The sequence below is a fragment of the Alosa alosa genome, chromosome 22 (assembly GCF_017589495.1).
Source record: "Alosa alosa isolate M-15738 ecotype Scorff River chromosome 22, AALO_Geno_1.1, whole genome shotgun sequence".
NCBI lineage: Eukaryota > Metazoa > Chordata > Actinopteri > Clupeiformes > Clupeidae > Alosa > Alosa alosa.
This window is the reverse complement of record NC_063210.1, coordinates 8799532-8869693: the sequence shown is the minus strand read 5'-3', so window position 1 is coordinate 8869693 and position 70162 is coordinate 8799532. Positions and strand designations below refer to the sequence as shown.

The following is a 70162-nucleotide window of genomic DNA, read 5'->3' as shown; positions in this document are numbered from 1 at the left end:
CAGCGTCATGCGGGGCCTGGCCACCGGCGTCGGGCTCTCCTCCTCGCCTGCCCCCCCTACCGACGTCTCAATGCTCTCAGCGATGGAGGGAAAGTGTGAGGTGGTCCCGCTGTGCATGTCGAAGCGCCTTTCGGACGCTGGCGTGCTGTCGATAGCTACGCTGATGGGTGACGGGCAGGCAGCGCTGTTGGGGAGGGCAGCGAAGCAAGGGGAGGCGGTGGACTGTGTCTCGCAGAGGCCAGAGTAGACAGCAAGGTGGGGAACAGGGGCAGTGAACCGACACAGCTGGGGGATTAAGAAGGAAAAGACATGCTTCAGTATACAGTGATTCATCAGTTCATTCAGTATACAGGGTTCATCATTGTATTCATTGAAGGAAATAGTTATCACCTCACCCTACCCTATCAGTGTTTCATGAAGTTCTTTATAGCTTCTAATGCTGAGCTCTACCAATACACCTCTTGCTATTTTTTGTTTTGGAAAATATAAAGATGTTAGGGGGTGATTGTGGGAGAAACTTACCAGATGGCAATGATGAGGACAAGGATAGTAATGAAATTATTCAATAAAAAACAACAGAGTGAGTATGTAATGAAAAACAAAATCCCTGAACAACAGACATGTTAGATATAAATGATTTTATTGCATGGATGGTGACACACCAGGAAAAAGGCATGAGAAGTAATGACAAGACTAAAACACATTGCATGCAAAGCTATGTAGCAGACAAACTGAAGGACTTAAAGACTGCACAGCATAGAATCTGGTGAGATTAAGGGCTGTCACTTACCCCATGCAAGCTACACTGTCTGAGATTTAGGCTCACAGACACAGAACTATGCAGTGAGTTGTTACAGTTGTAGTCTTTAGGTCCTGCTGTGGAGCCACTCGTTGGTGCAATACTTGCCTACTGTATGTCACGGTGCAACAATGAGACTACAGTTAGCTACATTTGTACATGAAAGATAGCACAGTCAGTTTTGCATGGGTTTGCAGAGATGTCAATGGAAGGTGTATCTTCAATTGAGATAGTAACAGCCCTGATAGGGTCAAAACATACACTGACCACAGGACCACGGTGACCCGCATGACACATCATCACAGCACAACAAGAACAAGACTCTAGTGATGTTGCCAAAGAAAAACACATGGGGGCAGGACTCTTTGTATGTCTTTGAGAGTTTGAACAGCCTTATTCATTAAAGATGAAGGTCCAAAAAGAAAACCTTTTTGATGACAATATAAGTAAACAAACTGAGCCTCTGTGAAATGGAACAAACGCGACCTTCAAGAACAGAGGAAAACACTTAGCAGATTAAGATGGTATGAGCTGCAGACAAAACTGTGAAAGTTCTCAGGCGGTGTGACAGCAACTCCTTTGTGCTTCATTGGAATAACAATCAGTGACGACTAATGCTGAAGCTCACAGCTGATCAAATTCGAGTCTGAAATTAAAGCTGTTCCGTGTGGCTGAGACTTACTACACCAAACTATTGCTATTTCAGCCAAACCAAGAGAGACCACAATTTAGCAGTGTTACATCTTAAAATCTCAATTCCTTCTCAAAAGAATGTCTTTATAAATAGCATGTAAAGTGCAAAATGCAAACTCGATCTTTAAAAAGCCTTAGGAACAATTTTTCTCTGAGGACAGCTATCCCTAGGGACGAACTCTGCAGTAACAACTCGCTCTGCCCTACAGCGGCATCGTAAGCCAAACGTAGGGGGGGGGGGCTGCGTTTATTTTAGCACTGCCATTTGCTCTCAGTCTGCACTGTGTATACACGCAGCCCGGGCTGGCTGCCTATTTCTTCTGCAACTTGCTCATGACCTGTGTCATGTCCACAGGGCCGCTGGCCGCCAGCTTGGCCTTCTGCTCCTCCTCCAGCTGGCGGACAATGATGGGACTCAGACTCGGGCGGCGCTTCCGAGCGTTCTGCTCCAGCTGGGACGGACTGAGGGAGGACGAGAGAGGGACAGGTTAAAGAAAGAGAGCGAGAGAGAGAGAGAGAAAGAGAAAGAGAGAAAGGGGTGGGGGTGAGAAGAGAGTTGAAGAGAGAGAGAGAGAGAGACAGCAGGATAGGGGTAAAAGACAGAGAGTCAACATCTGACAACATCAGAAGACTGAAGTACAAGAAGAGTGAAGTCTTAGAGACTCCACAGTGGCCTCAAGGCATTTGATGAGGCCCTGTATTCCAACTCACGAGAAATTGTGCGGTCCTGGGTCGATGGCTTTCGTCTGGATGTCCTTGTACACTGGGGATTTGATGTATCGGCCATACTTATCCTTCAAACAGACAACAAAACTTATAAGATATTAAAATTAAAGACACATAGCTATAAACAACATCCCTGTCCCCTATGTTTGTCTCTTTCTTTATTTTATTTTATTTTATAAAACCTAAGACACAATACACAATTCATAAAACCTAAGACACAATACAAATATACAGCACAAATAGCATGTTAACATAATAATCTATAAACACATATAAATACATATAATCTATAAACATTATATCTCAGTCCACTGATATATACCTCTACTGAGAGTCATATCATTCCAAACCTTAGCACAATGTCTCAACCTGTTTTCTCCATTGGGAGATAGACACTATGTTAGTGAACATGTGAGCACCTTTTTCATCAGCATGTAGATATGTGTTTGAGCGGCGTCCAGCACAAAGCGATGAGGGTGTTTCAGACCCCTCACGGTGACCTCCATGGTCTTCCCGTCAATGTTGATCCAACGAGGCGCACCACGGGCCAGAAATGTCCTGCAGTTGAAACAAGATGAGAATTAAGAGAATCACATACACACACCCACACACCCACACACACACACACACAGAGGGGGTGCAAATAAGGACACAATAGGTATTGTAAGTACTTTTGCTTGGGAAAAACCCATTTAAACTGTAAAAAGAAACTGTGCAAACATGAAGACTTAATTGCAGATGGAATATTAAACAAGGCATGAATGGAAGCACTTACTACATTACCCACAATTATGGCTTCATTTGTGGACTACAAACAAGTGTGTCTAGCTGCATAATTAAGGGACTGCTATTGTCAGGCTTACTTGTAGATCTGCTGGGCTTTTTCATGGATTGTTGCAGCTGTGCCCCACTTCACATCCTCACAGGCCTCCCAGAAAGCCAGGTTCTCACCTTGTCACGCCAGATAAACAACATTCATTGACACATACACGGCAGCAACAATAAAAGCGGATCTTCTTATTGATGTGGATTGGCATTGCTTTGTCATTTTTTAGCATGTGCATGATGTTTGTGTGTCCCACACACCACGTTTCGACATAGGTTTTGTCTTGTATCTATTGGTCCCTTGACCTAATAGTGAATAAACGAATGAACTGAGGGCATAGGCAGGCAGATTAATCTTACATAAAATTAATTATGCATTTGTTTATTGTCTTTTCAGGGGCCACATTAGGGGACAGTCTTTATATTATAGACCCTTTCATCAATAAAAACAAAAACAATGCTTGAACGTTCTATTTGGGCCCCAATCTACTTCCTCTACATTAAGATAACATATGGAATGTTAAAAAGGAAGTCTTGTGGGGCCAACTATGATGCTGATAATGGAACTCTCTTGAAAGGGTCCATACACAATATCAAGTGCTCCAGCATTTTAAATGTAATCCTGATCTGCCATGAAAATCAAACGTCCAATGGTTCTCAGTGACTGTAAGCATGTGAAATACAGAGTTGATTACACAACTGAACTTGTGATGAGGAGTTGTGATGCACTTTCCAGTACTTACTGCTGAATTCCTTCTTCAAGAAGAGGCGGAAACCATCCCGACCTAGAGGATCACTAAGCAGCTCTCCAAAGCTGAAGGTCCAACGCTCCACTCTCATTCTAGTGGGGTGGTCCACACTTACAGTGTACAACACACACACACACACACAAACACACACACACACACACACACACACACACACACACACACACACACACACACACACACACACACAATCATATATTTACTGCTTTACACCACAGCATTCATTTACATGTTTATCCAACATTTTATCTCTATAAATTAACTAAGCTTTTAATCCATAAGCATTAACTAAACACATTCACCAAAAATTATCCCCAAGAGGACAGTAAATACTTGAACTATTGAAATACTCCTCCTAATAATCCCTATAAGTTAGTGAGTCATAGGTTCCAGGAAATATCTCTGCAATGGGAGGGCAGACTATAAATGCATGTACATTCCTTCATGCATCGAAGTCTGCAATGATCAACAGAAGTTGTGAGTACAGTTATATAGTGTGTTCATGTGCTCTGTCTTAAAGGTGCAGTCAGTGACTGTACGAAATGTCAAACTTTTTACAACCGCTAGCTGCCCATTCCTTGTTTGTAATGTAAAAAATCACCCTAGGCTCTGAAAACTGGGAACAAACAAAGTGGGGGCAGCCTGTCCCCCAAACAAAAACGGATCTTCTCTGGGAAAACTGAAGGTAGGGGTTCACTACCTCTATGGCATGTTTCGTTTGGTCTGGTTAAAATATAATGTATGTTGTTTTGGACAAAAGCATCTGCTAATAAATTTAAACACAAACAAACGCGACTTCCTGCATAATTGCTGACTATACTTTTAACATATTCAACTTACTAAGGCATGTTGATATCCCAGTAGGTGGCATCATCAGTTAACCATGGGTTGCTGGGAAGAACTGGGGCGAAAAAGGGGTCGTGCGACTTGAAGGTCGTCATATATTTGACAATGCTGTAGAATGGAAGGATTTCTCAGGCTAAGATAATGACATTTTCAGGCGAACATCATGTATTGAATCTCCAACATGGATTAATTAACTACTTATTGGAAATGTCTGTTTTCAGTTAGACGTGAAGTGAATTATGTAGATATAACAAACATACGCTCCAAGAGACACAGATGACTTCACCCTTGGTCTCATGATGCACTGCTCAGTAAAAATAATCTACAGAGAAAAAAAAACAGGATCTATATTTGGGCAAAGTTATATCACACGAAAGGTTCCAATGAGAATGTTAATGTAACTGTCCCATTGAGTTATGATGGGCATATTCATCATTCAACAACGACTTACAATTCTTCTGAAGAAGTCTGGAGTCTTTGTCTGAAAAAATGGTGCAGAGCAATAATCAATATCTGGCTGAACCACAAGAGTACACAAATGGGTTTTCAATCTGTATAGTGTTCAGACAATGTGGAATAACAGAGACACATGAATTGGCCAGATTCAGCGATTCATGCCCTAGACTATATTTGTTGTGTGCTTTGATATAATTTTTGATACAGTCATTTTTCACTGAATTAGGACAGGACTGATGGGCAAGAGAGTTCATTTGTATGTGTGTGATTTCAGAGGAAAATATGAATATGAGTAAGATTTGTCTTCTGTGGATAAGCACATAAAAGTCGAGGAACAACATCTGCAAGACAAAAAAAGACAAAAAAGACAGAGACCGAAGTGTTAAAATCAGTAAATCAGTACATCACTACAGCACATGATCAGTACATCACCCTCAACTGGAAACATATAAACGCATTTAATCATATTTCTTTAAGTGACTGCATCTATTGTATGTAATACAGTCAATGGGATATGTGAGAATAATGTTACTTAATAGAAACTAATAGAATAGAAATAGAAACTACTACTCTGGAAATAAACAACAATGCTTAAAACTATCATTATATAATACATTTTACCTTAAGATAAACCTTTTTGCACACCCAGATGTGTCTAATGACCTGGATAATTAAGGCCCATATCCAATGACAGTGGGGCCGCTGATAGACAAAGATGTCAGAACATTATCACACATTATTAAACATGGGCCTCTAGACTAAAGCTGTTTTATCATAGTTCGTTTTAAGGTTTCATACAGCAGTGGAATGGAAGTATGGAGTGAGCTGCCATGTTCACCTAATGAAAGATAATGCCAATCCTATTAGGCGAGGATCACATCAGCCAGCGGCAAGTGGAACCGGCAAACGTAACGCAACGCTCAGACCATAATAAGTTTTATCTCGTTCCTAAGCAACACAAACGGTTTGTCAATTGAATACACTCGCATTGCGATTTGAAAGTTGAACCAAGTTCAACGCTCAGCTTCCCCACCTTAAAGAAATTTACAGATGTAAAACCCAACCAACACAACATTTATTTTCTATTAGAATTGCTCTGATTATCTCTAAGTTTTGTCATTGACTTGTGTTGATTCCTGTGTTGCTTACTTGTACATATAAACATTTCTGACCTTCCATAAAGGTCTCCCTCCTGTGGTGCATAGATCCACAGGATCATGTGACTTTATGGTGCAACAAGAGAAATAGGAACTGACTGAGCAGCAAACCTCAATACACGAGGCTTCTTCTAGTCTTGGTACACACATGCAGCTGACTCAATTACTGACTTAATTCAAAGATCTTTATATTTTCTTCTTGTGACATATAACATTTAGGTCACCTACATTGCATTCAGATTTGTCAAGCATATCCATAAGCCTTAATTTTGTGCTTTTAACCTACTTGCATTTTAAAAAGGCATTTTCTTCAAACCAGAATCTTGATTTATGAATGATATAGTCACAACCAACATCCCAGCAATGCCTGGAGATAGCAAATACTTTAGGAAGATTTTTCAAAGTTGTTGAACACTATAATTACTTACATTATACCAACACTTCTCAACACACAAGCCTACACATCTGAGAATTTGCATATAAAATATCTCCACTTTCATCTGAGCGGAGCAAAGTGGAGTCTCTTAAAATCCTGTATGTATGTTTATTGCCTCCCCAAGTTTCAAAACTCCCCCTGAAGATCTTGCTATCATGAGATCTAGTAAGCATGAGATCTTGTTAGCATGAGATCTAGTAAGCATGTCTTGTCCTTATTACTGACCTTTTACCTCCTTTTGGTTGGGGTCAACAAGACGTAGTAATCCAAGGTCCATGGCACTGACTGTCCCTGGCTGTAGAACGACACTGTGTTAATTTCAAGAATGACCATTTAAAAAACAGAGCGCACAAGAAAGTTGTGTGTGCAAACCAGAAACTTAGTTTCTTTTGTGCAACAAAAACGATCTAGAGCTCACCACAAACTTTTAGGTGTGCATGTGAAGCTTTCTAATGCACTCAAGAAACATTTCTTCTCCCTTATTGGCTCCGTAATTTTTTTTTATTCTCAGACCTAGAACTTGTATTGAACTTCATCATGCTGTGGTATGATGAAGGTGCTCATCCATGGATCTCATTCATGCACCTTATAGCTCAGGACTTCCATTAATAGCCAATGTCTCAAGATCAAGATCAAGAACATGTCACTGTCGCTTTAATGGTATTCAAGAAGCCGTGGCTGCTTAGTCCACTCCCGAATAATGCATACTGAAATACTAATCAGACACGTACTGTGAACTGGTAAATATGTATGGGTTAACAGAACTTGTGTTGCACCGAAAAACATGGGCTTCTTCCGTTTGCAAAATGATCAGGGAACTGCAGATCAGACCAGATTTAGTGGGTGCATTCACAATGCACTGCAAAGTGTGAATTTAAACAGTTTTCAGTTGGATGACTTCTGACTCATTGCTTAATCAAGTGCAGTTAACAGAAACGCTGTTTCCTGTTGACTGTGACTTACTGGTGGTCGATGTACGACCCAGTAGGCTCTCTCCTGGCAGTCAAACACCACCCGATCTGGCTTCTTCCTCTCTTTCCCTGCCCTGTGCATGGACAGACGACACACACACACACACACACACACACACACACACACACACACACACACACACACACACACACACACACACACACACACACACACACACACACACACACACGGAACATGATTAGCATCAACATGATAATCATCATGCAATATTACACACATCATCACACATAGAGCACCTCAAACTATAAGTAATTCAAAGGCTGTAGAGGGGACATGACATTTTCTGTAAAAGCTGACACATGGATATCAAAGGCATCCATGAATATGACTGCACCATTTATGATGATATCCACTTCACAGATTATATTGGGGCACATTTATATAGCATAATGCAGTAAAAAGCATATGGATATGACCGAATAGAATATGAAATGTGGTAATAACAGTGTTTTGTATGGTTATCTGTGTAGATAAAGAAACTGAAATTCCAACACACTAACCTGTACTGTTCTTTGGCCTGCATTACAATGAAATCCCACTTGTGGTTCAGCCATTTGTGGAGGTTATTATATTGCTCCTGCAGGACAAAACATAAAGGTTTGAATTGCACGGTCCAGTGGAGGCATCTTTATCGCAGTGGATTAAAGGAGGACTTTGTATAAAAATGTAGAGAGAAAATAATTAAATGTTTCTGCCTAAAGTCTTAGTGTCTAACTGAAACAAAAATAGGTCCATCAATCACAACCCTACCTGTTCATACAGATCAAGAACTCCTTTCTTCCGGATATTTCTTTTTGCCAAGTAGATTGCTGAAACATGTAATAATAAAAGTAAGTACAACCAGGCTATGCCAAAAGAATGTCATGAATGACTATGAAGCATGTTTTAAAAAGGTTATTTACAGGACTACCTATATGTTTCAAAGTGAGAAATGATTTGTGTCGTGGGAGGGATTCTTACCGTAGTCTGTGTCCTCAACAGGCCACTGCTGGACAGGCCAGAAATATGGAGTCTAAGAGGAAGAGAGACCAATCAAATACTCAAATGATCATTACTTTGATACACCATTAAAGGAAAATTCCGGTATTTAGCACTTTGAGTCCCTTTTCTGGTTTGTTTTGGATGAACTAGAGTGGTGGACATTGAAATTTTGACGATTGGTCCTGTCTCGACCTTTCTGACTCGTTTTGAATCGCCTTTGACTACTCAGAGTGGCTGCCAACAGGCATACTCTGAGTAGCACATACTCAAATGATCATCATTTTGATACACCATTACCTGCACAAACAGTGTGTAGTATATCTCTGATAACACAAAATTACATCCAATGGAGATGTGCAGCAGCATATTTCAATATGAAAATGTACCTTAAAATGACACTATTCACCTCAACATATATTGCACAATAATTCATATTTTGATACAATATGTCGGTGGCAGTTTAGAGGACAAAATGTAAGTGGAGGTTTAGAAGCAGCAGAAAACACAGCAAAACATTTTCCAATGAAAGTATCAGTAGCCAGAGTGTTTTCAGATGGCAAGGCAGTTTATTTGTGCATTTTGTTGACTTCACTGCACACGTGAAAGCTAGGAAGTACTCATAGGAAAATGAGTGTGTGTGTGTGTGTGTGTGTGTGTGTGTGTGTGTGTGTGTGTGTGTGTGTGTGTGTGTGTGTGTGTGCATGTGTATGTGTCTAAAAATGGCACCTGAAATCGGTAGAGAGAGGCATCTGGTTTGAGAAGAAGTCGTTTGTGGTCCCGTAGAGGGTAGATGAAGCCAAAGGCCACCATCATGGTGCCAATGGCGCAAGCCTCTAGAGAAGAAGATCCAAAACACATCCATTTATCAGCCAGACTTTTGCTCTATCCATCTCATAGAATGCATGGAGGAAAAGCCTTTCTTGTCTGCAGACTCAACTTACCAGAGATCTCTACATTAAAGCGTTTGGCGATCCATGCGGCAACGTCTTCGCCTGCATGAAAAAGAAGGAGAATGCTGTTTAATGGAGGCAAATGAGGCACTGATACAGCATGCCAATCAACATGAATGTCACAGCATAATCATCAGTCCACCCCAGGTGCACATAGAGCGAGAGAGAGAGAGAGAGAGAGAGAGAGAGAGTGTGTGTGTGTGTGTGTGTGTGTGTGTGTGTGTGTGTGTATGTGTGTGTGTGTGTGTGTGTGTGTTTATGTGTCTGTGTGTCTGTGTGTCTGTGTGTGTGTGTGTGTGTGACAGTGTGTGTGTAGCAGAAAGCTGATCACCCACTGATTTGAGAGCTGATTGGCAGAGTACTTATAGAATTCAAGGAGACAAAAAGATGATTATAAATACATATGGAGGATGAAGAGACGTTGGAGAAAGAAGAGACAAACTACACATTGTAGGTTGTGTCATAGACTTGCACTGAAGGATTTTCACAGAACCTTCCTAGCAAAGTTCTAGCCCTGTGAAAATAATGTGTTGGACGTTGAACTACAGCGCTCTGCATGCTCAAGTTACGCTTAAGAATGAACAAAAATAAGGAAGTTGTTCCAAATAAAATACCTCAAATACATATGCATACTATTTATTTTCCAGTTCTGATTTACTTCTTGACACAAATCTGAATTGCATTGTACTGGTAACTTTGAACAGTTTTATTCAAATTAAGAAATATTTTGATTCAGAAATATTTTGATTCAGAAATATTCCTCCTATTGAAATTTGTATGTTTTTAACAATATCTATATGTGTTCTATTGCTGAGACTGGTGACCATTTAAAGTGGCTTATAATGAAAGTGATGTATGCCCTGTGGCAGATTATTGCTGTACAGAGAAGACCTGGCTGCAGCTGCTTATTATAGAAAATAGAGCGTCAGATTATCTCCAAGCTGTTCCATGCAAAGCTTAGTTCAGTATCAAGCCGTCTCCCTCCAAAGAAAGCAATTGATTAGATCTTCTGTCAAGGAGTTGATACCATATACCAATGGTAGGGAGCATTACTTTTGATATTACTTTCATTATCAGGTAAACATGCTAGCTTTTGGAATGTTTTCCATAGTAAAGATACAGTGGATCCATTAAATACTATGTATATTCACAAAATCTAATTTTATTTTACTACCTTCCAAAGAATTTGATTCATCTTTTTTGTACAAGGGTGCAGGTTGCTCCCTACAAATGCAACCATACATCTGTTCAAATCCATTATCATTCATGGCTGTTTATCTCTCAGTGACACCTGTACGAAAGCATCAATGAAAACGACTGAGAGACCTTTCAGCCACCCTACTGCAATAAAAACCAATTAGCTAAAGAACTGTGCTTATTCTCAGGGGGTCCGTGTCTTTGGGGATCAGTCTTAATTGGGGCCAAATGGCTGGGACTCGATGTGAATGACACAGGGAGGGAGTCATCACTGAAAAGGGTGGGCGGTGAACGTTGACCCGTTAAACTCTCATCTCCTCCAACTTCAAATAAATCCGTCATTAAAATGAAATGAACGCAATTGCACGCAACTTCAAACGCTGGCCCAGCATCAGTGCAGATACACACAACTCATGCATGGGGCAAAGTAAACAGTCAACATGCGGCTTCCCATCCTGATTTGCACAACTGAGAGGCACAATGTTTTCAACTCACTGAGTGTTCTAGTTTACTACCCTCAGTACTGCCAAATAATATATAATAATAAGGCACAAATTATGGCGTAATAAGGGACCAAGTCAAGAACACTTCAATAAAACAGTCTTAAGATAATGAAAATTACCAGTAATTTATGGAAACTAAATTGAACAGCCTCTCTGCCAGAAAGCACTTACTAATACACCGTGCACTGAAGCTACAGTGAGCATTTCTGCAAGTCCCATCATAAATAACAGCAGCAGTGGCCAGCCCCCTGAACGTAAATAATGTCACCAGGAGCCAGAGAGAAAACAGAAGAACAACAGCCACAGAACCTAACAAGAGGAATCTCTCCCCACATTTGTATGGAGCTCCAAGGGTCTGAATCACGACGCAAACATTTCCATCAGTGGTTAACTGTTAGTGAAGCCATGCTCACTCAGTATTACAAATAACTTCATGTTCAGAAAGAATCAGAATGTATAGATGATATATCTTTATTATGCAGCTCTTTGAGTGCCAAGAATTCAGGCTAGCAGACTGAATCTATCTTTCACCACAAAGATGAATTTCATGGCGAATCTCCTACAGGGTATACTTCCAATCCTATCTCCAATCCTGTGTGGTCTCAGATAAACAGAAATAATTGAATACAAATTGGCTACACAATAGACAACACGAGTGTTTGGTTTGGTTAGACTATTTTAGCAACGCTGCTACCAATAAATTATCATCACACAGAGAACACACCATATATACATGGATGTTATTGTGTTCTTTAAAATAAGCAAGAAACAATGTGATTGAAAAGGACTCTATCTAAAAAAGACCTCTGATGTAGGCCTATGCTTCATCAGCCCTAATGTCACAAGTGCCCCCTACACCATGCATATACATGCACTCACAAAGACATACAGACACACACCACCTCCTCCTTACAACCACACACACACACACACACACACACACACACACACACACACACACACACACACACACACACACACACACACACACAGACACACACCACCTCCTCCTTACAACCACACACACACACACCCACACACACACACACACACACACACACACACACACACACACACACACACACACACACACACACACACACACACATAGACACATACACACACACACACACACACACACACACACACACACACACACACACACCACCTCCTCCCCACAACCGAACAGCCAGGAGGAGGGAGTCAATGCAAGCACCCACACAAAGTTGTCATGGCAATGAATTCTTCAGTACTAGACCTACATAAGAGGACTTAAGATCCATGAACCTGCCTCATGGAGCCATCGCAGAGTAATCTCACCATCACCACTCCCCACTGCAGCTTGGCTGAGAGCTATGGAAGTGATACTCATGGAAGATATTTAGAGGGACCATTCTTGACATTGTGTAGCCGTTTTTGCAACGTTCAGTTGAATTTCTGCCATATGTGACATCTGTTTTATTTTGGTGTCCTTTGCGATGTTATTATTCTATTTTTGTCATTTTGGCTACAATTATCAGAAATGTTAAATTGACATTCAACAGAACCAGGGTCTCCTTACCCGTGAGAGCATGAGGTATTGTGGTGATGACAAGCCTTTGAGTCTGAGACTTCACTCCTGATGTTGGGTCCTGCATTTCCAACATCAGGGCTTCCACCTGCCATTACAGAAGAAAACAATACAGTACACAGCATTAACTTGATTGAAGGTTGTTGATATTTTAACAGCCAATCAAATTACAACTCTCCCTTCCATGCTCCTAAAGCAAAGTGTTAATTGTCTGTGAAAATGTATGACGTTGACGTGTAATATTGTTATTACATTTTGTTTCATTTGCTTTCATTTGTTTCATTCATCTGGGCCTATCATATGATGCCATTATTGCAAGATGACACACATTAACTTTCCCTACAACTCAATTTAAATAATGAGATGCCTTCTTATGATTCTTCTTATGATTATGATTCTTCCTATTACCCGTAATAGGAAGAATCATAATCATAATAAGAATCATAAGAAGGAAGGAAGAATCATAACTTTTATTCTCATAAACCTCAATCTACCTTGATTCTTCTTTATTGTTTTTGCACACTATCTGTGAATACAGGTTTCTCTAATATTTTTTTACGCTGTGTTTCCTAACATCACCTGGGCCCACAATACTGTCCTGCTCTGCTCTGCTTTCATACAGTGGGCATCCAACCATTGTCCATGGGCACCTCTCCTGGGAGGACCGTCAGGGAGAGTGACACAGGGTTGAGACGAGCAAAAAGCCATCACTCAGCAGAGTGGTTTATAGCCCAGCCTCTCTCCCATGCTGTTTCATGCTTTGCGGTGCTCTGTGCCTCAGCCCTTTCAACCATCCCTGCCAAATTGATTTATGACTCCCTTTGGACTGTTTGAAGTGGCGCTCCTTGCCTCTACCAGTGTCTCTGGCTTTTGAAGGCTGTTTGGAGAACCTGCCACCTGTAGCCCAGCTCTGGATCAGAGCGAGCTCTTCTGACGCCAGACCTTTTCGGTCATCACAGAGACAGCTCTGCCCTGTCGGAGGGAGAGAAGAGCCAACGAGAGGCTGTCCGGTGCTGAAAGGTCACCTAGCGCCACGCAGAGCTCTACAACAGGGAGGACATGAGGGGAGTGATTTAATTGGGCCAAAGAGGCTCACGTTAAAGCTGAGATAATACCTCCCAGCTCATTGTGTCCGACCTTATCCCTGAGTTAGTGTCTATGGCAACATAGGACCAAAACAGATTGTGGCCAGAAAAGTGGTGTCCTTGCTGGTTCAATTAATACTTACATAGCAGCATATTTACACCTCATCAAATATGGAAAAAATATAGATGAATGTCACACTGTGACATTATAGACAAATATAGATGAATGTCAAACTGTGTTCAAGACATGTAATAAGAAGGGATATGTTATCTTCAGAGGTGGCTAGAAGTAGTAGTCCAGTAGGCCTATGTGGTCTTGAGTCTCGATCCACTTGATTGACCATTATAAATTCACAGATTCAGAGAATAGAACATGTGTTTTGTTTTTCAAAACATTATGCAAGAGAATGTTATGCTAAAGATCAGGAAGAAAACTCTCCAGTATCCAGGCATCCCTAACAGTGTGAGGACCAGGTTAAAGGGTTGGCTTTTAAAACCACAATAAAGGCTTTTTAAACTCATCCTTCCTCGTCCTCACCCTGTTTGGAATGCCTGGATTGTTTTTGTTTTCTGATCATGGAATTATTCTTTCCCCTTTACCCAGCACACTTTGGGTATACCTTCACAGAGCTACCAGCCTTATCATATGTTCCAAAGTAGTCTAAGCTCCTTTGAGGGAGCGCTACGTATGGTTTGGAATAAATTGCACCGTTCCGTGTCCTAATCTCCACGCAGTGGAAAATCGTGCTTAGAAGTATAAAGTTGCTCAGTAACTGTCTGTAGCCTTCTAATGAATACGCAATAGTAAACATATGACAATATCAAGCAATTCCACAAATATTAAGCAACACAAAACAAATCATGATCCATGTGATTAAGTATGCACGTCTACCATTTATGTCTACGTCGGTGTGTTGATAATAAGCATTAGCAGATGGAAAATGTGTCACCCACCTTCTTCAGGCATGCCACCCGTGGTCGATGCCGCTGTCCATGATCGTGGACATTTTTGATTGTCATTTTGCTCCCACACGATTGCCTGTTTGCTAATTGAATTCAATGTGTGTAATTGTAAAAGAAATCCGCAAGAAACCGCAAGGACTCAGGTAGGTCCCAGACGCCTGATACGCAATTACCGTTAGGCATTGACAAACATGCCATGGATAGTCATCACCGCCAATCGCATCTCTCCGTCGGTGAACCTGTCTCAACAACCTGAAAGGGGCTCAGAGATGCTTACACAATAACGCTGTGATTTCGACAGATGGCAATGTTGAGTTGTCTGAGGATATTCTTAGGGACGTTCCACAAGAAGGATAAAACTGTGAAAGCCTATAGTCTGCCAATTTCTAATGAAAATCGCTCATATAGAAAAATGAATGACACAATAACCAATAAGCAAAGACTCATTGACCGTCCAATTCTAAAATATTTCCCAGTTCCCACTGTTGAGAAATATCCACACACAATGATATTACCACCATATTTCAAAATTGTGATGGTGCTTTTTGAGTCTTTGTCAGTGTTATAGATTTACATCAGATGTAGAGCTTTGAGGACTGGCTCTCTTTCAATATCATGTGATCATAGACCTTTCCCTATAGTTTACAACAAGCAACAACTAGGAACATCTATAAAGTGGATCTTTTAAAAACAATAATTCGCTTCTTTTGATACCCTCCAGTGTGTAGGCCTACAGTTTTATGGATAGCTCTTATATGGCATCCTACACCAGCACAAGTTCCAGTCACTGAACTCTGTAGATTTTTTTGGGGTAAAGGCTGAGCTGTGGTGGCTTCTCTAGCTAATTAATATCTTCCTCTAATGCTGGGTTTAGGGGTCAACCTCCTCAAGTATGTCAGTGATGCAACTTCCATTTTCTTTGTGTGGGTCCAGCGCAGCAGGATTGGACATAACGAATCACTTGGAATATATTATGTATATTCCATACAATAATTTAAATGAGTATAGTAAACATATTTGAATAAGTATAGTCCTTATTTCTTCAGTTATTTCACAACTGACAGATTTCCCTTGGACAGAGTGATGTCCAGAAAGTGTTTTTTTTTCTTTTCATTATTAATTGGTAGCATCAAATTATAATCAGTTATAATCAAATAAGTGGCACTTTCGTACTTTTATTTTATTTGTGAATAATGCGCCATCTGGAGTGTCAGCTTTGAATTGATTTATTTTTATATAGGGACATTTTTATAGTAATACTTCTTACATATATAATTCCTATTATTTGCCCACTGAGATATTTTTCTTTTTCAGTTTGCCAAAGGTATTCCCAGGCTCCATTCCGACTGCTCACTGGGTGGCTTCACAAATTACATCAGACCACTGCAGGGTGCAACGTCTTGAGCCTACTCCTAAGCTGTGATTGTAACCTGTGCATATCTTAGGCTATTTTTATAGATAGTTCACCCATTTGTTGTCCTTTGTTAGCATTGAAATTGACACTGATACCAGTAGGGGCAACCTTCAGTTCCAGCAACGTTTTGACCTTTGACATATTCAAAAGGCTTCCTCAAAGTCACTAATCAGTGGGCCAGCTAACAACAGAGCACACCAACAGCAGTGAATATTCTGAACGTCCAGGAAGTCATAATTTCATTGATGCCATTGATGGTGTAGCTCAACCTATTTTTTTACAGCCTATCTATACATTAACCAAACATGTTGACCAACATACTGCACAGTCTATATGACAGGCACACACATGGCGAAGTTAATGCGTCCTTGAGAATAAAATGTGTAGTAATATTAAATCGATTAATGCTTTATATTTCGGTAAATCGACTATAGTTGACTTTCAGTTTCTCACAGTTTCCGCCCCACGGTCACATTCGGGAACGCGCAGACCAACCCTCCCCTGTGTATCCATGAAGTTGTTACAAAGATGGCGGATTTCCTGCCGTCCCGGTCTTCGTTAGTTTGTTTCACTAATTGTCTTTTAAATAGCAACGAAGCCGAACAACTAAGAAAATCAAAGGAGATCGATAGATGTATATCACGCGAGAAGACCTATGTGAAGAGATTGGTGAAGATACTATTACTGGGTGCGGGTGAAAGTGGCAAGTCAACTTTCCTCAAGCAAATGCGCATAATTCATGGCCAGGACTTCGATCAGCAGGCCAGAGAGGAGTTCCGGGCTACGATTTACAGTAATGTTATCAAAGGTAGAAAGCACTGAAATGCTTACTTTGGATGGTACTGAAATGCATTTGGTACTTTGTCTTGTTTACGCCGCCACTGATAGTAGCCTAAATGTAGCCGTTCAGGTCGGCAGTTTGACGAGGCTGTAGTTACAGGCTCGCTAATGCCACTCCACATGTTTTCACGAGTGGGTTGTTAAAATACATTAATTTTTTTAAAAAAAATTAAAGTTACAAATGTAGTTACTTAACATTCTAAACAAGGACCAGAGGCGAAGGCACCCAATTTCTACGAGAAACGCCCATGGTATTTTGGCAACATGCTGCCATCATTTCGTCCATTGGGTTATCTGATAACAAAGAAGAGGTTGCTCGTTTTCACTGTTTTTGTCTAGTGTTCAGTGATTTTAGATTTCAGACATAGAAGTCTCATGCGACAACATAGAAGTTACTGAGTTGTTTATTTCTGAAAACCTTCTCTCTCGTCTCTCAGCTCCTTACAAACACTTGTTTTCCTAAATACGCTCTATCCAGCTCATGTTGTGTAAACCAGGTTTGAGATGAAATCTTGTGAGTTGAAAGTCAGCGATTAACTTACGACATGTCACTGCTTCTGACCTTTGATTTTCGCATACCTACATGACAAAATGACAGTCTGTCCTGGCCACAGTTACTATCACTTCTGATCTTTAGAGGCCTACAGCGTTTCAGTCCCTTGAACAAAACAACATTGATCTCTAGTAGACTGGAAAGTGCTTTCTTCTGTATTTTATTAAACGTTATCATAGAACTGACATTAGACTTAGAATGGCAGTAGCAATGTTGGTGGAAATAAGGAAAAGACAAGTACAAATAGTGACATATCCTGGGTGGGACTTGTTCAACAGTGACCTAGAAGGCCCTGCCTAACATGCACAAAGACTTTGCTCTCGTTTAATCTATTACATTATTACCTCCCCCGTAACGTATATGCTGGACACGCACTGCTCTGTTTGTACTTGCAGCTATCCTCATCAGATGATACCCAGGCAGGAAGTGTAGCTCATTACCATTCGTATCTATTGCCTTTCCTCTCCTTTCATGTGGTGAAATGTGCTGCTTGCTCACATGTGCTTCAGCATACTGGATAAAAGTTTTTTTTTTTGTGTGTCTGTGTCCAACCACAGGGGTGCGCGTGTTAGTGGACGCCCGAGAAAAGCTACACATCCCCTGGGGAGACCCTGACAACCAGATGCACGGTGAGACCATGATGGGCTTCAACACACGGTCAGACATGATGATCCAAGGATTGGTGGAGACCAAGGTGTTCAACCACTATCTGCCCTCCATACGCGCACTGTGGAACGACAGTGGAATCCAGAACGCTTTCGATCGGAGGCGGGAGTTCCAACTGGTGAGGACTGATGGAAACGCTCTCCACTTCAGTGTGTTAACATTCACAAACCTTCTGAGGGAGGCCAAGGAAGAAAGCTTCTATATGCCCCTCTAAGTTCTACTGACTCTCCAAAAGAGAAATGATTTAATAAATTACATGTAGTTATAGATGAATTGTGTAGCTGTTTTGGAGAAGTGCTAGCAGCAGTTTACCATACTTTCATTTTCAGTCACACTGGTTTTTCAAACTTACTTTTTGTGTCTACATTGTTTGCAAGTTTGCAACTGCAAGTTGTTCAGCACACTGGGTAAGACATATGTGCAACAACAAAACACATAGGTTCTGTAAATATCACAATGTGAGGTGAGCACTGTGGCCATTATACAACTCATATGGGCAGTAGCTAAGGGCATTGTTCTCAAATAATGGACAATGCGCCAGACCTGATGTCCTAATGAAGTCTTATTTCTTCACTACAAGACCAGTCATTGTTAAAAAATGGTTTATGGATGCCATTAGAATTACGCTAAACCCTCATTTGTATTGACTGACTAGATCATGTCATTTTAATGTGGACAGGACTGTGTGATTGTTTGTTTAATGTCTCAGCAGTTTCAGCTCTAGTAGTCTACTGCCCCTTCGTGCATGGTGGAAAATGAGCCCTGGCAAGTCAGGTTTTTCAGCACGTTCCTTCGGCTCCGTTTTGTTCTGTGATAATCGCACTCTGGCGAGGAGGAGCCGCCATATCCTGTCCCTTTTCTTTGTCATTTCGCTAGTCTCTCTCTGGCTGTGTCTGTCTGTCTTTCTCTCTCTGTGTGCACTTGTTTCAGTTTCAGTTTGTCTTCAGTTTTCTGTGCTGTTCCGAGAGTTGTGCTGCGTGCTCGTCTGAACACCGGGTCCGCATTTCCCCTTTAGATTTAGTGAGATTACTGGGACGTGCTGGTTGTGTGAGTGGCGCAGGAATGTTGATCTGCGGTTAAACGGCTTGTCGTTGTTTAGTCCTCTCTCCTTCTGTGTGCTGAGGGTCAGAGAGAGAGAGAGAGAGAGAGAGAGAGAGCGAGAGAGAGAGGACAAAACAGCTGCACTGCACTGAGATGCCGTACATTTTCAACTCCAGCAACTAAGCAGCAGATTTGTTAAATCTTTGGCAGAAAGGTTTTGTGTGTCCTGCAGCTAACAAAGTGGCATTGCATGGCATTGATTTCCCTCAAGATTAAACATGTTGCCTGTGGTCAGGGCCCTTTAAAAAAAAAAAAAAAAAAAAAAAAAAAAAAAAAAAAAATCTACCAAACAAAACCTACAGTAGAACCTTTGTAGAAGTATTGTGGCTAACAAAGAACATTATGAAGTCCCAGACCAGTGTTTATTGTGTCCAGTTGAAGTTGGTCTCTCATCTTGTGCAGAGTAGAACTGGTCTCACTGGTCTACCTTTCCACTCTTCCACTTGTCGTATATCTAGTGGTGCTGCTGTCCCTGAAGTACAAAGGCTGTTATTTGAGATGGTCTGGCCTAAAGCATATTTCAGTGAAAATTGTCAGCAGAGTCTTTGTATGTGTGTGTGTCCATGTGCTTTGTGGCTAATAGGGACTAGCCATGTCAGAATGTATTCAACTGAACTATGATTGTCTGGTCTTAGCGGTTTTAAGATCAAATTAGATCATTATAAATATTAATATATTTTAAATCATATTTCTGTTTTGCAGTGATTGACAGATACATGGCGTACATTTTGTGGTAGGGTAAAATGGTTTAACAGTGCACGAATATGTAGAATCCAACTTTTCCACCAGGAAGGGTGCCCATCATACAAGGATAGAAGGATTTTATTTGTCACATACATAGAGATACTTTGTAAAACATGTAGTGAAATGGCATTTTAGTGGCTCAACTTTCCTGTGCAGAGATATCATTAACTACTTATAAGTATAAAGAAGAAGGATTTAGAAGAATTGAATAAATAGATTGAGCGAGAAGGGGATAAAAAGTGCAGTGTGGCAAGTAAAGTGTATTTAGAGTGTTTTATATGTATTCAGGGTGCGGATGGCTTGAGGAAAGAAACTCCTCCTCAATCTCTCTGTTTTAGCCATTGACTGGGGGTGGAAGAAAACATAGTTGGTCAATAAGTGAAGCTGATGGTTCTCTTCCATTCCAAACTTAGCCATTATTATTATGCATATTATGGATGACTATGCAAAAAATTATATATATAATAATATATCAGCAGATGGATATAGTATATATGATATATTAGCAGATGCATAAAGTATATTAATAATATAATATAATATATTAGCAGATGGAAAGAAATCCATGGCACGCAGTTACTTGTTAAAAACTGTGGTTGTTAGTGTAATGAGATCCCTTTGCAGATGTGAGCCTTTGCTTGTTCAGACACGACTGGCTGATGAACCAGACCTTTTTACAGAGGATTCAGCCAGTTCTTTGGTGGAATGAAGGAAACGTCCTGCCCCTCCCACTCCTAAACTTTACACTTCTAGAGTTCAGTGAACTTTTGGTTCGCTGTTGAGTGTGACCTGTGCCATAGGTCAAGCTCTGCAGCCAGTTATGGACGTTTGAGACATCTTTGTGTATTATGTGGTGGGCCTGGCCACCTGCTTTGTCAACAGTAGTTTGATTCAACACAGTTTAGCTTGATTTCTGTAACAGTTGAAACTCATAATTCTTTCATGGACGCACCATGTATAGAGAGTTTCATGCTTTAACTGTTAAACTTGGGGGGCACACATGCCTAACTTGCCCTATGAATACGCACACTGACTGAACTGAATTACTGCCTCAATGGTTTAAGTGCAAATGCAGATGTACTTTAAGGACTAACGGATCTATCTCGCTCTCTTTACAGGGTGAATCTGTGAAATATTTTTTGGACAATTTGGATAAAATCGGCGAGCCTGTAAGTCACATTTTAATTACATGTAATGAATCAGTTCAGCTGTCCACTTCCACACGTAACAGTATTGCACAGATACATGAAGCAGAGCGTTGGCTGACATAAAAGTTCCATTGTCATGCTTGAATATGTAAATCCAGGTGATGTTGTCATCATATGCAAATGCTTCACCCGTGACATTTTCCTGTTTGACTGGCTGAGCCTTGCTCTCTTTACATAGTTTTACATGTTTGTACGGGGTGAGAAGTATATGGTGGCAGGTATTTACCTGGGGGGCAGGTATTTTATTTACTTGGCCTACTTAAACTGTTGCCTAAAACTGTGTGTGTGTGTGTGTGGATTGATCGGGAAGCATTCTTTGAAATTCAGTCTCTCAATGTTCCCCCGGCCAGGAATATGTGCCCACTCAGCTTGACATCCTGCTTGCACGCAAGCCCACCAAAGGCATCCTTGAGTACGAGTTTGAGATCAAAAACGTGCCTTTCAAGATGGTGGACGTGGGAGGGCAGCGCTCGGAGCGGCGGCGGTGGTTCGAGTGCTTTGACAGCGTCACCTCCATCCTCTTCCTCGTATCGTCCAGCGAGTATGACCAGGTGCTGATGGAGGACCGGCAGACCAACCGGCTCATGGAGTCGCTCAACATCTTCGAGACCATCGTCAACAATCGCGTTTTCGCCAAAGTCTCCATCATCCTCTTCCTTAATAAGACAGACTTGCTGGAGGAGAAGGTTAAGACGGTCTCGATCAAGGACTACTTCCCTGATTACACAGGTGAGCCTCACGACTTGGCCGACGTGCAGAAGTTCCTGGTGGAGTGCTTTAGAGAAAAACGCCGGGACCAGCAGCAGAAGCCTCTCTACCACCACTTCACGACCGCCATCAACACAGAGAACATTCGGCTGGTCTTTCGCGACGTTAAGGACACCATCTTGCACGATAACCTAAAGCAGCTCATGTTGCAATAAGCATTGTGCAAGGACTTTTTAATTGAAATGTTATGTTCATAGATAAATTTCCGTCAAGGAGAATGGGTGAATAATCCAATGGGTGTAACGTAGTACAGGTGTCAGTTGGGGCAAAGGAAAATAAGAGGCTTCCAACATGGTTCTGCGCCAGTATATATTCTGTATGATGCACTCTGTTGCCGTCTTGTGCCTTAATAGGTTGATATAATTTCAGCAGAGACCAGCCTTAAGGAGGGATGCCATTTGAGCCCTACCTCCAGTAATTCTTGCTGAGTCTTAAATCCTACACTCCTGTCACCCTCATTTATCTTTTAAATATGATTTTAATAGCAGACAAGCAGGCATTTGCCTGCTGGAATATGCATACTGTATCTTCAATACACAAAACTCAATGTATCATGATCATACAGGAATCTTACAAGAATAAATGTTTCATGACCTCCCTGTAACTAAGGGAGCCTAAGAAGCCAAAGGAAGCTTTTACCATCAAACCTTTACCCAGGTACACGATATACAAAATTATTGTTTGATTTTGTTTATGATGTCTTCGATCTGTGGTAGTGCCAAACAGAAGCTGTCCTGTCAAATTCAACCCTGTAAATAGATTTTGACAAGGCTTAACCACACCTTCCTTTTGTAAGCCAAAATAATTAAAAAAAAACTTGTCTTCACATAAAAAGTTTTTCTATTTTACACTGGTTTTAAGGTATATGACTAAGAAGGCCCTCATATGCTGACTCGGGGCTTCAGACCACTCAGATGTATTAATGAAGCGCTAATCTGCATTACTTGCTAACATGATCACATTTTTCTATTTTTCAATTTTAATGACTGATTATACAATCTGTGGCTTTAACAAGCTAGGCTTTTTAATGGGTGACATGACATTGGGTATGTTGCTATTTCTTTTGACTGCTTTTCCTGATTATTTCTGTGTACTTTTAATGGTGACCAAATCTGTCTGTCTTCCCATATTAAGGTACCAGTACAATTAGCCACTACTTCTCTTGCTTAATCACATAGCTTAAAAAGGGAAACAAATTGCTCGAGTTAAATAATTAATATCTTTTGTTAATAGATATATGCTATGTACAGATTTCATTGCATTCCCAGACCTGTTAGATTGTGCCTTTCCCAGATTGTTATATTTAACCAATATGCATTTAAATACATGTTTTTGTCCTGGTTCCTGTTTTTCTTGTGCCTAAGACAACTATGTGGCGATGCTGCTGTCCATTAACAGAACCTTCCTTCACCAGAAACCTAAAACAGACCTTGCTGTTGTGTGTATCTCTCTCTCTCTCTGTGTGTGTGTGTGTGTGTGTGTGTGTGTGTGTGTGTGTGTGTGTGTGTGTGTGTGTGTGTGTGTGTGTGTGTGTGTGTGTGTGTGTGTGTGTGTGTGTGTATTTCAGGATACAGTCACCTCAGGATTTCCTTGCCTCACTGTCTGTCAAACATTTCTCTTTGGGTCCTTTTGATTATAACCCACAGAGTAATATTAAAGGCTTTTACACTTGATTCTTCTCCTTCATATTTCTCTCCATTGGTAGGGGAATATTGGCATTTTGGCCACACTAATAAGTGTTTTTGGGTCATGGATGACCGGCATCATCCAGCTAACTTACTACCCTTTTACATTGCCTCCCCTTACTGTGCACCCTCAGTTCATAGTCATTCACAAGAAGAAGCCAAGATTAAGAATTTTAAAGAGTTGAATAAATGTTTTGTCATCAGTAACAAGAACGTTAAAGAAGTCGCTCAATTTTCACTCCATTCATCTTATTCCCCAAGTGTAGCTTTCTGCATTCCACAGGATGGCAGTACTGTTGTACATGCTTTTACCATTCAAGCATTTTGTACTAATAACATGATCTGTTTTTCGCTTGTGCTTATGGTTATTTGTGAGGCTTTGTGTTATATGTACAGTCAGTGTTTTCCAACTTTTGTAAGTTGGAAGAGCCAAATTACTTTATCATTTACATTTACAGCCAAATTACTTTCTCATTTACATTTACATTTATCTTATTTTCTCCAGCTTCCGTTACAATTTTGCGGGGACCAATCACAAACTGGCTTTCTCGCGCTCCCGGATCGTTGGTCTGATTGGTTGAAGGACTATCAAATTGAGTCATTTGAACTGCCCGTTGATCAAGCCTCTTGTGCAGTAGAAAATATGTACAGACTCCCCAGACTAATGTTCAATCTTAAAAGATTGAGCTTGGTCTGGTGATAGCCAGACTAGACTAATACACTAGTCATGAGTTGAATGTAGGTGTCTTCTCTCTGGTGATCAGTACATGTTTTATATTTGGACTGCCCACCATATGAAAAAAAACATTTTGGGGAAAAAAGGAAAATCAAAAAATAAAGATAGACTCAATACTCCACACCTATTTGCTATTACATTAGACATCAGAATACTGTATAATAAATGTAAACCAACCTTTATGCAAGAACATTTGTTTGAATGATTTTTGTATCAATGTCCCCATTGGCAATAAAACAAAAGAATCAACTTAACATGTGAATAGCCTGCATAATGCACTATATTGCTTTATGAAAGCTTTATGTCTCTGGAGTATATATATATTTTTTATAATAGCAATTTGGAGCTTTGGGATTATCTCCTAGTAGATCACCTATTCAAATAAATGACATTTTCAGTTATGTCTTTCAAGGTCATAGGGTCAAAGTCAAAAGACTGCACAATATCCCAACACATTGATGGACCTTCATCAATCGATTAGGTAGTCTGATTAGGATATCTGATTGGGAACTCAGTCATGTGTGTCATGAAGTCAAAAGTCAAGGTCAACTTATGTCCACAGTATGAGGAGTATATGGCCGGCAGAGGTATACCAATGGTGAAGGTGGAGGTAGAGGCCATGCATCTGGTGTGAATGGGGGCGTGAGAGAGGTTCCTGGTATGAATAGCAACTTTGCTGCGGCAGGGACAATAAGCACACACCACACCAGTGGTCATGGTTTGGGCACTCAGACTATTCAGAAAAATGTATTATGTGAAGAAGGACGTTGTAAAGCAAGTTAGTTGACGTGCCATATTGTAAACCTTGAACAACAAATGAAAAAAAATCAGTGAACATTTCAGATGCAACACCAGTACCAAACGCACATGGCAGCAGGTGAAAATGAAACACAAAAACATTATTTAGATTGGTAGGTTTATATAGTTATAGCTTGCATTAATATTTCTTAATTATGAAAATATGTTGTATGCTTAGAGCCTTCACTTGGCCTCTGTTTTACAGCTAACAAGAAAAAAGGTGTCTGAACACTACGGTAGGAGGACAGGCACCAGAGTGTTTTACAGTAGGCCTAGCAGAGGAGTTGGCCATCGCAAATAAATATTGGAAGGCCGCTTATGGAGGGGGTTGAGGCAATCGGTCGGATCCTGGTGCTGTGGAAATGCGCACCCTTTATGTGCAGGGTAATATGACATTCAAGTTTTATGTTAAAATGTATTACTGCATGTCCGATTTATTTTCGGACATAGGCCTACAGTATTCTTGCTCAGATGTTCAGCATCACCGATGGAATAATTGTCCACTGGCAAATCTCAACGAAAGGCACATTATCTGCTCTATCGTAAGGGCATTGCTACGGTGACTTTAGAGACGTCTGCCTCGATCAGCTGCCAATGATAACTAATTCCCTCGGCTGAGAATCCACATCTTTCATAAAGAATATCGTCCAGAAGTCTCAGCGGATTCTGGCGGTCTCTAAAAACCTTCGCCCTGCGAAGAGAGCCCCTCACGATTTGCGCTCCAATGTCGTATGGATCATCCAGGTACGCAGACAAATTGTAAGTGGAGGGGTGGTACTTATAAAGGGTGTGGTTAAACTACTTGAAACCTCGGGTTAACCAAGAACATAACCTGCTCGGAGCAGGTTTGAGATGCAGCGTAAATTGCCATGGCAGCATTCCTCGGTTAAAACCTATCCACTTTTCGTAGAACGGGCTAATCGGGAAGTTACGCCACACGTGATCAAATTACTCTCGAAGTTACCCAGATAAGCTAGTAATCGCGCTTCGCTTCGTAGAGGCCTACAGGTCCCAGTAACCTATTTGACCTATTTCACATTTCATAGCCTAGACCTAGTGGTTGCAGAAATTTACGTCATCAACAAACGCGAGCGTCTGCGCTACCGCAGCTCAGTGAGAGGAAGTTGTCAGTGTGCAGAAATAAGGCCAATAACCCACACTTGTACTTTTTCAAAAATTCCGTAACATCTGTTAGTTGTTTTTACGCAGAAGAAGGTGGAGGATTTACATTGGTTGGCGATGGTGACACCACGAGAAGGTAGGCTAACCGACATAAACATGCTTCTAGCGTATAGCCTACTCAAGTTATTTTATCCGCATGAATTAAAGTAATTTATTAGGTGACACGTCTACAAAGGTTCTGTATATGTATTTCGACTAGATATGCAACTATGTAGCAGGTTATGATATTTGCAAAAATGAAACTGCACCACATCATTGTGGCTCAGTAGCCTATACCACCATGTAGACCTCAGTTGTAAAATGTCTCATATACTATGCGACGCAGGTGAGGTGATGATGAATTTTCTATTGTTGTAAATATGTATCACAGGTGATGCAGATCATTGAGCACCCCGTGAAGAAACTGCGCGCTGCGCTCATCTCTAGCCGGCTCGACCTTATTGAGCGGTACCAGCAGTACAGTGACGGAGAAAAGAAGGTTTTGGAGGACTGCCTTCGTCCGGACGGTGTCCTCTTTCGGGCCATCACCGTCCGCTCCGATTCAGACTGGATTCCTGCGCACCCGGAGGAATCATATGACTTCCAGAGCTTCTTTAGCAACCCGTATCGCAGCACCCCATGCAAAGGTCACCATACAATTTACATACAGACCATTGGTGAGTCCTCTATTAAGTATCAGTATATTAATAATGTATAGGTCCACAGAAGCATCTACAATTTTTTTCTCTCTTTGTGTGTGTGTACTTACTTACAGGATCCTTTGGTGAGGCTGCCTTGCACACAAACCTTTATGTGGAATGGTTGCGGCAGTATTGTGAGGCATTTTACTACGGGCTGGTTGTGAAGACACTACCACCTGTCACAGTACAGTCCACGGGATGTACATTTAGGGTTAACAGCTGTAGCAACAACCTGCAGCTCTATGCAGGTGAACATACATCTTGACAGTGTCACCTACTTGAAGACACCTACTATGTGCACTGATGTTGTGTTTTATCAGTTCAAGTCTTGTGTTACCATTCATCCATTTTTGCCTTAGTGCTGGGCATGTCTTAAATCACAAGCAGAGGGAACCTAGTCACTTTTTTTTTTTTAAGATCAACAACTCTTTCTGTGTACCAGGTGATTTGCTGAGGTTTCTGAAGAAGAGGAAACCTAAAGATGCTTTCTGTATAGTAGGCATAACCATGATCGATCTCTACCCTTAAGAGTCCTGGAACTTTGTCTTTGGACAGGCCTCCCTCACCGAAGGTATGCTAGAGGAATAGACACAGACAGGTGGTCTTTCTCTATCCTTCTCTTCTTTAATTCCATAATCCCATTTATGATGGATTATTTCTACACTCTAGTTGCCATTGCATTCAAAGTAGAGTGAATGGAGACAATAATCTCCATCATGTGTGGGGTTGTCATGGCCCTATATTTTAAATTAGCCTGCCTCTACCCATCCCACTTAGCTGAGCTGGGGAACACTCTGGCCTTAGCCTCTGGCTAACCATGTGTATGATGCCCCAGAATAGATTAATAAATAAATTGATGCTATATAGGCCACAATTGAGGATTTTGCATCTTGCTACAGGAATGGGAGTTTTCAGTTTTGCCAGATATGACGATAACTTCTATCAGCGTAATTATGCCGGGCAACTTAAGAAAGGCAGCAAACCAAAGCCGGGAGACTACAGTGTTTTCAACAATTACTATATTCCACCCATCACCAGCACCCTGCTCCTTAGGTCCTGTAAGGTAGGGATGTATCATGTATCATGAGCTGGTTTTCCAGTCCCTCTTTATACCAAACACGTTCACTGCACTATAAGTAATAAAGTACACAGCATATTTTGATGTGTGTATTGAGTGTTCCTAAATCTAAATCTTGATTGTATTTTAAGTAATTTATTCCCAAGTATGTATATGTGGGTCTCCAAAAATTGGAATATCGTGTAAAAGTTATTTCAAAACGTGGATCTTTCATAGATTCATTAGATATAAAGAGAACTATTTGAAGTCATTTTTTGTTTTATTGATTTTGTTGGATGATTACGACTTATTACTCATGAAAACCAAAAATCAGTATCAGAATATTACAATAAAGAGATTGTAATACAGAAATGTTGACATTTTGAAAAGAAATTAACTAATCTGATTAATCTGACTAATCTAAAGTAGTTCGTAATACACTCAATACTTGGTCGGGCTGATTTTGCACAAATCACTGCATCAATGTGGCGTGGTATGGAGGCAATCAGCCTGTGGCACTGCTGAGGTGTTTTGGAAGCTCAGGTTGCTTTGTTAGTGGCCTTTATTGTTGGGTCTGGTATCTCTCATTTTGCTCCTGACAATAAACCATAGATTCTCTATGGGGTTCAGGTCAGACAAGTTGTCTGGTCAATCATACTGTGTCAATCACAGTAATACCATAGTAAGCAAACCAGCTAGTAGCAGTTTTGGCACTGTTGGCAGGTGCTGAGTTCTTCTGGAAAAGGAAATCTGCATCTCCATAAACTTGGTCCGCAAATGGAAGCATTAAGTGCTCTAAAATCTCCTGGTAGAAGGCTGCACTGACTCTGGTGAAAATTGACTTGATAAAACACAGTGCAGATGACATGGCACCCCAAATCATCACTGACTGTGTCTTAGGACCTTGATTGGACCCTGCTATCCAAATGAAATACAATTTTTTTTTTCATGTGAAAAGAGGAGTTTGGACCACTGAACAACGGTCCAGTTCTGTCTCTGTTTAGCCCAGGTAAGACACTCTAGGCTCTTCAGGAGTCGCTTGACACTAAGAATGTGTCACTTGTAGCCCATTTCCTGGACACCTGTGCGTGGTGGCTATAGATGCAGACACCAGCCTCAGTCCACTCCTTGTTCTCACCCAAGTTCTTGAATTGGCTTTGCTTGACAATTCCCTCAAGGCTGCGGTCATCCTTGTTGCTTGCACACCTTTTCCTACCATACGTTTCCCTTCCAGTCAACTTTCCATCAATATGCTTTGATACAGCACTCTGTGAACACCATCTTTTTTCAGCAATTAACTTCTGTGGCTTACCCTCGTGGAAGGTATCAATGCATGTCTTCTGGACTCACTATCATAAGTCAGCAGTCTTTCCTAAGAGATTAAAGGCACACAAAACCAAAATTGTTGTATTATAACATCGTTATTATAATATTTTGAGAAATGTTATTTTTGGTTTTCATGAGCTGTAAGCCGTAATCGTCATGATTAAGACCAAAAATGGCTTGAAATAATTCACTTTCTGAAATAAATTAGGGGGGAAAAGAACTTTACTTGATTTTGAGACCCACCTAATGTTATCAGAGTTAAATTGTACTTACAAGTTCATTAAATGCTTATTGCATTACGTAAACATACTTTTAAGAATATTTGTGCTGACGGCATGAATAACGAATATTCAGGATTCATTGTAACGTCTATCCCACACAATTGATGTAATAATAACTCAGTTTTTCCAGAACTTATGTGTGTGTGTGTGTGTGTGTGTGTTTTCTGATTGATATTCATTTGCCCGTGTTTGCCTGTTTGAGGTTGTGAGCCATGAGGTCGGGCACATGTTTGGCCTGCAGCATTGCCAATGGCTCCAGTGTGTCATGCAGGGCTCCAACCACTTGGAGGAGTCAGATCGCGGGCCTCTCAGCCTCTGCCCCATCTGTCTGCGCAAGCTCCAGTCTAGCATCGGCTTTAAAATAGCCGACAGGTACAAGGTATGCGTGTAGTTAATAACCATACTCCATAGTTTGTTTGGGAAGCTGGTTCACACAGTAGTAAATGTCCTTTTGTGTGGTAGATCATGTGTGTGCAATAGATACTAATGAACTGAATTATGCTTGTTATTCTACCCCTGTAGTACTCTGGCAATTTAATTTAGTCATAAGACAGTTATAGATATAATGCTCTGTTGTATCTACTTTCACTGAATGTACATCAATCCACTATTTCACTGGGAACATCTGCTTCCCAGAGGTTCCATCATAAAAAAATAATGTATGGTCAACACCTCAGTGTGTGATCTCAAAAACTCCAGTTGTGGTATTTCTGTGCCTTAAAATGGTCAGGTTTGTGGTTGTTTTCTTCTGCCACAACCCATGTTGTTTCAGTGTTTATTTTTTACAATCAGTGATTGCAAAACCTTCTGTTACGGAATGTTTATTAACTGCACAGAAATTATTAGACTGTTGGCTATGAGGTTCTTTTTGACAAACATGGTCTTTTTTTTCTCTTCATGTGATCACCCCAGGCCCTGCTACAGTGGGTTCATGATGATGGAGGCAGTGCTGGTGTGCATGCGGTCAAGCCAACAGAGGCCTTCCAGGAGTACGGGCAGTGGCTTCAGAGGTGTCTGGCCATGATGGAATAGTAAACCGAATATGTACAGTAGGGGACTGCTTCCTGTCTGGTTAGTGTGCTGAATAAGGTCCTCGAAAACTTTGCTCAAATGTGAACGTAGCATGTATGACAAGCCCTTACTTTGTTATGTATGAAATGAGAATGTACAGTAATTTACAGTTTTGACTAGGTAAGACAAAGATTTATCATATTATTTTTTATTCATGGAATAAAATCTTACAAAATCACATGCAACTCTTCCTTACTTAAGAGGCTGGGAATAACCTTACATATTTGGAACCAACAAACAACAATGCAAAACTGTAAAGTAATGCAGTGCTTCCAAAGCTCGCAGATACCCTTTTGGTATTCTTGACACCTGGTCAATCATGTAACAGCAAATAGCATGATCACGGTAACAGTGTTAACATTCGGTCCAAGCCATTGATGAAAGATTGGCCATATACCATACAAAGATCTTGGGTCTAACTACATTTGGCTCAGGAGCAGGTAACACAATATGTAGCAATATATCATATCCTACATTCATATATTTTTTTGTTACAAGGTGCAAAACTTCAGCCAGTGGCAACTAGTTGGTAATGCTGTTGTTAATGCTAAACACGGTATAAACATCATGACATATCAAAAAGGACCAAAGATGGTTGCCATGAGCCACTGAGGAAATGTTGATTAGCGAAACATTCAATTTAAGAGGTGTTATGCCCTGAGATATTCCTTGTCTTCAAAGTAAGATCAGTTGAAATCACAATATAATTTGAGCAGAAAACACCCCATGGAACCACAAAGCACTGCACTGTTAAAACAGTACACTGGATCGCTGCACTGTTAAAACAGTACACTAGATCGCTATGCGGCAGCTTCCCCCTTTAAATTAGGTGGAGTAACATTTTTCGAGTTAATGACCAACTGAAAGAGTTTCTGGCTTAATTCTCATCAAAGGAAAACAGACTGATTAATCACAGCCTCACAGGATCAGCCTCACAGTGTTCTCTAAGAAGGCCGTTGGCATGAGGTATAAGAAGCTTTCAGCAGTTAGTAATCATAGTACTAGTGTGGCATTAGCAAGCATTCCATTCACAGTGGAAATCACAGGTCTCGTCTGAGAGATTTAATTAAAGGCATCTCACTTGTTCAGAAAGAATTTGATTAGGCAATTTACCTGGAATTCCTGAATCAAACTCCTACTACAAACTTTGCATGTGTAATAGACCTCTCCAATGTTTGTAAACATCCAGAGCCTAGGTTGGGTGTGCACGCAGAAAAATGGTGCAGATAATAGACCGGCATGTTGAGCTGTCAAGGTATGCACTATCATTGTCATCCCTGGACGGCAAACTGTACCTTAATAAATTAGTTTTAGCTAATGGCGATTGTCTGCCTAATCCTGAGCTGATAACAGAATGGGTAGACGACGCTAGCAAGTGGCCAGAGATTCATTGGCCCGCCATATATAGCTATCTGGTTCACAAGCCCAGTGTGTATACACACGAAAAAGTAGTACAAGGAGGCATTTTTCTTAATGTTTCCTTGACGTTTCAGTCAACTCACACACTCACACACAATTCAATGGGATGGAAAGCTTTCTGCCCCTGATAAGCGTGCGCATTTTTCTTATGTGAACCGTGAAGGGGTCAATTATCGTAACACCTCCATTTATCACCCATTTCGTCCGAAAATTCTAAAACAACGATGTTTTTTAATACTTAAATATATGAACCTTACATTTTTCAGTAGCCATAGGTGTGTAGATTTGAACAAAATCTGGTTTGGTTCTTACCGGGGCTTTTACTGCCTGAAATATCCGATTTTGTTTACCGCACTCGGAAGTTAGTGCTGGTCTGGTGGGTCGTCTACTTCCACCCTTTCAACGGCACATGAATGGTTAGACTGAGAATTCTCGTCGCTACCTCAAAATTCCACTGGACTTTGTCCTTTCAACACTGTTTATAGCTCTTTGAGTCGCGGTAAATGTAATTTTTGGTACATAGCTAATTTAGATACACTTATGGTGTGGGTGCTTGCGTTTCTTTAGGAATCCGCCGTCTTGGTTTGTATAGAAATTAATAGTAATTTGACACATACACGTAAGAGGACGGAAACATAGGGCTGGTGGTAATGGGGGGCGATCCAATAAAATTGTGAGTACTTGGCCATGTTGTTTTCGCAAGAGCACAATTTGAATTGTCTCTGCAAGACACTTTGGCAATGAGTAATGATGCACATTACCTTTGCCACTTGTATCGCGGGGAGCCAATCACATTGGTGTATCTGATATAGGCGGGCCAAAGGAGAGCTAAACAGATGACAGTCGTAGTGTTATCCAATTGCGTCGAAGTCCGGAATCAGTCAGTAAACATTGGTCGTATAGTCTTATCCAATTGCGTGTGAGATTTTCAAATGCATGCTTGGTGCCGCCCCTCGAGTTGAGCCATTACATTATTCGTGGCCAGACCCTTAATCTTTCTAGATTACCAGGGTCTGGAATCTCCAGGCTAGAGTGTACCTGCAATTGATAACATATTCATCAAGCCCGACAAGAAAATCAGAATCCTAATGCCTTCATAATCATCTTAAAATAATCTTCATATTTTATGGATCTAAAGGTAGTTGTAAAGTTTCTTTATATTAACATTGGTCCAAAAACCTACCAAAGTATTAGAAAATGACATGTCACAGACAATAAATTAATTTATGTAACTATGAAAAAAATACTGGTATGCACATGTAAATTATTTTTGATATTTGACCTCTTTAAAAAATATAACATGTAAAAAAATACATTATAAAACCCCCAACAAATGCAGTGCCCTAAAGTGCGCTATTTGATCAAGCATCATTATTGGTCTGGTTTGGAGTCTGGTGTGATCTGTCATTGCATCATTGTACTCTTCTATTGAGTTTTCACAATCAAGTGATTATGTTCTATAACTTCCCCCTATGATAAGTATGAAAAGGCAGCATGCAGTCTGTGTATACCAAAAAGGTGTTTTCACCTGATGATGTCCAAAGCACTGTCTGATCAGTGGTCATTTGGATTGGTGACCGGGCAAATGTCCTCTTCAACAAAGTCTTCTGGTGAGCTGTCTTTTACTGAGGTACCTCTCTCCGCTGGACTCTTCTGTGACTCTTGAGTGGTTTTCTTCCAGCAGAGCTTGCCCATCTTAGCTGGTCGTACCATTCCCAGAAATATGGCTCCTAGTGCCATACCCCCAGCACAGGAGTAAAACGCAGCGCCATAATTGTCCGTAATGTCCACCAAAACACCTGTGAAACAAAATGCAAACCAATGAAAAAAAGGAATTCAATTATTATTTAATTAATTCATTTTCCCCGCTGATTAAATATATAGAGCTTCTGTTGGTGCCTACCTCCCAAAGGTGGCCCGGCGAGGCCTGCAAAACTCTGAATGCAGACGTAGACGCCGGCGGCCGATGCCATCCTCTGGATGCCCACCACGTCATCTTCGGCGAGCATGGGGATGTGGGTGGAGGCCACGTTGCCCAGCAGAAAGCCGTAGAACACGCAGCACACGGCCACGCCCCAGAAGCCGCCCACCAGCGTGAAGATCACCAGCACGAGGCACAGGAGCAGCACGCACACCAGCAGCACGTAGATCTTCCGCAGGCGCCGCCAGCTCATGATCCAGCCGATGGAGAGGCGCCCGAAGATCTCGGCCACGGCCATGACGGAGAGCGAGTACGCCGCCTTGTCCCGGTCCACGCCCCGGCTAGCGCTCAGCTCCACCACGTAGAGCTGCGGTGCGAAGAAGCCGAGCGTGGCGAAGAGGCCAAACGCGGAGTAGCACAGGAAGCTTCCGTCCTTCAGTACAGAAAGATCCAGGAGCTTGTGTCTCGCTGGCTTCTCGTTGGGTTTCGGGGAAAGGGCCTTTTGCTCTTCCTTCTCTGTGACCTGGACTCCCACCTCAGTGTCTTCTAGTGACTGAACACCAGAATCCCCTGAGCCAGCAGACCCATGGAGTTGTTCTCCGTTTATAGGCTGTTTGGCCTCTTGCTGTGTGGACAACTTTTCCTTACTGCTTTCATCTGAAGGTGAGGGCTTGATCACTATGGGCCGGAGAAGGGTCCCACATATGACGATTGAACCTTGAAGAAGTCCAATCACTACCATTGTGTACCTCCAACCAATTTTGGCTTTGAGTGCTGTAAATGCTACAATAATAAGACGGTAACATAGTTTAAGGATGGTTGATATATGACCTACCAAACATTAATAAAACATTAGTAAACAAGTAAACATTAATAATGGTTTACACCATCAACGTGAACATATTAATTACCTACACAAATACACATATGCTCTTACATACTGTCTAGAATAATGGAATGGAATAAATGTTCACCGAACGTAGAATGGCATGTTCCTTACCTGGAGCAAAAGCAAATATGGCAATTGACTCCCCAGTGGAAGCCATCGAGGTCACAATGGAGCGGCGCTTACAGAAGTACTGGGAGAGGATGGTGACGGTGGGGAGGAAGGTGAGGCAGTAGCCCAGTCCTGAGGAGAGGAGACACAGAAAGAATCTATCGAATTAGGACTTTCCATGTGTTAGCCATGACTAATATTTCCATGCAGTACTTCAATTTATTAAAAACAAAAAGCACAGCACAGGCACAGATTTGAAGATAAAGAAAATACTGTAGAATCTTTTTATGTAGTTCAGTCAAAGGCTGTTTTTTTCCTTCAGTGGTCAGTACTTTAAAGTCATTGCCTTAGCTATGACACATAAAATATTGTTCTGATAGACTCAAGATAAACTAATTTCTTTGTTCCCTGAGGCAGAGTTAAGATTCTGCAAGAATATACGGGAATAATAAATGTAATGCAATAGGAAAATATACTCTGAATAACCATTGCTGACTTTTCCTGGAAATGGCAGAAACTTGACCTATGTACTGTATATATTATATATGCACTGTATATTTACCTGCTATAATCCCAGTAGTGATGTACATCTGATTTACAGAAGTGGTAAAAGCTGTTGTGATCATTCCTAAAGAGATGAGGAAGCCTCCGACCATCACAACAGGCTGGAAGCCAAAACGGTTGCTCAGCAAAGATGACAGTGGGGCTAGACAGGGATGGACACATAGACAATACTATGAAATTGATGAATACTTATAACCAAAGTAAAAAAAAACATTGTGGGGAAAAATTGTGGGACAATTGAGAATTGTACTACTACAATTGAAAATATGACATGTACATTTCTAAAACTGATAGTTCCGGTCCTTGATTATGATTGGCCGGATCACCTTGACCGCATTTCATTCTATATTACTGCGCTACCATAACTTGAAACAAAAGTTAAAGGAGCTGCGTCTCGTCAGATAGAGGAAATATATTTATTGGCGGAAGAATGATTATCTAGGAATAACTTGTTATATTTCTAGTTGCTGTGCTTATAAAACTTTGCCAGGTATTTATAGTAACAGTTTTAGAAAAGCATACACAAACACATATATCCAACTATGAAATGTCTTGCCTACCTGTGAATGTCATGACAAACACACAGATGGAGAGAATCCATGATATTCGGCTGTTGCTCTCTTCAAATTCAACCATAAGATCATTCAAGAAGATCCCGAAGGTCTTTATGATGCCATAGGTGAACGCCTCGACCACAAAAAAGGCCACTGCCACCACCCAGCCCCAGCCACCATCTGGAACATCAGTGTAAACATTGGGTCCTAGGCACCTCTTGGTGCAGGACCACCATTTCGTCATTTCCAAAGACAAGGCTCTTCTGTAAAATACAGATTATGTGGTTGTTTTAATAAAACTCAGAATCTGTGGAATTGTATTTCTAATTAGATTACATTTCTAAGTATATTGTGTATGATTAAATCCGTAAATTCGTTGAGCAAAAACACAAAACTCTACCCTGAAAAGTAAAGACAAATATTGTGTCTATGTGCTTGTTCCACTTAAGCAACATTTCGTCACACTGTGCTCAGGGTTTCACATGTTCCCTCTGAGAAGGAAAACATGTGTGTTTACTTTTTCCCTCTGTCTGCCACTCTCACTCAGCAAAGATCACGTGCGCGGTGGAAACGGGCAGGCAGCATCCGATTGGCCAGACGCTGAGAGCAACCATAATTTGTTGACAATGTTTGGAGTTTTCGGATTGCAGACGCTGAGTTTTAATCAATGTAAGCTATTTAAACGATTGCATACATGGATCGATGTGCCCTTCGTGAAAGTCAGCTGCAAGTGCAAGTCGACTCTACATAATTATTGATGGGCTGTATATCTAACGTAGGCTAGTTCTATAGACTGCGAAGACAAAAGTTATTGGCGCTACAGTGGGGGTTGGAAATAGGCTGCGCAACATCAGACGCGCATGTGAATTGCAGGAAATCGCTACTAGCGGTTGTTTCAAAAGAGACAGAAAATTGACAAACCTGAGACACATTGTAACTTTTACAGATTATTGTAATCAAACACAGGGTTGTTTCACAAGCGTTACCTCGTGGAAAAAATACAGTCAAATTCGAATTAGGATACACACTCTGAATCAGTTCAATGGATTATATAGCCTACCTTGGCTTTTATTTTATGAAATTAAATTCTCAATATGTGTTACAAGGGCTTCCTTCTAGACCTACCTCAGTCAAGCCAGTAGGCTAGCCTACAGTAGTCTTAAGGCGCGTTGACAATATAGAGTCTACGGAAGACGGAAAGGCTTACTTAGGCTACAGAAGAAAATCGAACCACCCTTGGGTTTGGCGTTACACGTGGAGTGACATAGGCAGTGACACGACATATGTCACTTAATTTGGTTGACAATGGCCATTGCGTAAATACAAGACTAGGCGCCGTTTTCCACTCGTGGTAAACAAGAATATAGAAATCAGAATCCGGACTGATGGTAGTCTGATATAACATGCTGTGATTTCATTTTGAAAATCAAATTAAGACAGGCTATGAAGGAAACGGTCAGTCCGGTTTAACCGGGTGACTCTCCAGTGGCTCGAGATGCAAGAGAAGTTCAGTCGGCAAATTAAGCAGAAACTTTTGTGTAACCCACTACAAGATCATTCAAATCACATTGCCCCGTCGGGTAGTAGGCTAGCCTATGCTTAGTTTACATAGTCGAAAGGTTTTCGTGTTTCCCTATTACTTCTCTTAAGCGAGGAAAAAAGCGTCACACGTGTCCATATCCTTTGTGTCCACTTCCCTTGACGTAGCCTAACCACAAATCAAATTGTAGAACAAAGACATTAACAAAACATTAACAAAAACCTATTGACCACAAATTCTGGATCACAATAACGCAATAGCCTACGACTAGCTCCAGATTTAACCGTAGACTTTTGGATTGGTCACTTCAATTTAAATATTCTCAGACCTTACCTTTGTCTTCATATAAAAAGGCAATGTGTCCTTGTCTCCCTCAGTTATTTGTCTGTACGGAGTTCATATATGCTACGCCTGGGAGATCAATGAGAATGGAATGGAATGAATGGTGTTGTAGTCTACGTTTGATGGGAGGGTTTAGCGGGTTGGAAGTTGAGGGTTGGGTTGCAGCAAAAGCTGTTTAAAAGGTCATATGGGCAGCTCCCCTTTGGCTGAAAGTGGAATCCCAGACTGGTTTGAAGACTTCTGGTTTTATCTCCTATGTTCTGCCTGCTAAGGCACTTTGTGAATAAGTGTGTGTGTGTGTGTGTGTGTTTATGCAATTGACTGCGGAAATGTTTAGTCAGGGGTGAGGGGTTGTGTGCGGAGCAAGACAGTAAGTGTATTATATCAGATGGGGCTGCTGCAGTGCTGGGAGGTTCTGTATTGAATGTCTCCATAGTGAATAGCAGCAGCCACATCAGAGGAGGTACCTCACCAACATCACCCATCCTCTTTATTTTATTTTATTTTTAATTTTCATAGTACATGGTGAAATTTAAGCTCAATAAGTTCCGTTTTTTGTTTTAGTTCATAGTTAGTTATAATGCAGTAACAATGATTAGGCAGTTGAGTATACCAATACACACCCAATTAAACTCCCTATGCTAAGATATGAGTAGGCTACAAACCAAGGACCCACCACTGTGATGAATTGTATATGCTCTCAGTCAGCTGTTCTTAAAGCAAAATGCACCATTTCTTTGACCCATTCACAGACCACAAGTAATGGAGTCCACGAGTAATTGATGTCAACTCTGGAACTGCTAGGGCAAGTGTTTTTTTGTTCCAGTCTACTCAACATTCTATGAATGAATCTATAATTTTCCTTGTCATAATTTTACAGGTCCCCCCTACGATTCTGAATGGCTGCTGTGAGTATTGGTACTGTCGTGCTGGTTAGTGCACTGCTGTCAGGGGTTGTTTACCATGTCACCCAGCAAGTTTTGACCCACTCTGGAGAGAGGCCCAACTTCATCATAATCCTAGCAGATGACATTGGCTGGGGAGACCTGGGGGCAAACCAGGCCGGAGAGAAGCCCAGTTACACACCTCATCTGGACCAGCTAGCACTGGAGGGGAAAAGGTGCAGCACATCTCAAAAATAGATATAGATTTTATGAATGTCTATTCTTGTCTTTCAAAGAGATTATATCATATCATTTTTTGTGTTTGCTCAAAAAAATCACAGAATGACATGGCAGTATAAGGAGTGCAGGGAAGCAATACGCATGATTTGCCTTATTAGAGAGCTATTAACCATGAAGGTATAAAGAAGATGATGAAGAAGAAAAGGAGGAAGAAAATCACTTCATGTTTCATATTATGAATTGGAGTGCCCAGCCACACAGTTGACTTACTAGTTTCAAATGTGGGCTATAAGGAATCGCTAAATCGCTTTCAGTCAAAATGTCCCAATTGCTTTTTGCGCTTTTGTGGCCCTGTGATTTCTGCTCTGTGTTGGTCATTTGATGAGATCATTAATGATAGTGCTCTTTCTGTGAAGGTTCACTGATTTCCACTCCCCTGCGTCCACCTGCTCACCGTCCAGAGCTGCACTGCTGACCGGTCGGTATGGCGTGCGTAACGGGGTCACACATAACTTTGCGGTGCAGTCCGTTAGTGGTCTGCCTCTCAATGAAACTACATTTGCTGAACTTCTGCAGGATGCTGGCTACTTCACAGCCATGATTGGTGAGGTCTCATGTCTTTTATGTGTGAAGCGTTAGAGAGAGTTTGTCATAAGAAGATGCGTTGCTATTAACATGAACAAGAAGTACATACACTGTATGTGGATCATTCTATGTTTGATCATTTGTTTCATCTTGTTGGGCTTGCCGGGGTCAGTCAGCTTATTCCCTCCAAGCTTTCTGAGGTGAAACTCAGGCGATGTGTATCAGGGAATGTCTGTTATTTGACACATGATGGCTCTTACTTGTCTGTGCTGGTAATTATGTTGAAGGTATAAACTAGAGAAAGGTGGGACAGGTTCAAAATAGATAACATCAAGACATTTTACTATGAGGTCAAACAAACAATTCTATTCATCATTTGTTTTATCTGATGTGAGAGCCAAGGTGAGTTGTATGTCCATTGACTAGTTGTAGAAACATTTGACATGTTATTTAGTGCTTGACAATGTACTATAAATTATAAAAAATAACTTGACTTTAAATTTCCACAGGAAAATGGCATCTTGGTCACAACGGTCCTTATCATCCTATTAAAAGAGGTACAATACATAGCAAAGAATATATGATGCATTGAATGTCAGATAAGTGCAATGAGAACTGATGACTGAACTGTCATTGAGATTTTTCTCACTAAATAATGTCTCTCTTCACTTCTCTCTTCTCTCTCTCAATGTGACTGATGCAATCACTGCTTCTGTCTGTTGTTTGCTATCTGTGATCTGTAGGATTTGACTACTACCTTGGAATTCCTTACAGCAATGACATGGGCTGTACTGACACGCCTGGCTTCGACCTTCCCACCTGTCCTCCATGTCAAGGAGGCTCCCAACAGAGCAGGTATTCATTGGACACACACAGACATTCTTACATGAGTGTAAGATCACAGATATCTTTACACAGTCCACAGTGTCACACTGACAAGCTAACAGAGAATGAGTGTGCAAGTAGATAACGGAAAATAAACAGACCAATGTTGCCATTGATACTGAGAATCCCTCCTGTTTCAGCTGTGTTGTTACTGGACAAGTTCTAGAACATTGATAGAATGTCCCCTCTTCCCCAGCGAGAGAGGCCAGGGATGTTACACAGACGTGGCACTGCCTCTCTATGAGAACCAGAGTATCATGGAGCAGCCGCTGGACCTGTGGAGCCTGACTGAAAAGTATACCTCTGCCGCAGTCAGGATTCTCCATAGTGCAAGGTACTGTCTCCCACCTCTACGCATCCGACACAACACAGACTGATACAGTCCATAATCTTCCCTTCAGGCCTGAGCTTACATGTCAGGGCCAAGGCTTTTGCAATAACATAGACATGGCTTCAGAATCCAAGGAGGATGCAACCCTGTACAATATTGCATTGAGTGTCTAAATGTGAGCTCACAGGTGGGCATAGTGTTTATAATATGTAACAGCTTTTCATGAATATGTGAGTACCAGAATCCATTACATTGAACAGAGCCCTTCAGTGAATGATGAAAGTAGGCCACTATTGACATTGCTTGTTTCAGGGACTGTGTAATTAATACTGATTTTGTGTATGATCAGTATATTTTATATATTAGTACAGATAGTACCCGGTATTAGTATTGATATAGATTAGTATAGTTGTTACATTTGCTTATTATACATGTTGTATTATAAATCATGCATTATTAAGTTTAGTGATATTAGGCATGTGGAATAAGAAGTATCAATTATTTTCTTAATTATTTTTGTACTTATCATGATATAGTTGATGACTCCTACACTCTAGGGTACTTGGTATAAAGTGGCAATATGCACCAATATGCACCACTAAGGACTAAATATGAATACAGTGTTGCCACTTTTCTCAATGACACTCACTTCAGACAGCCAACAAAATGGACAGCAATTACACTTGACAATTAACTGCATTATTTCAGTCATTAATATCATTATCACATGTTTTGCTGCGTCACTGCAGTAACAAATAAAAAGTGAAACAACTCAACAAACATAAAAACAGCTGAGGAATCATGTGTATGTACCATGTTAATTGGACCTAGGTGTCAGCAAACTGATGCACTGTTGTATTCAGCATGTTAAAAAATAAGCTATACAGTAGGTTTATTATCGAATATCATTGCAACAACTTGCTGCAACAAATTGCCCTCAAATAAGTTTCCAGGACTAAGCAACTTTGTAGTCATAGAATAGTTTTGCTCCTGTCCCAGTCTAATACCAGTGCCCTGAATATAGGTTAGTCCATTTTATCCTTAAGGCTCTTATCATATTTCAGAGACATGTACTTTGATCTGTCAATATGTGGGGTCTATAGTGTGTAAACAGGCTGGGATGTTGATCAATGGTTTGGCTGTAGTCTGATCTGACACGAACCCAGCCACAGGCACACTCTCAGTTCTCAGCTGAGCCCAGAGCCCAGCTCTTTTTGTGGGGTATATTTACAGGCCAAGTAGCCTATCTCTCCTTTCACTCTGCAGCTGTCTCAGGGAAAAGTCCACACGCTATCAGGTCTCGTGAAGGCCAGTGCTGAGGCTGCCAAACTACACGAAGTCTCGTCACACCTTTCCTTTTCCTCTGTAGGACACCACATCTCTTATCTCCAGTTGTTGAACACTCTGTTATGTTTTTTTTGTTTTGATTGTTGTCCCTGTGCCCTCGTTAGTGGCCCCAGGGCTAAAGCCACGGACAGCATTGCATACACACGTCATCAGTGTCACAAATAGTCATAACCTAGGAGCCACCAGTGTTGCCACAATTACCTTGAAAAAGTAATCTGATTACTGATTACTCCTTTAAAGCAACACCAAAGAACTTTTCCTCTGTTGCACGCACTATTTGTTTATCCAGCACTGGCTTTGGAAATAACAATGTCCACAGACAAGGTAGAATATGTGGCATGATTTTATGAAAGTACGATGTATTGCGACATCAGATGCAAGTCACATTTGTAGTTTCTTATGTGTCATTCCATCGAACTAGAGATCCGCTACCCGATCTGGCAAACTTACATAGTGCGGTTATGGCCGATAGAGGGGCAAGCCCGTTTAATGCAGAAGTGCCGTTCACCCTGTTACGAGTTGATGAACCACTGAAACGATTTTGGAAAAATTATTTTAAGGTAGAAAAAACTCTTTGGTGTTGCTGTAAAAAAAACTTAGTTACTTTACTGATTACTTGATTTTCAAAGTAACTAAGTTAGATTACAAGTATGGAAAATTACGTTTTTTGTAACATCCATAACACCAATAAAATGTGATGGTATGGTAGGATGTGAATGATTACATGAAATTTGAGCATTTGCTATTTTTGGCTGAAGAAATGTACATGAGAAAAAATGCACAAAAAATGAATGTTATCATTCACATCATACAAATGCCAAGGCATTTCACTGGCGTTATGGATGTGACAAAAAGTCACATCATACAAATGCCAAGGCATTTCACTGGCGTTATGGATGTGACAAAAAGTCCATTTTCCGTGGAATTGCCCTACTATATTAGTTACTTTCAGCAGTTGCCGACAACACCCCCACCGCCTCAACATAAAAATGATAAACGGTTTTGCCAATACTCACTATACTGGAAGTGCATTTTAACAGTAATGTCAACAATGTATAGCAGACATCCCAACCTAACCTACTTAGATACTGAAATTCAGACGTTTGTTCAATAATGTCTAGACAGTACACCAAATAAGGAAGGCCTATTGATAGAAATTGTGATAGAAAAATATGTGGATTTTGGTAGTTTGGCCTTTTCATGTAGCCTTGGCAACTAGCCATTTAGTATAGGCCTGAGTAATATAAAAATGAAATTACACTCGTTAAATTGACCTCAACAAGTCTTTTGCAGTCATTTAACCAGCCATGAGCAATGCTAAAGTCACTGTTACAAACAGTGCAGTGTGCAAGACTATCATTGTGTTTTACTCTTATGAGACAATTGGGTACACTTTTGTGTAGTCTGATGTGAAATGGGTCTTAAATGTTCCTTTTTGAGGGGCACTGACTCTGCCATGATGCTCCTGTTCCTAGATACACTGTCTGAACTGATTAATTAAGTTCGGGAGAAAAGAGATATAAGCCCACCTACACTAATCTCTTCCTCTCCGTTGTGTGCGCATTAAACTCGCGATTACACGCGATTTGAAGTCCGGTCTTGGGATGTCTAGCTAGACAGCACTTTGTCGACAGCACAGAATGTACAATGTACCTTAATGTTGTCATGTTTAGCTGACACAAACTCAAAATAATGACTGTATAAATGTGCATCCCTCCTCCCTCCATTGTTGTTTACGTTTGTGTCGCTGCGTGGTTTTACACGTGAGTTGTTCTCATGCTGAAAACGTGAGCATAGCCTAGGCTACATGACGTTAATCCCCGAGACTATGGCGCGGGAATCGTACCTAAAACCTTCCGACCGTCCATCTAATCAACCAACCGATCGACCAACCGAACGTCATACCACCCGCCTTACTTACATGTATCAGAATAATTGCCTTTTTATAAGCAGCCTACATATACCTACATGAACCTACACGTATCCAACATGTGCCCAGAATTGGTGCAACATGTACTTATTCTGTTGGAACATGATGGATACATGTAGGCTTGTGTTGGAACATGAATACATGTAGGAAAACTGTACAATGTTGAAACTTCATTAAATGAACATTCATTAGTCTATTTGTTTTATTTATCATGGGGGCAGCCGTGGCCTACTGGTAGGCCCTGTAACCGGAGGGTTGCCGGTTTGAACCCCGACCAGTAGGCATGGCTTAAGTGCCCTTGAGCAAGGCACCTAACCCCTCACTGCTCCCCGAGCGCCGCTGTTGATGCAGGCAGCTCACTGCGCCGGGATTAGTGTGTGCTTTACCTCACTGTGTGTACACTGTGTGCTGTGTGTGTTTCACTAATTCACGAATTGGGATAAATGCAGAGACCAAATTTCCCTCACGGGATCAAAAGAGTATATATACTTATACTTGTGTCGTTATTAGTGACAAGCTATTGCTATTGTTGGTTAAATTATTATGCGTAAAAACCATCTGCAAAACAGGACTATAACCAATTATCTGCGAGATATGAGAAATGCCATAGGCTGGCCTTACCACACTTTCTCTTTCTTACATCAGTACGTTATGGAAGCATATGAGCCCACTTTAAATCATCTCCAAATATGTGATTATGTATCCTAGCCTATAGGCTAAGTTTAACAACGTTTTAAGGACAATATCCCTCGGACTGCAATCTGAATAGATTTTGCTGTGCTGTACTGTAAAAGTAGGCCTACGGCCATTTCTTCGAGTGGCTTGAGATTAACATAGCCTAAATACTGTAATGTTGACACTAATAAAGATACGTTTATTAAGTAGGCTAACAAATAAGAAGTGTTTTCAGCTGAAATGGCATGAAGGATATGTGGACCGCCTGGACCTTTGAGCAAAACATCAGCAGACAGAGAATCCCTCAGTGTAGCAATGCAGACTGCTCGGGGGAACCTGCTTATCACACTGTGGGTCGCCAGTCGAACTGACAGGCTTATCATGAATTCCCATTTATTTCAATTTGGCTATAGGCTACGATTAAAGTTCCTATGGTTCACAACTACTTGCAATATGCTATCGACACTAGTTAACCACAATTTGTAGCCCTATTGGTCATGTTAAGCGTTACTTGCAATGTAAAACTAAAATCTAAGACAGTAGAAAATTATGTTTAAAGACTTTAAACATAATTTTCTACTGTCTTAGATTTTAGACAAACAGACAAAATGCACCAAAAACAAAACCTCCGGAGAGGTAGCTACACATTTGTTGTTGCATGATAAAGCAATGAACGTGCTGGTAGGCGTTTGACATGACGTTTGATGGATCCACCGCTTGGTAGGAAGGGAGGTTTTTGGCATCATTCCCACGCTATACGAGACAAGAAGAAAGCAAAGAATAAATCTTTTTACTAAGGAAAATGACAAAAATAGTAACGCACAGTGACTTAGATAAGTAACTTTAATCTGATTACTGGTTTGTAAATAGTAGCGCGTTAGATTACTTCTTACCGAAAAAAGTGGTCAAAATAGACTAACGCGTTACTAAGTAACACGTTGGCATCACTGCTTATAGGTGACGTTGATGTCTGTTTAAAATGTCGCTTGGTGACATTCCATGTCCCCAAACAGGGAGAGGAAGCAGCCACTCCTGTTGTATGTGGCACTTGCCCACATGCACGTGCCACTGGCTCATGGGGGGGTGGCTGAGGGCGAGGGGGTGTACGCAGTCACCCTCCGGGATATGGACCGACTGGTGGGTGCAGTCAAGGCCACATCGGACCTCCTTGGCAAGGAAAACAGTCTCATACTGTTTACTGGTATGTTTGTGGATAAATTATTCAGGCCATTTGTTATTTTTGTCATGCAACGTACACCTCAATGATAGTGGCCAATATAGTGTCATATTCAAAAATATTTAAAAAAAACTCTAGTAAGTCTAGTAAGGGATCAATAATGTGTCACAATAATTCTTTTCAGGAGACAACGGTCCTTGGGAGCAGAAGTGTCAGTTTGCTGGGAGTGTGGGGCCTTTTCTGGGGCAGTGGCAGACAAGCCGAGGTGCTGAAGCACTCTCCTTATCTTCAGATTAAGCAAGGTATTTTGTAAGTGTTTTGAATATTAATGAACTGTGTGCTGTCCATCCATTCTCTCCAGGCGGAGGCTCGGCCAAAACAACAACATGGGAAGGGGGCCATCGTGAACCCACGGTGGCCTACTGGCCTGGAAAGATTCCAGCCAACACCACAAGTGGCGCCCTGCTGAGGTACTGAGGAGACATAAGAGTAGGCATGCAGACTGTAAGTGAAAGGTTGATGTAAGTGTGTATGTGTCTGTGGTCTGTCTGTTGTGTGTGTCAGTGGTCTGGACATCTTCCCCACCCTCCTCTCACTTGCTGGTGTAGATCCGCCCAAAGACAGGAAAATCGACGGCATCGATATGACGGACATTCTGCTGGGAAAGACAGACACGGGTCGAAAGGTATGGCTGATGTGCATCAGAATCAAAGTCCCACACACTTGTCATTTATCTGTAATTCATTAAAAGAGAAAGCGATTTGTTTTCTGTACTGTCTAAGCATGTGTTTTCTGATGTGAAAGAATTGTGAATAAGCTTTATAGTCTACTGTATTTCTCCTGTCCTTGTCCTATGCAAGCATCCTTTGTTTATCCTTGAATTCAATGAAAGCCTGTCTTTGCCTGTCTATAGCCTTTTGCCTATCACCAGGTGTGAAATGTTAATGTTTGTAGAACAGCATGTGTCCAGGCCTCTGAAGGACTTCCCAGGAAAGGGGGTAGTTTTAATTAAAAGACAATAGAAGCTGGCCAAAAGCCCACATCCCCCACACACCACACCTTTACCTTGCATATTCATACTAGTAGGTCAATCCTTCTCTTTGTGGGTAACTTAAATTTGGTAGACTGTTTCTGTGTAGTCAGAGAAGTCAGAGAATACTGAGAATCTGGTGAAATCCATGATGGGGTGAAACAAACATGTACTTCTCTCCCTTGACCCTTGGCCCCTCATTGAAAAGAATAAAGCCTGGATCCTGATCTTGCATCGTCCTGATTGAGTCTTAAGAGAAATATGGTAGTAAAAATATACTATCAGATGCTGTAATGCTGTAGTCTGGCTTACACTTGATATCCCTCCTGTCTGCAGAATCTCCTTCACCCAAATAGTGGTGCTGCAGGTATATATGGGGACCTGCAAACAGTTCGTGTGGGCTCTCACAAAGCCTTCTATCTGACAGGTCAGTTCCAGGTTACTTTATATTACATTACATTACATTATATCACATTACATTTGGCTGACGCATTTTTAGCCAAAGGGACTAATAACATGGTAAACAGTTTAAGCTTTTTAAAGCAATTCTCTCAACAATTCTAGGATCATTTAAAAAAGGTAGAGTACAATAAGAAAAGTGCATCAGTGAGTGCTGTAAACAGTCAAGAGTCAATTCTATTCAGGTGATAAGTGCTAGAATCAGCAAGACTCGTGCTACGAGGGGAGATGTTCTCTGAAGAGCTGGTTCTTCAGGAGTTTTTTGAAGATGGAGAGGGATGTCCCTGCTCTAGGAACTGGTAGCGCGTTCCACCAACGGTGGGCTCCTTATATACTGTAGTGTGCATGTGCACATACTTCCCATTTCAAATAAATCCTTATCAAAACTTATTTGACTAATTATATTAATGTTATGAATTTATTTATGTATTCCATATGTTAAAGAGTATCAACATACTTGTACCTGACCAGGTGCTGCTACAGCTTGTGGTGGAGGAGCTGGTCAGGCACAGCTTCACGACCCGCCGCTCATCTTCGACCTGTCCCGTGACCCGGAGGAGCGCTCCCCTTTGGACCCGTGGAGTGAGGAGTACCAGGCCGCCCTGCAGGCTGTGGAGAGGGAGAGGGAAGCGCTGCTGTGGGACATCGCCAACGATAACGTCTCCACCGCCAACTATGCCAAGAAGCAGGCAGCAGAACCCTGCTGCAACCATTCACTGCCAGTCTGCAGGTGCAAGCCGCTCACACTCAGCTGAGAGGCTTAACGTGCAGTACTGTTCAAACACACATCCAAACATGCTCATGCGTACGTGCACTGGTATTTGTCTCAAAGAGTGTGTTCCAGCTTATGAAGGGCTTAATGTTGAAGTGAATGTAGAAATAATGTGGCAAGGTAGCAAGTGTTTTGTTGTTTGTTTCATTTAGTTTAATCTCATTCCATATTTTAATTCTTTGTTTATACTGAAATCACATGGAGCCCCCTTCAGGGGATATTTTGTACTGAGCCAATCTCATGTTCCCTCACAATACTTACACACGACACTACCTTGCAATACGTTTGCTTTACCTCACAATACTTTTGTATAGAGGCCCCGACCCCACCCCCCAAGGGTTATGGTAGTGATTGTCTGAGCTGATTTTGTGTTCCCTCACAGTTCTCGTATTACCTTGCAGTATTTACACATAGTAATGCAGAAGTATCAGCAAGGGAATGCAAAAAACCTGACGAAGTAATGCAGAAATTAAAACAATGTCTTCATCATCAGTTTGAGGGGATAGTTACCTTTACTATTAGCAAAAAAATCATGTATTCTTTAGAAGTAATGCAAAATTATGGAAGGGGACTGCAAAAGTATTGTGAAGAATTGTAAGTGATGCCAAAAGCTAAGAAACTCAAAAGCAGTTGAAAAAACATCACCACCATGACCCTGCGGAGGCTCCACAGTTTGTATCTTGTTAATTACGTTTTCTATTTGTGTAGAAAAAGTATAAATACCATCAATATTAAATAAACAAGAACATGCTATAATGTAGACATATCTATTTTTATGGGTCAGTAACGGATACATCTAGTCAGAATCTAATTTCAGTACTTTTACCGCTACTTAAAATGTGTTATGACTGAACCTTGAAAGTGCTAATTAACCAGTACAATGGCACTCTGCTAGAGGAGATGGTTTGTTGTGCGGGAAGCATATGAACTGATGTTATCCCTTTGAGGTCATTAATGATTGCCTGTGGAGGGCCAAGGGTAACAAGGGGATCAGAAAGACATCTGGTATTGTGAAACTAAACAACCAAGTTTTCCCATGACCTGACTACTGAATATCCACACAGGTGCCCAGCCTAAAGAGGATTTAAGAAACTTTGTGACAGAGGAGGTTGCTCTCTTGTAGTACAGAAGTGACTGTGCCTTCATACAATTTAATTATTGTAACCATCTTCACGTACTTTTTAAACATGTTTCTCTACAGAGACATTAGGATCCCTTATTACTGTAATACACACCTTACTGTAATAGTTGAACACTGTAATTATTTGTAGTAAGTGGTGCTTGCATAATGACATATGCTGTGGCCTACCAAACTTACACTCGTCTCCACCCTGTGGTCAAGCCTGCTAGATGTCCCTTAGCTATTGCTCCCCAAGGCAATAGGCTACTTTCAAGCTGACTAAACATTCGGATAGCCATAATGACAATAAACTCTTTAATAAAGATGTATTTTAAGCCATATCATCTGCAAATAAAAAACAACAACTTAGTTTAAAAGTATAAATGTGGAACTCTTTGTGATTGAACATCACCGTTTGGTCATTGTTTTTGCTTGTGTTTCATACTGAGGATGCTCTCTATTAGCTGCTCCACCTAGAGGCAGATCCATGTGAATGCTAGTCTAAATGGATATTTATAACCTTATGCTCAGACAACAGATAGTCAATAATCATCTAAATAATTTGTGAATTAGAGTAAACATAAGGTTTGGGACAATTATCTTATTTTGTTGTCGCACATGCATTTGCAAGTAAAACTGTCAAGCATAATGTGGTAGAATGAGGATTAAATACTACAAAGCCTACTCTTCCTACATTCAGAAACAAACCAAATTTGACTGAAAGAGTGGAACTTTTCTGTGAACTTTTTGTCTATCAAGACACGATACATCCTTTACGTGAAGATGAAACATAAAAAATCCTTGTCCTAACCAGTTAGGCTACAGCTTGGCACATTTGGCCCTTATAGCCCTGTTCATTAGAAGCAGTGATAATGGTACACATACATCACAAATGACAATCAAACTACAGTATAATTGAAATTGAAAGAATTTGAAATATGATAATGTGGCAGCAAATGTACTAAATTATCCACTATTGGTGGTATATCACAAAACATGCATCAACATGCACCTAGATTTTTAAGCGCTTCTTCAGCCCAATTCACACCAAAGATTTTTGACGAGAAGAGCTGCAACATTCTATAAACCTGCAACTTTCTAAAACCTTGCAACTACAACCAGACATTGTGAATGCTTTGCGACGGCTTGCAACAGCTGGCAACGACATGCAACATTTAATTCACACCGTTGCAACTCCTTTCTGCAACGGTTTCGTCTCGTCGTGAATCTTTGGTGTGAATTGGGCTTTATGCGTTATGGTTTGTATAGTATTGTTCATTAGGCTGTTGATTCATTTGACATTGTTGTTTATTATTGATATTCTCCTTATTGTGGTCTTACCATGCTATTGTTATGTTATTATATTATTGATTGAATGGACATCATTGTTTATATTGCTATTTCCTTAATTTTCATTGTTTATTTCATTAGGCTATTGATTGAATTGACATTGTTGTTATTATTGCTGTTCTCTTTAATATAGTCTGACCAACATTTTAAATTGATCCCTGTTAAAGTATTATATGCAGGAGTTACTGACACAGGTGGAGGAACAGTTAGATCCCCTCAAGTTTGCTTAGGGCTAGCAGAGGTGGAGGATGCAAAACTTACATTGTTAAATTCTCTTTATCAACATCTGGAAACCTCAAAAACTCATGCTAGGCTCCTTTTTATCGACTTCTCTAATTCAATATAATTCAGCCCTACCTGTTGGCTGAGAAACTTCAGGCTCTTTTTAACTTGAACCCTAACTTAATTGGCTGGATACTGGATTTTCTGTCGAACCATCATAGACAGCAAATTATCTTTTGAGAGCAACACAGATGCTGCCGGTAAAAAGGCCCAACAGAGACTTTTCTTTTTGAGGAAGATGAAATCATTCAGTGTGTGTAGGACTCTGATGACTTTGTTTTACCAGTGTTTTATTGAATCAGTCTTGACCAGAGGTGGGACCAAGTCACTGTTTGGCAAGTCACAAGTAAGTCCCAAGTCTTAGCAGTCAAGTCTAAGTCAAGTCCCAAGTAAAGACAGAGAAGAGCAAGTCGAGTCCAAGTCCAAGTCACATCAAAGCCAAGTCGTGTCCAAGTCCAAGTCCCAATCTTTTTCAAGTCCTGAACAAGTCATCAGGTACTCTTCACTTAATAATGGCATTATTAGACTATCGATCATAATTTTAACACATCAATCTAATCTACAGTATTTTTTTTTATAAATACAGATTAAAATATGTTCAATGGTTCTGTCTTGAAATCTTTTACGATATATGCATGTGCATACCTGTGAAATATACGCATGAGCATACCTGAATAATCTGTACGAAATGGATAGCTACATGACACTCAGCACAGCAGCAAATATATATTGTTTTTCCAAATTGCGGCATCCACTGTAAGGATGAGTAATCATTTTACTGATGGCATTTCACTGCGATAGGCCACAGATTTGCCTGCAAACAATTATTAGACTGTCTGCCAGTGGCAACTCATGAACCCAAGGTCATGGTTAATGATTACAATAAATGGTGACGAGAAGAATCGTCACATAGGCTACATTAGTAAATTGCTGCGGTTAAATATTTTACGTTTTTATTAGGGCTGTCAAACGATTAAAAATAACTAATTAACCTCATATTTTGAAATGAATTAATTGCGGTTAAAAGGTAGCCTACATTTTCTCCCTAAATACTAAAGCTTCTTATGGCATATTAAATACAGCATAAATCACAAAATTACTGAGTAACCACAAAGGTAAAAATAAAACACTTCTATATTATTTAAATGATAATGACACAGTAATTTTGTTTTAAAGTATGTGATGCTGCTTACCTTATTTGTAAATGATGGACTGTCACTTTAAGCCCATTGTGTGCCACTGTCCACACGTTCTCATAATGATCTTTTTAGCTCCGTTCAAATATAGCCTAGCTCTGGCTAGTCCACAAACGCTAACATTGTTTGTGCCACATGTATAGCACAATATTAACAATGATAAGCATGATATTAGGTTGGCACAAACAGCTTTCATTCCTTTGGAAATAAAAGCATGTAATGACATGATGCTTGCTAGACATTTTCTGTTTGCAAAGTGAATTATGAGCCTGGTAGCCAGTAGCCACCTAGCTAAGTGGAATGCAATCGGCATAATATCATGTGCTTCATGTAAACGTATTATTGAAGACTTCAAGACTCACCAGTTCCATTACACAAAGGCAAAGACAACTTTATATTCTTTTCCATTTTCCCAATCACAGTGAGTAATAATAATAATAATAATAATAATAAATAAAGCTTTATTTGTATAGCACCTTTAATACACAGAATGCAGCTCAAAGTGCTTTACATTTGAAGCATGTAACACAATAATAGTCAGTCAGTCATTATCAATCACTTTTCTTTGCTGTTTATGTTATACTCAGCGATATAGAGTAGAGTGCAGTCTATGTCAAAGTGCCCTGGCTCTCACAGTTTATAACAGTAGTGAGGACCGAATAAATCCGCAATTTCCTCTAATATCGTCTTTGTTGCCTTCATGATTTCCTTTTATACGTTTCTTATATTTAAAAGGAGATATCAATCATCATCAACAATGACAAGCCAGCCCAGCAGGAACCTGCCACTAATTTTCTCTCCCTTTCGTGCGCACTGAGACGCGTTCTCAATTAAATGGAGTAGGCTAGCATACGTTCAATTTGGATCTTAATGGAGAGGACCCGAAAAGTATCATCTTTATGTAACATGCTGATGGTGCATTTTGATATTGTAAACGTTCTCTAACAAGAGTGCAAACCAGTTTGCAGTAAAGCTACTATTTATTTAATGTTGGTCCTTTCTCTGTCTCTTGGTGCCCTACACACAGTGCGTGATGCGTTGTGGTAACAGCAGCACTGATCACTGTGCTCTGCCGTTTGTGTCCACTATGTGCAGTCCCGGCGGCATGGGGGGGCTTTGGGGGGCCAGGCCCGTCCTGGAAGTTATCTGTGCCCGCCCTGGACGAGTTTGGTTGCTCCAACCAACCCTAATCCCATAGATTGATTTTGAACACTTATTAAATGTAGACCTAGCCTATACGTTTGTCAGTCTAGCAAGTAGCAAATTAAACTGGTAAAATCTGTATTATTCCGTAGCTAATCAATCAGGAACATTAGGTAAGCCCATCACCTAAATGGAGAGGAGGTTACGTGGCGCAGTCTACTTCACTTCTGCACTTCACTTCCGATGACAAATATAGCTTATCGGCTCGCAGGTAGGCTATATCTCATATCGTAGTTAGTAGAAGTATGCCTAGTAGTTTCTGGGTTTGTTTGATAGCGTTAACCTTTACAGTTTTTTCTTCTGGCCTAGTCGGAGAACAGGGAGCTTACCACTCAGGGCCGGGTTATCCGTAACCGGGGCTAACTCCCTAACACTCTATCTGAAAGTGGTTAGCAAATGAACGAGGATTTTGGTTTTATCTGCGGATTTATTTTTGCATTTTTTTTTTATATGACTAGCTCCAGTCTCAACTGCCCCATTTTACAACAATTGGATCTACATTTTCATATTGGAATGTTTTGTCAAGTGTAAGCTTAAACTACCGTGATCAATTTAAGTTCCAGTGCCCCCCCTGGAAAGGTGTAATGCCCGTCCGTGAATTTGTGTCTGCCGCGGGGTCTGACTATGTGTTTTGTTTTTTTCGTCGCAGAAGTGAAAGCGTCTTTGGGGTGACTGGTCCACGATCAGGAAATGTATTGTTTGACTCAAGTCATTACAAGTCAAAGAGGCAAAGTCCGAGTCAAGTCTCGAGTGAATAGTAGGCCTATTCAAGTCCAAGTTGAGTCGCAAGTCATGTCGAATTTTACCAAGTCGAGTCTGAAGTCATTAAAATCATGACTCGAGTCTGACTCGAGTCCAAGTCATGTGACTCGAGTCCACATGTCTGGTCTTGACATTTTATATTGTGGTGTGGTTCAGTGGTCTTCCAATGATCAGCGAGCATAAGCTAACAAAGCTGGTTAATGTACATGTAGCGTCTAAGGTGGTTGGGGTACAGCTACCACAGCTTCAACATATACTATATGATAAAAGGGTCAGGGGTAAGGCTAAGCAAATTTTAAACTGCCCTGATCACCCACTTTTTGGGGAGTTTAATCTGCTTCCCTCAGGTCGCCGTTTTAGGCTACCTATGATGAGTACTAGATGTGCTAGGGATTCTTTTATTCCTGTGGCTATTAGGAAACTGAATTCACTTGATTGACATCTCTTGAATCTTATATAGTATGTGATTATTTATTTATTTATTCCTGTCCATGTTCATTATGTCTGATTTACCTGTGTACTGTCCAAATGGATTCTGTCATTTGTTTTGGGGGAAGGAGTGTCTCCATTGTTGTTGTGTGTCCTGTGTTGTGTTTACAATGCTGTTGGCATCTGGCGGTGCTTCTCTGTGTATGTGTTTTAGACATCTTGCTGCACACTAAATTTCCTTTTCTAAAAATAAATAAAGTGAAACTTGACTTGAAACTTGGACATGTGTTACATTTTCTCGAAAATTTGACATGTTATTTGATGCTGTTCCACTGATTGGCAAAATTATTGAAAAAGTAGTCTTTAATCAATTAACCACCTTCCTAACATCAAATGGGTATTTTGATTACTTTCAGTCTGGTTTTCGGGCAAATCACAGCACTGAAACAGCTCTCATTAAAGTTTCCAATGACATACGCCTCAACACAGATTCAGGTAAAACATCAGTCCTAGTGCTACTGGACCTTAGTGCAGCATTTGACACTGTTGATCACAATATTTTACTACACAGACTAGAACACTGGGTTGGATTTACAGGCATAGTTATCAGCTGGCTAAAATCATATCTACAAGAAAGGAGCTTCTTTGTTGCCATCGAAACTGTACCTCAACACCAACGTCCTTGACCTGTGGTGTTCCCCAGGGGTCGATCTTGGGGCCACTATTATTCAACCTCTATATGCTCCCACTTGGACAAATCATTCAAAATAATTTGATTTCATATCATAGCTATGCAGATGACACACAAATTTACTTAGCTCTATCACCAAACAACTATGGTCCTCTTGAATCTATGTGTCAGTGTATAGAACAAATCAACACCTGGATGTCTCAAAATTTTCTTCAGCTGAACAAAGAAAAACTGAAGTAATTATATTTGGTAAAATGAGGAAAGACTTAGGGTTGCCACTCTCCTTGACACAAAAGGGTTGAAGGCAAAGGATACTGTTAAAAACCTTGGTGTATTAATTGACAGTGATCTAAATTTCAACAGCCACATGAAAGCGATAACTAAATCAGCTTTTACCACCTCAAAAATATTGTTAAACTCAGAGGGCTGATGTCAAAACATGACTTAGAAAAACTCATTCATGCATTTATCTCCAGCAGGGTTGATTACTGCAATGGACTGTTCACAGGCCTTCCTAAAAGACTATTAAACAGCTTCAGGTGATACAAAATGCAGCAGCTAGGACTCTAACAAAAACTAAAAGAACTGACCACATTACTCCAATTCTTAAGTCCTTGCACTGGCTTCCAGTAAGTCACAGAATTGACTTTAAAGCACTATTGCTTGTTTATAAATCAGTAAATGGAGCAGGACCTAAATACTTGTCAGACATGCTTCAGCAGTACACACCTTCTCGTCCTCTCAGGTCCCAGGTGAAAAACCTGCTAGTAAAACCTACAGTTAGAACTAAACATGGTGAAGCAGCTTTTAGCTGCTATGCGGCTCAGCTGTGGAACCAACTTTTCGGATGACATTAAAAAGGCCCCAACTGTAGCCAGTTTTAAATCTAGACTTAAGACCAAACTGTTCTCAGGCGCTTTCTGCTAACTGTGCCGAAGTTACAAATTCTGAATCTGCCTCGATAATTATTCTACTTTGTCTTTTATTACTTTTTTTTACTACTTTTGCCTTTGTTTTTGCTAACTAATTATTCTTTATTTTTAAATTATTTTACCTTGTGTTTTATGTTTTCTTTTTATTATGATCTTTACCTTTTAACTATTCTTTGACTATATTGCCCTTCTATGCTTTTATTTGTTATTATCGTTTGGTTTTGTTTATGTAAAGCACATTGAATGACCTCTGTGTATGAAATGTGCTATATAAATAAACTTGACTTGACTTGACTTGACTTGACTTGACTTGACTTGAAAGACAATAACAACCATCAGCTCATTTCTATAATATACTGGCATCAAGGACTGTCTTACCTTTTCATTTGCTGTTTCGTTTCTGCTTTTAATCTTGCTCTAAATCTCCACAGGAAAATGGCATCTTGGGCACAGTGGTCCTTATCATCTTATTAATAGAGTTACTATACATAACATCTGGCAAATAATGGGTATATAATACAATGCATATATCGGATATGATATGTGAACTGATACAGTGAGGATTTCAATTAGATCTTCTCTCTCTCTCTCTCTCTGTTTCTGTTTTTGTCTCTTTTTGTTATCTGTGATCTTTAGGATTTGTCTGTTACCTTGGAGTTCCATACAGCAATGGCATGGGCTGTACTGACAGGCCTGGCTCCAACCTCCCCCCATGCTATCCATGTGAAGGAGGCTCTCAACAGAGCAGGTAAGTATTGGACACACAGACATTTCTTACAGGAGTAAGAGCACAGGACACACTGTTACACTGACAAGCTAATAGAGAATGAAATACTGAACCTGCATGTAAATAGCAAAGACCAAACAGCGATGGATACTGAGAATCCCTTTCAGCTGTGTTGTTACTGGACAAGTTCTAGAACACTGACAGAATGTACTGTGACCCCTCTTCCCCCAGCGAGAGAGACCAGGGATGCAACCCATCCGTGCCACTGCCTCTCTATGAGAACCAGAGTATCATAGAGCAGCCGCTGGACCTGTGGAGCCTGACTGAAAAGTATACCTCTGCCGCAGTCAGGATTCTTCATAGTGCAAGATACTGTCTCCCACCTCTGCACATTTGGCACTAAGGTTAGCATGCAAACTAGCTAGCACCGGGCCAGCCCTTTTGCGTTACCACCTTGTACCAATTGTGTTACTGTATTAAATACAATGCAAGTCAGTGGAAAAGCTGTAGTCTGATCTCTGCGGAGCTGAGACAAGCTCCTCTCAGCTGAGCCAAGGGCCCAGCTCTTTTGCGGGGTATATTTACCGGCTAAGAATCTCTAATTTAATGCTGCAGCTGTCTCAGGGCAAGTCCACTCGCTATCAGGTCTTGTGACGGCCAGTGAGGTCAGTGCTGAGGCTGCAAAACAAGCTCACATTCCTCTTTGTTTTTTTCTTCTCCAGGAAACCACAACTCCTATCTTTGGTTATTGAGCTTTCTGTTTTGTTTTGTTATGTTATGTTATGTTATTTTTTTGCTGTTCCCATTCTGCTCTTGTTAGAATTAGTGGCTCAAGGTCAAAAGTCACTGACAGCATTGCATACAGATGTTAGTATTGCAAGCAGTCCCAATCTGCTCTTAATAATGAGTGGCACTTGAATGTGACTGGATGACTCAAATGTTGCTTGATGACATTCCATGTCCCCACACAGGGAGAGGAAGTAGCCATTCCTGTTGTATGTGGCACTCGCCCACATGCACGTGCCACTGGCTCATGGGGGGGTGGCTGAGGGCGAGGGGGTGTACGCAGCCACCCTCCGGGAGATGGACCGACTGGTGGGCCGACTTGACTGCTGTCAAGGCCACATCGGACCTCCTTGGCAAGGAAAACAGCCTCATACTGTTTACTGGTGTGTTTGTGGATAATTTATTCAGGCCATTTGTTATTTTTGTCATGCGATGCACAGCTCAATGATAGTGGCCAATATAGTGTCATGTGCTGGAGGGATCTGCCTGTGCTGCTGCCCTTAGTGATAGAGGCAAAGTTGATTAACTCCTAGGGGCTATTCTATCTCATATCTTTTAAAAATATATAAGTGCCACATTCTATTAGCAAGGCATTTTATCGTTATGACCACATACTCCATTTCCCCAGCATTTACAAATATAGACATCTATATAACATAGCCATACTCAAAGATTCTAGTGCGCTAGAGCTTTCTTTCAATTGAAACTGCATGTGATACCGTTTGCCAGCTGGCAGTAGCTGAAACATACTGGGGCAAGGGTGGCTGGGGTCTCTATTTATTCTGTGGGCTTCACTGACGCTTCGTATGGTGTACAGGGGCATGTCTACGGGGAGGCTGGGGGAGGCAGTGCCACCCCAGAGATAAACCCTGCTCCCCCCTGAGAAATGATCTGCGACAGGCAAAAATGATCTGCGGTTTGCAAGAAAATCAATGTGAATTTACATTAAATGTAATCATATTTAGGCCTACATTTTGTACTGCTCTGCGTCCATCTCCACACCCATTACTCGGGGGAATATCTCAGGAGCGTTTCACTCAACACATGGCAAACCGTATATCAAAATAAACAGCAGACCTAACCGAATACGGGGATATAAAGCATTCATCTGTACAATAAGCCATTCCCAAGTAATCCAGTTTTTAAATTGCAGCACATTTCTACTTGGTCTCCAACTTCGGGCTGTAATTCTAACGTAATAGCACCCAAAAATAGTGATCTACTGCTTGAATATTGTGTTCTAGTTCATCATATGAAAATAAGTTCTGCACTTGTTTGGTTTTTGAACATTTATTTCAACGAATTACATGGAAAACATAATGAATTGCAACCACATATCCTTATGTATTATGCGCTACTTTCGACTAGCCTAAAACCATGTAAAATGTAAGACAAAATTAAAATCACAGAGCAGCACAGCCAAACTAACAACATGGGAGGGCGCCATTGTGAACCCACGGTGGCCTACTGATCTGGAAAGATTCCAGCCAACACCACAAGTGGTGCCCTGCTGAGGTACTGAGGAGACATTAGAGTAGGCATGCAGTAAGTGAAAGGTTGATGTAAGTGTGTATGTGTCTGTGGTTTGTCTGTTGTGTTTGTCAGTGGTCTGGACATCTTCCCCACCCTCCCCTCACTTGCTGGTGTAGATCCGCCCAAAGACAGGAAAATCGACGGCATCGATATGACGGACATTCTGCTGGGAAAGACAGACACAGGTCGAAAGGTATGGCTGATGTGCATTAGAATCAAATTCTGTTTTGTCAAGTCCCAGACACTTGTCATGCAATTGTGTTTCCGATGTTTTTGGGAGTGTTTTCCCATGTTCAAAAATATTAGTTCTTTTACTCCATGTGGTATTGCTGAAGCCTCTATGTCTCTGTCTGCAGAGTGTCTTTCATCCAAATAGTCTTGCTGTGGGTAAAACTGGCGAGCTGCAGGCAGCGCTTGTGGGCCCTCACAAAGCCTTCTACCTGATAGGTCTAATCCAGTCTACTCACCTTATACTCCTAATTGCTCATACAAGCTTACTGTTTCAAATAAAACTTCACATTTACCAAACTTATTTGAGTGACAACTTTTTTGCAATTGTTTTTTTCTGGTTTGATGTGATTTAATTACATTTCCTTACTGTGAGGGATATTATTTTCTTTTGATGTTATGTTAAAGAGTATCAACATACTTGTACCTGACCAGGTGCTGCTACAGCTTGTGGTGGAGGAGCTGGTCAGGCACAGCTTCACGACCCGCCGCTCATCTTCGACCTGTCCCGTGACCCGGAGGAGCGCTCCCCTTTGGACCCGTGGAGTGAGGAGTACCAGGCCGCCCTGCAGGTTGTGGAGAGGGAGGCGCTGCTGTGGGACATCGCCAACGATAACGTCTCCACCGCCAACTATGCCAAGAAGCAGGCAGCAGAACCCTGCTGCAACCATTCACTGCCAGTCTGCAGGTGCAAGCCGCTCACACTCAGCTGAGAGGCTTAACGTGCAGGAATACTCAAACATACATCAAAACATGCAAATGTGCACTGATATCCGTCTCGTAGACAGAGTTTGTCCCAAACCATGAACAGCTTCATGGTTAGTTATGATATAAGTAGACATATAGGAAAAGGAATAGATTTTTGTAATGTATAGTTTTGTAATGACTTAAGACACCAGATTTATCAAGTTGAGGGAGCATGTGAATGTTTTTTCCCCCAATTCATTGTTTACAGTGAAATCATATGCCAGCCCCTCTAAAGGTCTTGGTGGTGTTTTCTTTTAAATAAGCCATTATTGAATTCCCTCACAATACTTTTACATTACCTCGGCTCCTAATGTTTTTGTGTTACCTCAGAATACTTTTACATTCCCTCACAATACTTTTGTAGGTAACACTCCAAAATAAGGTGCCATAATAAATAGCAAACTATTAATTACCTAACCCTTTGTTAATATTTGTTAATTGTTACTAAAATATCTATTTGGCACAAGTTAATAGTTTTTTCATCATTAATTAAATATTAGTTGTTTGCATAAAATCTGTATGTTAATGTTTTAACAAATCTATTAACTAATATTGTATTAATATATGTTAATAGTTAACTAAATATATTTTTGGCACTAATTAACAGTTATTTCTTACATCATTTAAATGTTAAATGTTTATTTACAAACTATATGCTAATATAAAAGTTAATGACATATTATTATTTATCTAGCTTTTCTGATTAGCTTTGTGGATAATTTATGGAATTTATGGTTTATGGCTTTATGGTCTAGTGGGGTGTATAAGGCACCCTACTGCCAGTGGTTGGTTGTGTGAGAGTTTGCGCTCCTCTTCTTCCACTTCATCCTTATTGGATACCTCTGTGGTTGGCTGTCCTGTAATTGGTGACTCTCTGTCTAGTGTTTGAAAGTAGTGTACTCTTTGCCTTTGGAAGTACTATTTGGTTGCTGCTTGAATTTGGTGAAATTCAGGGGAGGGGGGTGTAACAGAGTTAGAATGTAGTTTAGTGTTTGTATGTGATTTTCACCGTAATTAAGCAGCTTTATTGAGATTGGTATTTTGGAGCCCCCTTTGGAGAAACGCTATACTGCAGCTCTGCTGCGTTTTGTCCTTGTATTGTTGCCATAGCCGATCAGAAGCGGTATGCTTTGCATTGCGTAGGTTAACTGTATAAAGCTCTCCCCACTTTGTTTTAATTTTGGAACTGTAAAATGTTGTTTAAGTTGAAAACTTTGATATACCACCTGTATTATGTTACTTTACATGTATTGTTAAGATTTGGGTGCAATTCTAGCAACTTAGGGTACGTTCAGACTTAGCGTCTTTTTCTGACAAAAGAAGTTATGCAGACCGCTTTTTCAGTTTGAAAAAAAAATCTGCCAGCGTTCTTGTTCCAAAAAGCAGCCGGAAGCGTCTTTTTGCAATAGACAAAGTGACTAACGTTACGTGTGGGTACCAAATGTCGCCGAAGAGAAAACTCACGTTGGCTATTGCTTTTGGTATGTTATGGTAAAGTTGTGAAGTCAAACAATTCCCTATGCTCAGACACTAAAACGAGTCTCTCGACCGGTGTTCTGTCACCTTCTCCATTTTTTACTTGGTTGTCATGGGAAACCACAGGTCTCGGTAATCTGCTTGTGATTGGTCATCTGTAAAAAGACAGCATGACGTATGGCGTTTTTCGCTAGAAGTTGAACATTTCTCAACTTCTGAGCTGCAGAAAAGATTGGTTGCAGTCGCGTTTTTAAAAGAAGCCGGCGACTTTTTTGAAAACATGGTCTACTCCATAGGGTTATAATGTAAAACGGACGCCGGCAGCTGAGAAAAAGACGCTTAGTCTGAACGTACCCTTAAGAACGTTTATTAATGACCGGTTCCGGCGCCGACGAGAGTGGCAGCATGTCGAGGTAGCTCCGTGTCTTTGTGTTTTTTTACCGTCTTTGTTTACTTTTTACTAAGCAACTTTTTTTGGATTACGCACAGTGAGGAGTGTTTTCATTCTATCCTATGGATATGGATCTATTACAATGCTCCAGCGGCAGCAAACTTGTGTACACAAGGAATCAGCTGCTTGCAATACCACGGAATGCTGGTAGGGTTCACGTAAACATCCCGGAGGAGCTGTGGTGCTTTCAGGGGTGCAGAGCAGGAGTTAAAGTGAGGACTAGGCGTCGGGAGAAGAAGTGGCAACACAAGCCCTCAGTTCCTTCGATGGTTATGGCCAACAAGACTGACGAACTGGCTGCCCTGGTAAGAAATCAGAAGTTGTACAGGGATTGTAGTTTGCTATGCTTTACGGAGACGTGGCTAACAAGCCATATCCCCCCGGCTAACATTGAGCTGCCCGGCTTCAGTGTAGCTTGTTTGGACAGAGACAATAAACTTTCTGGCAAAAAGAAGGGAGGCGGACTGGTGCTATACATAAACAACAGATGGTGCAATCCCGGACATGTTACAGTGAAGGAGACTGTATGCTGTAAGGATGTGGAGTTACTAGCGGTCAGTCTACGACCATACTACATGCCGAGGGAGTTCTCGCACGCCATTGTTGTTTGTGTTTACGTTCCGCCTCAAGCCCTCCCGGACACAGCGTGTGACGTCATTCACTCTACAGTCGCTAGGCTCCAAACTCAGCACAGTGATGCCTTCTTTGCGATCTCTGGTGATTTCAACCACATTACACTGGATTCCACCCTCACAAACTTTTACCAGTTTGTTGACTGCCCAACTAGGAAAAACAGGACAATAGACCTCATGTATGCAAACGTGAGGGATGCTTACAGTGCCACCCCTTTCCCCACTGGGGAAGTCGGACCATAACCTCATTCATCTTCAGCCAATGTACAAGCCAAAAGTTCAGAGGCTACCAGTTGCCACGCGCACCTTCTGGAAGTGGACACCAGAAGCGGATGAGGCTTTGAGAGACTGCTTTGAGTCCACTGACTGGAGTGTGCTACTGAATGGAGAGGACTTAGAGGAGGTCACACATTGCGCTACTGACTATCTGAACTTCTGTATGGACATTGTTGTTCCCACAAGGACTGTACGCTGCTATCCAAATAAGAAGCCTTGGATAACCAGTAATGTCAAGACCCTCCTCAATAGGAAAAAGATGGCGTTTAAAGAGGGGGACATGGCAGAGCTGAGGCGAGTACTGGGGGAACTCAAGAATAAGCTGAAAGAGGCTAAGGAGGACTACAGAAGGAAGATGGAACAGAAGTTGCAAGAAAACAACATGAAGGAGGTGTGGGACTGTATGAAATCCATCACTGGCCTTAAGAAGAGCAGCAGCTCTGTGGAGGGAGACCTGGACAGGGCGAACCAGCTGAACCACTTTTACAACAGGTTCAATTGCCCTGCACCAGCTCCAGGTACTGCTCTTGTTTGCGTGCCCGCCCTACCCCCACCTCCCAGTCTCCCAGTCTCTCCAGCTCTGCATCCCGGGGACATCCAACGATCTGAGCCCCCATCACCCCACGCCCTGCCCCCGCCTGATGCCTCCTTGCCTGTGCCTGTTGAGCTGTCCAAGACTCTGGCAACCTTGACAGGGACATCAAGGAGGTGGTCATCCCCCAGCCCCCACCCCACCTCATTACCAGGGCAACACTCACCCCCACCATCACTCGATATTGCACCCCTCCCCCACATGGCGACCACGAACAATGAGGTGACAACGACTTCAGTCAACAGCCATCAGACACACAGACCCCAGATGCACTCCCCCTCCCCTCCCCCCCTCCATCATCACTGCAGATCAGGCTATCGCACCTCTCCCCCACATGGTGACCACGAGCAGTGCGGCAACAATGGCCTCAGCCAACGGCCATCAGTCTCTAGCCACACGACAACCCTCTCAGAAGCACCCCTCCTCCTCCTCCCCCTCCACTCCCCCCCCCACTTCCCTTTAAAAAAAACTTCATCCCCCATCATTACAGCTTCCAAGGCTAAAGTTATCTTTTGGGGAAAAAAATCTTCATCCCTACGCTCGGACAGGCAGCACTGTGGAAGACCTGACAGACTGTGTCCAACATCACATGTGATGAAGACACTGAGCTTACTGGTCTTAGGTATGCTCAGCCTGTGCTGCTGAACTGGGGGAGCCACTCTTATCTTCTACACAGGACACATTCTCACCTAGACAAGGGGAAAAGTGCTGTGAGAATCATGTTCTTTGATTTCTCAAGTGCTTTTAACACCATCCAACCCCTCAGACTGGGAGACAAGCTCTTGCAGATGGGTGTGGATGGTCACCTGGTAACCTGGATTACAGACTACCTGACCGAGTGACCACAGTTCGTCAGACTGAAGAACTGTCTCTCTGACACTGTGATCAGCAGCACCGGAGCGCCACAGGGAACTGTGCTCTCTCCAGTCCTGTTCACCCTGTACACATCTGACTTCTGCTACAACACCGAGTCATGCCACATGCAGAAGTTCTCTGACGATACTGCAATTGTGGGGGGACGAGCAAGAGGAGGAGTACAGGAGCCTGGTGGAGAACTTTGTGCAATGGTGCAAACTCAATCACCTTCAACTCAACACTTCAAAGACCAAGGAGATGGTGGTGGATTTCCGCAGGTCTAAGCCCGCTCTGCTACCAGTCTCCATTGATGGGGTCAATGTGGAGGTGGTAAGCATCTACAAATATCTGGGTCTCCACCTGGACAATAAACTGGACTGGTCAGCCAACACTGACGCACTCTACAAGAAAGGGCAGAGCAGGCTGTACTTCCTGAGGAGGCTGCAGTCCTTCAATGTGTGCAGCAAGCTCCTCAGGATGTTCTACCGGTCTGTTGTGGCCAGCGTCCTCTTCTATGCAGTGGTATGCTGGGGAGGAAGCACAAAGAAGAAGGATGCTGGGTGACTTGACAGGCTGGTAAGGAAGGCTGGCTCTGTAGTGGGAGCTGAACTGGAGTGCATCACTTCAATATCTGACAAAAGGACCCTGAACAAACTGATCAACATCTTGGACAATGAATGCCATCCACTCTACAGCACTATTAAAAAGCAAAAGAGCTTGATCAGCTGGAGACTTCGCTCACTGCCATGCACAACTGAAAGGCTGAGGAAGTCATTTGTCCCCAGGGCCATTGAACTGTTCAATGCTTCACTAAAGGGAAGAGGAGAGATAGACTTCTCTGCTTAGTCTGTCTGCCTCTCCACCCTCTCCATGTTTGAGTACTGACTGTTTTACTACTGCTTTACTACTGTTTTACTAATGTCCACAGCCTAATGTTTTTACTACTGTTTTCCTGCTACACTGTTTTTCATGCTATATTAGCACACATGATCAATGGCTTCTGCTTCAATACTGAATGGCTGTAACCCTATTACCTCAACCTGTTCTTGCACTGACATAGTTTTTTATATTACCTTGTCTATTATACTTTACTCTCCGATTTGTCCATATTATTTATGCTGGTCTCTAGACCTTATTATTGGACTGTTGGACTAATGTTGGACTACTTTTTGCACCTTCACCATGACACTCACTCTCTTGAGCACCTTACCATGCACACATAACTAAAGGACTACTGTTGGACTACTTTTTGCACCCTCACCATGACACTCACTCTCTTGAGCACCTCACCATGCACACAAAACTACAGGCCCTGTCACTACAAGCGTCTCATGCTTGATCACCCTCAAGCACACTGGATTTTTTACATTTATTTATATAGTATATTTAGTATTTAGTTTTGTTAGTTTTTCTCATCTCCTACTGTCTCTATTGTACAGTAGAGTTTAGTTATATGTTATATATAGTTATATGTTTATACTTATACTATATTTACCATTTCTGCTGTAAGTGCATGTTGTGTGTGATGTCTGTATGCTACTGAGACCCCCTGAATTTCCCCTCGGGGATCAATAAAGTATCTATCTATCTATCTATCAATCTAATGTTTTCATTATGACCACGAGTTCATACACACGGAGTCTAACGTGACTAGCTGTAAACTCCACTAGCAACTTTCCATGCATTCAGTGTAGTTTAGCTTAGTGTGCATGGAAAGTGCAATTCAGTCTAGCAGGAAATTAATGTACATTTAGTTTAGCATTATGTTTATGCATTATGGTCTACGTCTGTGAGTGTTTATGTAAGTCTCAGAATATTAATAAACTGTCGTTCTGTGCACCTGAACATTCCATGTCGCATGTCTCCCTTGCTAGTAGGACTGACAGTGATGGTATAGGAATGATGCATGGAATATAGCCCATTCAACTACTTGTTGTTTTGTTTTAACTTTTCCTAAAGGAATAAATGTGATATTTTGGTCTCAGTCCCTTCACCGTCTGACTTTATATATTACTAATATATTAATTAAGCTTAACCAACTTTATTATAAGGGGCTCCACACTGATAGCTATATACTACTAATATATTAATTAAGCTTAACCAACTTTATTATAAGGGTCCCCCATACTGATAGTTATATATTACTAATATATTAATTAAGCTTAACCAACTTTATTATAAGGGGCCCCACGGTTATAGCTATATACTACTAATATATTAATTTAGCTTAACCAAATTTATTGCAAGCGGTTCCGGCGCCGACAACAGTGGCAGCATGTCAAGGTAGCTCCGTGTTTTTTTCTTGAATTTCCCCTTGGGGATCAATAAAGTATCTATCTATCTATTGTAAGGGTCCTGTGGAGAGCGGTTCATATTGGGATAGGCAGAAGCACAGTTTAATAACAATTAGTTAAATAATAATAATTACACAATAATTACAAACATTAACTTTTCTATTAACATATAGTTTGCAAATAAACATTTAACATTTAAATGATGCAAGAAATAACTGTTAATTAGTGGCAAAAAGACATTTAGTTAACTATTAACACATATTAATACAATATTAGTTAATAGATTTGCATACAGATTTTATGCAAACAACTAATATTTAATTAATGATTAAAAAACTATTAACTTGTGCCAAATAGATATGTTAGTAACAACTAACAAATATTAACAAAGGGTTAGGTAATTACTAGTTTGCTATTTATTATGGCACCTTATTATGGAGTGTTACCCTTTTGTATAGAGCACCTACATTTTTTATGAGCTTTGTGTTCTCTCACACTCACTACTTCCACTTTCAGGAGGAAATGCAGAAGTACTGGAAGGAAATGTGCTTTGCTTGAGATGGTTTATTGTGAGGGAAGTGTATGATCGATGTTATCCCTGTAGGTCATTAATGGTCATTAAGGTCACTGCTCTCTAGTGGAACACAGGGGAGTATTCCAAGAACAAAAACTATCTGCTTACCCTTGATCTCTGGGTTGATTTACCCTCAGATGGGGAAACTCGGGATTTTGGTTCCAATACAGTTGGTATTATTATTCATTTTTTAATAACTGGCTACTGTTATTAATTTGCTGTACCAGTCAATGAGATTGAAAGCAGTAGATTCATTTAGAAATATTTCAATAGGCTATTGAATACTGTTCAAAAAAAGTGGTGATATATTCGGCTACTGAACACATTTAGATTTCCGAAATGGCTGAAACTGTGATGCAGTATGTGGAAGTGATGCAGTGAGATGTTGTGGTGGAGTGTGTGCCATGGAGGAAGTGCAAAAAGTGAACAATGCTAAGCTTATCACCAGAGCAAAAATCATCAACGCTCTTTACTGGATTGTTCGAAGCAGGTGATGAATATTGGAAGCTGGACACTAGACACAGTTGCACCAGTACAAGTGAAAAGCCCAGCTTAGCCCATGCAACATCATCCACTCTTGCCATCACTCCTGTATCCTACCTTTGACTGCTGAATAATGAGCTACATCCAGCATTTGTATTTTGCTACTGTAGGGCCTCAGAGCAGAGATAAGAAAATAATAACCTATTCCTACAACAATTCTAGCTAGCTTCTGATGGCTATCAGGACAACAAATGCAGTAGTATTTATTTAGGTTCTGTGATCAACAACTTAAGACACTCAACTAGTTTCAAATATAAATCTAGAGGCCAGGAAACATCCCAAGTGACTGAGCATCACGGTTCTGTCATTGCTTTTTGTCATTCATTGCTTTCCGTGCTTCATACTGAGGATTCTGTTAGCTGCTCCACCTGAGGCATGTCCATGTGAATGCTAGTTTGGAATTAGGTGTATTCAGTCTTATGCTAATGAATGTTTAATACAGTAATTCAATACTTATCTAAAAATGTCGATACGAATCTGATTTAAATTCTGCTTTTATAAAGTGGTAGATTATGTAAAATTATTCTCTCATCACATAAATCTTTAAGTAAAATGTTGCTGTTAAACAATGTGGCAAACTGAGAAGCAAATATACTAATGCATACCTGCATTTAAAACCTGCAACATTTCCAAAGCTATTGACACTTGAAGGATGAACATTTTCAGTGAACGTTTTATTTATCAAGATAAAATATTTCCTTTGCATTAAAAAAATCAAACAAACCAAAGTTTCCTTGTCCAAGCCAACAACAGATTGGCTCATTTGGCCCTTACACATCCTTGTTCATTAGAAGCAGTGACACATTTACAATCACAAATGACAATTAAAATATAATCTAATTTAAAAGCATTTAAAATACAGTTATAACTCTTATGAATAAACTCTTGAAAATAAACATTAAAATAAACAATAGACAAAACAATGAATGAAATTCAAACTAAAGAAATCTGTTATAATAACATTTTATCAAACATGTTGTTCCTGTGTACATATCTGAGACTTAATAAAGAGGGGTAGGAATTTCACTGCCAGATGCCAATGACTTAATATGGAATGTAGCAGCAAACTGAAAGACTAAATTCTCCACTAAGTAGTGTTAGCATCACAAAACCACTGTCAAATCTAAGCAGGAAAGATAGGCCCAGTCAGGTTCTGTACTCGAGAACATGAAAGCACACATGAAACACCCACATATGGACTACTGTGGTTAAGGGAATATTTTGTCAAAAAAGTATGATGTACAATTGTCTCACACTCATGATCAAAAAATGTACATTTTTGGTATCCACATTTTGCACCATTAGTTGTGTGCCAGCTAACACACTTGGCAAAAATAGTGTGATGTTGAACTATGGATTCTGAGACCGAGTGCTGCCAAGTTGTTAGCTGTAAAAAAAATGTGCAACAAAATTACATGGCTTAGTTTCATTTTGTTTATAACATACTTTCATTAAACACTTCAGGATACACTATGACTTAATGCCAAGTGAAGAAAATGAACTTTCATTTCAGCTTGTATACAGGATGACTTATTTCTTACAAGTCTTTGCACTACCACTGCAAAATCAAAATCCAAAACTGTATACCAAACATGCCAATATTTAGTAAAAATTTCTTAGAGCTAGAAGTTAGAAGTTATCCTAACATAACTCTTCAAAAAGCTATTCATACACAGGGGATTTGCTGTGAGAAAGCCATGCCCATTTGAAGGAATTTCTAAGTGTAAAACAATGTATGTGAATTTACCCATGACTTACTATATTGGAACATTCA

General features: G+C 40.9%; 7 protein-coding genes and 1 pseudogene across 14 annotated transcripts in view; 5 read left to right on the top strand and 3 right to left on the bottom strand.

Annotated features, from left to right (window-relative positions):
- The window catches only part of rgs9b (regulator of G protein signaling 9b), a 16790-nt gene extending 1591 nt beyond the window's left edge, over positions 1 to 15199 (bottom strand). Inside the window, exons 1-18 of one of the 2 annotated variants that reach the window (XM_048233685.1) lie at positions 14939 to 15199; positions 12891 to 12987; positions 9621 to 9671; positions 9406 to 9512; positions 8659 to 8710; positions 8449 to 8507; positions 8199 to 8275; positions 7669 to 7750; positions 6938 to 7000; positions 5108 to 5137; positions 4917 to 4978; positions 4651 to 4764; positions 3787 to 3902; positions 3082 to 3169; positions 2638 to 2776; positions 2204 to 2286; positions 1831 to 1954; positions 1 to 285 (exon numbers count right to left, since the gene is read on the bottom strand). The exon at positions 1 to 285 is cut by the window's left edge and continues 149 nt beyond it. In XM_048233685.1, coding sequence (XP_048089642.1) covers positions 1 to 285; positions 1831 to 1954; positions 2204 to 2286; positions 2638 to 2776; positions 3082 to 3169; positions 3787 to 3902; positions 4651 to 4764; positions 4917 to 4978; positions 5108 to 5137; positions 6938 to 7000; positions 7669 to 7750; positions 8199 to 8275; positions 8449 to 8507; positions 8659 to 8710; positions 9406 to 9512; positions 9621 to 9671; positions 12891 to 12987; positions 14939 to 15004 — 1695 coding nt within the window. In that variant the 5' untranslated portion in view covers positions 15005 to 15199. Of the gene's footprint in view, positions 286 to 1830; positions 1955 to 2203; positions 2287 to 2637; positions 2777 to 3081; positions 3170 to 3786; positions 3903 to 4650; positions 4765 to 4916; positions 4979 to 5107; positions 5138 to 6937; positions 7001 to 7668; positions 7751 to 8198; positions 8276 to 8448; positions 8508 to 8658; positions 8711 to 9405; positions 9513 to 9620; positions 9672 to 12890; positions 12988 to 14938 lie in introns of those variants that run through there. The other variant, XM_048233686.1, reaches the window with a different exon arrangement.
- A 1643-nt stretch (positions 15200 to 16842) lies between these two features.
- gna13a (guanine nucleotide binding protein (G protein), alpha 13a) lies at positions 16843 to 23914 on the top strand. Its single transcript, XM_048233687.1, has 4 exons — positions 16843 to 17169; positions 18312 to 18538; positions 21384 to 21434; positions 21824 to 23914. Exons 1-4 carry the CDS (start codon positions 16890 to 16892, stop codon positions 22394 to 22396), a joined length of 1131 nt encoding a protein of 376 aa, XP_048089644.1. The 5' UTR covers positions 16843 to 16889; the 3' UTR covers positions 22397 to 23914.
- Positions 23915 to 26318: 2404 nt separating this feature from the next.
- LOC125287245 (archaemetzincin-2) lies at positions 26319 to 31235 on the top strand. 2 transcript variants are annotated; one of them, XM_048232813.1, is made up of 7 exons: positions 26319 to 26718; positions 27013 to 27298; positions 27397 to 27570; positions 27765 to 27893; positions 28222 to 28385; positions 30189 to 30365; positions 30899 to 31235. In XM_048232813.1, exons 5-7 carry the CDS (start codon positions 28224 to 28226, stop codon positions 31016 to 31018), a joined length of 459 nt encoding a protein of 152 aa, XP_048088770.1. In that variant the 5' UTR covers positions 26319 to 26718; positions 27013 to 27298; positions 27397 to 27570; positions 27765 to 27893; positions 28222 to 28223; the 3' UTR covers positions 31019 to 31235. The 2 variants fall into 2 exon arrangements, with proteins under 2 accessions (XP_048088770.1, XP_048088769.1); XM_048232812.1 differs by having other exon boundaries at positions 27397 to 28385.
- LOC125287244 (monocarboxylate transporter 7) lies at positions 28647 to 38614 on the bottom strand. 4 transcript variants are annotated; one of them, XM_048232809.1, is made up of 7 exons: positions 38386 to 38614; positions 36519 to 36775; positions 35957 to 36100; positions 35398 to 35526; positions 34380 to 35180; positions 34005 to 34275; positions 28647 to 29751 (listed from the first exon to the last, which is right to left on the bottom strand). In XM_048232809.1, exons 2-6 carry the CDS (start codon positions 36754 to 36756, stop codon positions 34031 to 34033), a joined length of 1557 nt encoding a protein of 518 aa, XP_048088766.1. In that variant the 5' UTR covers positions 36757 to 36775; positions 38386 to 38614; the 3' UTR covers positions 28647 to 29751; positions 34005 to 34030. The 4 variants fall into 4 exon arrangements, with proteins under 4 accessions (XP_048088766.1, XP_048088767.1, XP_048088765.1 ...); XM_048232810.1 differs by lacking the exon at positions 28647 to 29751 and adding an exon at positions 33471 to 33514; XM_048232808.1 differs by lacking the exon at positions 28647 to 29751 and having other exon boundaries at positions 33732 to 34275.
- On the top strand, positions 36784 to 50926 carry arsg (arylsulfatase G). Of its 2 annotated transcripts, XR_007192327.1 has the most exons (13): positions 36784 to 37181; positions 39275 to 39514; positions 39935 to 40122; positions 40613 to 40660; positions 40847 to 40958; positions 41185 to 41322; positions 46285 to 46472; positions 46633 to 46713; positions 46810 to 46918; positions 47013 to 47133; positions 47815 to 47905; positions 48123 to 48255; positions 48409 to 48536. XR_007192327.1 is itself a non-coding variant. In XM_048232806.1 (12 exons), the coding sequence occupies exons 2-12, from the start codon at positions 39294 to 39296 to the stop codon at positions 48690 to 48692; spliced, it is 1581 nt and encodes a 526-aa protein (XP_048088763.1). In that variant the 5' UTR covers positions 36784 to 37181; positions 39275 to 39293; the 3' UTR covers positions 48693 to 50926. The 2 variants fall into 2 exon arrangements, 1 of the variants encoding a protein (XP_048088763.1); XM_048232806.1 differs by lacking the exon at positions 48123 to 48255 and having other exon boundaries at positions 48409 to 50926.
- A 6253-nt stretch (positions 50927 to 57179) lies between these two features.
- On the top strand, positions 57180 to 58458 carry LOC125287928 (arylsulfatase G-like). Its single transcript, XM_048234012.1, has 4 exons — positions 57180 to 57183; positions 57311 to 57422; positions 57633 to 57805; positions 58373 to 58458. The coding sequence occupies exons 1-3, from the start codon at positions 57180 to 57182 to the stop codon at positions 57802 to 57804; spliced, it is 288 nt and encodes a 95-aa protein (XP_048089969.1). The 3' UTR covers position 57805; positions 58373 to 58458.
- LOC125287927 lies at positions 58416 to 60987 on the top strand (annotated as a pseudogene).
- Positions 60988 to 69043: 8056 nt separating this feature from the next.
- snx11 (sorting nexin 11) overlaps positions 69044 to 70162 on the bottom strand; it is a 9080-nt gene continuing 7961 nt past the window's right edge. For both annotated transcript variants that reach the window (XM_048232407.1, XM_048232406.1), the window contains exon 7: positions 69044 to 70162. This exon is cut by the window's right edge and continues 1995 nt beyond it. The gene's annotated coding sequence lies outside the window, so the exon portion shown is untranslated.

Bases quoted from the DNA above. Each gene is read 5' to 3' on its own strand.
- gna13a (XM_048233687.1), top strand. From the start codon at position 16,890: ATGGCGGATTTCCTGCCGTCCCGGTCTTCGTTAGTTTGTTTCACTAAT. The intron at 18,539-21,383 runs GTGAGGACTGAT...CTCTCTTTACAG, and splicing joins GGAGGCGGGAGTTCCAACTG to GGTGAATCTGTGAAATATTT. The intron at 21,435-21,823 runs GTAAGTCACATT...TCCCCCGGCCAG, and splicing joins TGGATAAAATCGGCGAGCCT to GAATATGTGCCCACTCAGCT.
- LOC125287245 (XM_048232812.1), top strand. From the start codon at position 28,140: ATGTGTATGATGCCCCAGAATAGATTAATAAATAAATTGATGCTATAT. The intron at 28,386-30,188 runs GTAGGGATGTAT...TGCCTGTTTGAG, and splicing joins TGCTCCTTAGGTCCTGTAAG to GTTGTGAGCCATGAGGTCGG. The intron at 30,366-30,898 runs GTATGCGTGTAG...TGATCACCCCAG, and splicing joins AAATAGCCGACAGGTACAAG to GCCCTGCTACAGTGGGTTCA.
- LOC125287244 (XM_048232809.1), bottom strand. From the start codon at position 36,756: ATGACGAAATGGTGGTCCTGCACCAAGAGGTGCCTAGGACCCAATGTT. The intron at 36,101-36,518 runs GTAGGCAAGACA...ATCCCTGTCTAG, and splicing joins GTTTGTCATGACATTCACAG to CCCCACTGTCATCTTTGCTG. The intron at 35,181-35,397 runs GTAAGGAACATG...TTATTATTGTAG, and splicing joins CATATTTGCTTTTGCTCCAG to CATTTACAGCACTCAAAGCC.
- arsg (XM_048232806.1), top strand. From the start codon at position 39,294: ATGGCTGCTGTGAGTATTGGTACTGTCGTGCTGGTTAGTGCACTGCTG. The intron at 40,959-41,184 runs GTATTCATTGGA...CCTCTTCCCCAG, and splicing joins GGAGGCTCCCAACAGAGCAG to CGAGAGAGGCCAGGGATGTT. The intron at 46,473-46,632 runs GTATGTTTGTGG...AATTCTTTTCAG, and splicing joins CAGTCTCATACTGTTTACTG to GAGACAACGGTCCTTGGGAG.
- LOC125287928 (XM_048234012.1), top strand. The intron at 57,423-57,632 runs GTAAGTATTGGA...CTCTTCCCCCAG, and splicing joins GGAGGCTCTCAACAGAGCAG to CGAGAGAGACCAGGGATGCA.